The following is a 72,089-nucleotide window of genomic DNA, read 5'->3' as shown; positions in this document are numbered from 1 at the left end:
TTCCTATATCTGAGGCAAGGCTAGTAGTTTCTTTGCTTCTCCTGAATGTGGTCAGCTATGGAAGGAGTTTGTTCAGCTAATAGCAACAGCCTAGTCTTTTCCCTGCTGCCTGAGTCCCCTGTGAGAAGAAGTGAGAGAAGAGATGCAGTTGGCCACAGCACTAGATTGGTAGAGGACTTGGAGTAATGTTTGGAGGGGGTGCATAACAAGTGGTGAAGGTAAAGCTGACTGCCCTGGAGCAGTTTTTCTTCTACAGGGCGGCCGCTTTGTGCAGAATCATGTCTATGTATATATATATATATATATATATATATACACATACATACACGTGATTCTGCACTTACAGGTAGGGGGTGCATGCACACACACAGTCCTACCTGCGCTGTCATTGGCTCCTGTAGATTGCAATCACCAGGTCCCATCCACCGGGACTCAGCGATCAGCAGAGCAACTGACAGGAGAGAGATCTGTGAGTGTACACAACCCAGATCTCTCTCCTGTCAGTGTTGACATGCTGTTTTTTATCTCTCTGCAAAGCAGGGAGATAAAAACCAGCACGTCCCCTAGTAAAACACCAAAAAGCATATAGTCAAATCACTCCCTAACACACACTTAACCCTTTGATCGCCTCAGATGTTAACCCCTTCCTGCCCAGTGTCTCTAGGATAGTGTCAGTGCTTTTTATTAGCACTGTTTATTGTTTTAGTGTCACTGTAGATGCCAGTGGCAGTTAGTCAGTTTCCACCCAGTGTCTGTTAGTGTCAAAATGCCCACCATAATATCACAGTCCTGCTATAAGTCGCTGATTGTTGTATGTATCACCATACTAGTATAAATAAATAAAAATTTCAGTATATATACCATTGTTTGTAGACGCTATAATTTTCTCGCAATCCAATTAATATACTCTCATTGGGATTTTTTTTTACCAAAGACATATAGCAGAATACATTTTGGCCTAAATTTAGGAAGAAATGTTATTCTTTTAAAATTGTTTATTGGATATGTTTTCTAGCAAAAGGTAAAAAATATTGTTATTATATTGTTATATTATTTATATTGTTTTATATACATAATAAAAATATGTAATCACAGACTCAGTTGTGCATTGGATAACACAGATTTCTGGTCTTCAGCTCCAGACTGGAAGTGGCGTAACTTGGCTCCATCCTTACGCGTTACGTCACTTGCACACATGTTTTCATCAGAGGAGCAGTTCTGTTTGTGGTTGAGCATGTTCATTTTAGGGTGGGATTTCTTGTAATTTTAATTTAATTTTATTTGTATTTTTTTTTTAATTTTGGGTGGAGCACAAATATTTGATATCTTGTGATTCATGCTACTAATGTCAAATTAGTTTATTGGTATCACTGAAGCTTGTGGTTTTACAAACACATTTAATCACTTCAATACCGGGCACTTTCACCCCCTTTCTGCCCAGGCCAATTTTCAGCTTTCAGCACTGTTGCACTTGGAATGACAGTTGTTTTTCACACAAATAGAGTTTTCTTTTGGTATGGTTTTCTGATGGTATTTAATCACCATTGGGGTTTTTATTTTTTGCTAAATAAATTTAAAAAGACCAAACATTTTGAAAAAAAGCTTTCCATTTCTCTTTTAGGGTTTCCACTAGAGGGTCCTTCTGGTTAAAGGTCTAATGTGGTGTCAACAGGGGTTGGGCTTCCAAGACAGGCACAGGAGTGACAAGGAACCCGAAAAAATACTTAGCAGCCTTCAAGGGGGCAGTGCTACATTTGCAAAATTTTATAATGGAAACTTTGGAAATGTCCGCAACAGGGAGTGTAGACATCCAATAGGCTGACACGTTTCGAGTACTTGGCTCTGAGGAAGAGGCAAGTCCTCAAAACGTGTCAGCCTATTGCAGCAATGGGCAAACTACGGCCCGCGGGCCGTATACGGCCCGGCGGACCTTTTAATCCGGCCCGCGGAGCTAAGCTCCCGCTAGGCTCCTCTCACAGTCCGCCCTGTTTCCTATGAGGATCTGTCCCCCCTCGACGTATCTGCGCATGTGTCGGAGATCGCCGATCGGCTGCTAATGCCTGAAACTGGCACATGCGCAGATACGTCGAGGGGGACACATCCTCATTGGAGACAGATTTTCATGCTACACCGAACGGCGCGGGAACAAGAGGAACGTGCGGAGCAAAGGTAAGTGAATTGACACAGGGGGGACTTGGGGACTTAATATGGGGGATGAATTAATATGGGGAATGAATTACTATAGGGGGGATGAATTACTATATGGGGGATGAATTAATATGGGGAATGAATTACTATAGGGGGAATTAATTACTATAGGGGGGATGAATTACTATATGGGGGATTAATTACTATATGGGGGATGAATTACTATATGGGGGATTAATTACTATGGGGGATTAATTACTATATGGGGGATGAATTACTATGGGGGATGAATTACTATATGGGGGATGAACTACTATATGGGGGATGAATTACTATATGGGGGATGAATTACTATGGGGGATGAATTACTATGGGGGATGAATTAATATGGGGGATGAATTACTATATGGGGGATGAATTACTATGTGGGGGATGAATTACTATGTGGGGGATGAATTACTATATGGGGGATGAATTACTATGTGGGGGATGAATTACTATGTGGGGGATGAATTACTATGGGGGATGAATTACTATATGGGGGATGAATTACTATGGGGGATGAATTACTATATGGGGGATGAATTACTATATGGGGGATGAATTACTATGGGGGATGAATTACTATATGGGGGATGAATTAATATGGGGGATGAATTACTATATGGGGGATGAATTACTATATGGGGGATGAATTACTATGTGGGGGATGAATTACTATATGGGGGATGAATTACTATGTGGGGGATGAATTACTATGGGGGATGAATTACTATATGGGGGATGAATTACTATATGGGGGGATGAATTACTATGGGGGATGAATTACTATGGGGGATGAATTACTATGGGGGATGAATTGCTATATGGGGGATGAATTACTATATGGGGGACGAATTACTATATGGGGGACGAATTACTATATGGGGGATGAATTACTATGGGGGATGAATTACTATATGGGGGATTAATTACTATGCTTACTATGGGGGAATATTACTATACTTACGATGGATGACACATACACATCATTCATCTACTCTTGGTCCGGCCCCCGGGTCCAATATATGAACCCATTGCGGCCCTCAAGTCAAAAAGTTTGCCCACCCCTGGCCTATTGGATGTCTACACTCCCTATTGCGGACTGTTACTCAGCGCGGTGTTGACCCAGCTGTTCTTTATGATGTGCCTTGACTATATTGTCGTTTGTGAGTACAACACCTACTTTATTTTTTATTAAACATTTTTTATGGTAATGCACTAGGCCTGTGCGCTCTCTGTTTGTTCTTTCCACCTGTTTGAATAACTTAAGACCCATCTCCCTGCTCCTGTTTACCTCCAAGCTTCTCACGCGCCTTGTTCACAACCGTGTGAACTGTTACCTCACCGACAACAACCTTCTTGATCCCCGACAGTTTGGCTTTTGCCCACAACATTCCACAGAAACTGCCCTACTAAAACTCACTAATGACCTACTAACTGCTAAAACCAATGGCCATTACTCCATACTCATACTCCTTGACCTTTCCACTGCCTTTGACACAGTCGACGACCCGCTCCTCCTCAGTAAACTCCACTCCATCGGCCTCCGTGACTCTGCTCTCTCCTGGTTCTCCTCTTACCTTTCTCAGCGCACTTTCAGTGTCACATACAACTCCTCCTCCTCCGTTCCTCTTCCCCTTTCTGTTGGGGTACCCCAAGGTTCTGTTCTTGGGCCCCTCCTTTTCTCTCTCTATATCTCCTCCCTGGGCCAACTGATAACCTCCCATGGCTTCCAATACCACCTCTATACTGATGACACCCAGATCTATTTCTCCACTCCCCAGCTCACCCCCTCAATCTCCTCACGTATCACAAATCTACTAAGCGACATATCAGCATGGATGTCACATCACTACCTCAAACTCAATCTTTCAAAAACTGAGCTTGTAATATGTCCTCCTCTCCGATCCCCCACTCACGACTTTACCATTAAGATCAACAGCACAACCATTGATTCTTCCCCTCATGCCAGGGTGCTAGGTGTTATCCTAGACTCTGACCTCTCCTTTGGGCCCCACATCCACTCACTGGCTAAATCCTGCCACCTCAACCTCCGGAACATTTCCAAAATCCGCCCCTTCCTGTCCATGACACCGCAAAACAACTTATCCACGCCTTGGTTATATCCAGCCTCGATAACTGCAACTCCCTCCTCACTGGTCTACCGTTACACAGGCTATCCCCCCTTCAGTCTATTATGAATGCTGCTGCTAGACTCGTACACCTTACCAACCGATCAGCGACTGCTGTCCCTCTCTGCCAATCACTTCACTGGCTTTCACTAACCCAGCGTATAAAATTCAAAATACTAACCGCAGCTTACAAAGCCATCCACAACACTGCCCCTAGATACATCGCCGACCTCATCCACAGATACTGCCCAAATCGCCCACTCTGCTCCTCCCATGATATCCTCCTCACTAGCTCCCTCATCACCTCCTCCCACGCTCGTCTCCAGGACTTCTCCAGAGCCTCTCCCATCCTCTGGAACTCCCTACCACAGCAGCCCCCACCCTGTCTGCCTTTAGTCGATCTTTGAAAACTCACCTCTTTAGGGAAGCCTACTCCACCTCCACCTAAGAACTGTACTTGAACCACCTCCACCAGATCATCCCCCGCAGCTATCACCTTTTGTATCATCTCCCACTTCCTTTAGATTGTAAGCTCCATGAGCAGGGCCCTCCTATTCCTTCTGTACTGAAAGTGTTGTAATTGTACTGTCTCCCTTATATTGTAAAGCGCTGCGCAAACTGTTGGCGCTATATAAATCCTGTATAATAATAATATAATAATATTACAGTCCTTGAGCTTTTTTTTGTGGTTTTTATTAAGATGTTAACAACTCGGATGGGGTTTAGGGGTATATGGGATGCCCAATGAACTGCAAAACTCAAGGACGAACCTCTTAGCAACAAAAACTGTACAAAAATGTAGATGAGAAATGTAGAACTGTCTCTTTAAGGAGCACTGAAGTCCCCTTCATGTACCTTCTCAGACCCCGAATTAATCCTCTTCACTTGAGGGTATCCCTTGCACTGAGGGTATCCCTGGGTAAGGGGTCCCAAAAGGGGTCCCAAGAGCTAACAATTAAGTAGTCCCGGATGAGAACTAGTTGGGTCTTGCACCTCTCCCCTGGCCCAGGGGGTGTACGAGTACTCACACTGTCCTGTCCTGTTAGCTTGGTGAGTTGGTGGCTGCCTTCAGGCCTTACACTGGGCTGGTTCCTTCCCTGTTGCACAGGTTGTCCTCCCCAGGAGATGGTGGGACAGTGAAGATCCTCCTGTCCCGAATCCTGCCTGTAGGTAGGCTCCCCACCCTGGGGCCCCCTCCCAGGCTCCACACTCCAGCCTTCCTCTCAATCCATCTTCCACCCAACACTGACACTGACTTGCTCCCCAGGCTCTATGATATTTAAGAGTTGTCCTTGGTCACCATGCTCAGCCTCCTGCCAGGGGATTGGCCAAGGTCCCTCAGACAGGCAGATCTGGGCCTCCTCTCCTCCTCCATCCCTCTTCCAGAAAGCTCTCTCAGTTTCTGGAGAGGTGGGAAGGCTTCAGAAGCCCTGACCTGTAGAACCTCCCAGCCTGTTATGAGCTGAACTCCTACCTCATTCCCATTTACCTAGAGAGCGCTACAACAGCTAGCACTCTTAGAAGACTCTAACAAGAGTTGTAACACAAAACAACTTCAATCAATTTTGGATGTCCTGCAAATCAGAATTTAAACAGCCACAGTTCTGGGATGTTTCTTCCCAAGTGAGCTGGAGAGAAACTATCAAATTGTCAGGCTAACTCACATTTGGGCTCTCAGTTACTGGTAGCTGGGTTTAACTATGAAGAGGAAGGAAAGGTTAGAAAGTATGTTGAGAGACTTAAGGGAGGGGCTGGAACATGGCGGTCTGAGCAGCATGAGCTCCAGGCACCCGCCACTGACCAGTACCTAGTCCCTGCCTTGTGCCTGACCATCACCATCTATGTTTACCAGTCCGAGTGGTGGGAGGACTCGCTGGCCGGCAGTGCTCGGTGGTTGGAGGGTCCCGTCTCTGTCTTTGGAGGTGAAGGACCCTGCTGGAGCTGGATCCCTGAGAGGCAAGACGGCCGGAGGTCGGTGGTCTGCAGGAGTGTCGGATCCCGGTGAGCTGGGAGAAGGAGGCGGAGGCTGGGAGTGCACAGATTACTTCCCAAGTGACAGGGAAGTCTTAAAGGTCCGGGAGAGCAGGAAGCTCTGCAGATGAAGAGGAAACAGAGCTCTGATGGGATCCCACCCAGTGATGAGTTATTAATCATTGGAGACCCAGAACCACCCCAGATATGTACCAAGGCATAGAAGCCCCCCCCCCCCCCCCACAGGAGTGCCTGGAAGTCTGGCTGGGACGCCACAGATGGAACCGAAGTGTAAGTAGAGACTGAAGGGCCAGTGCGGAGGGTGACGGTGAGTTGCCGTGGGCAACGGCAGGACATTTAAGTTTTTAAATTTCACAAGTGTAATAAAAGCGCCACACCCTTAATACTTTAAAGCAGCAATTCCACCTCAAAGAAACCAAATAAATTTCTTAGTGCTATAACTTAAATAAAGGAATGCGCTAAAACCACAAACTATTCCTAATTTAGTGTAGAAACATTAGTGCAAAAGATATATATATCTATTCTCAATTAATATCAAAAAATATCAAAATTATGTGTAAAACTATTTTTTAGTGCATAAGTAATTTAAATAATTAAATTTGTGAATATAAAAAAAAAAAGAAATTCAGAATTGGACATTTTTTTTTTTTTATATTCACAAATTTAATTATTTAAATTACTTATGCACTAAAAAATAATTTTGCACATAATTTTGATATTTTTTGATATTAATTGAGAATAGATATATATATCTTTTGCACTATGTTTCTACACTAAATTAGGAATAGTTTGTGGTTTTAGCACATTCCTTTATTTAAGTTAAGTTTTTAAATTGACTGATGCATGTTTAATAAATCTATCGGAGCAGTGGGGGTGAGAGAGGACTATACTGTTGGGAGCTCTCTGGGGTCGTTGGAACTGTTTAATTTATGTAAAAAACATGGACAGAAAAAGAGAGACTCTTCTAGGGGACGATAAATTTGTATAGTATCAGATAAACCAGAGCCAAGATGTTCAGGCAATCATTTGTGTGACAATTACTGGAACCCTGTGATTATAGAAAAGTACCAGGAGTTTTGAAAAGTAAGGAAGAGTAAATCAACTAAAGGAGGGGGCTAAAAAAACCCCCAATCGAATGTAAATTCCAGTGCAATCAAAAAATATATGTCCACTCAGGAGAAGAGCCCAGAGAAGCGAAGAATTAGAAAATTTGATGGAGATCAACCCAGAGTGTCATCGGGGACCCAGGAAGAGAACCAGACCAATGAATCGATAAATCTGGAAAGTGTCATGGAACAAAGTGTCATGGAACAACAAGGAGCCACATAACAAATACCTACTAAAAATGATGTGGTAGAAATGTTTGCAAAATTAGAGATGTCTATGAAAAATGAGATTATGCAAGGACTTGGGTCAGATATTAACGCGAGTGGCAGAAGTAGAGGAGAGAAAAGAGACACAATCTCAATTAATTGATAAATTAGAGACACAGTTGTAGCAGATGTGCAGAGATCAGAGAAAGCTCTCATTTAAATCGGAGGACCAAGAGAATCTAAGGATTCGGGGTCTACCAGAAGAAGAACAGGGAGAGGACCTAAAGGAGAAAATAAAGAGCATGTGTAATCCAATAATGGGTAGATCAATGACAGAAAATCTGAAAATTTAGAGAGTTTATAGGCCTAGGCGACCACAAGGAGTGTCACTGGAAAGCCCCAGAGATGATCATTCGGTTTCATCACTATGAAGACAGAGACAGGATATGGAAAAATCTATGTGATACTACCGAAACAAAATACAAGGAGACAAAGTTGTACATTTTTGGGGGGGGAGGGACGGTAGAGGTTGGAGATGGATAGCTGTCCATGAATTGAATAATTTTTGCCTGTTTACCTGTAATTGGCAGAGTTGGAAGAAGAGAAATAGTAAATAGATATGAGCTCGATTCATTTTATGACTTACAATGTGAAAGGTTTAAATTCTCCGATCAAAAGACATAAGGTATTGAGGAAAGTACATCAACATTCTATAGATGTGGTCTTTTTACAAGAGACACACCTTTCTTATGATACCAATGTCAAGCTATATTCAAGGAACTATCCAAACTGGCATTATGCAGATTCACCAATAAAGAGGGCTAAAGGAGTTGCAATAGGATTTTCAAAAAAATATGGGTTTGGAAATAAAAGAGGGAAAATGCAGGACAAAATATACGTTGGTGAATATTTATTGCCCAAACAAAAATCCTGAAGTATTTCTTCAAGAGGTGCTCGGGAAAATTATGAACTTTAAGAGGGGTAGTCTGTTTGTGGCAGGAGATTTTAATTTCTGTTTGGATCCTTAGATGGATGTGTCTTTAAGTGCATAGAGAGAGGGAGGTAAAAAATTAAGAATGTTGAAAAAGAGATTATATCAAAATCAATTAATAGATACATGGAGAGTGAAACATCCTAGAGAAAGAGATTATACCTTCTTCTCATCTGTGCATAGATCATATTCACGATTGGACTATATATTAATAGAGCACAGACAATTGTAATCCCTGATTAAATCTGATATAGAGGTGATGCCTGTTTCGGATCATGCTCCTGTCACGGCGAGACTATGGTTAGGAGAAGATCGGAATAAGGGGACCATGTGGAGATTAAATGAGACACTTATACAAGATCGCGAAATAGAAAGAAGGTTGAGGGAAGAGATAAAGCACTTTTTTGATCTGAATGAAGGGAGGAAATATCAGTGGCTACTATTTGGGAGGCACATAAAGCTTATAAGAGGGGAATCTTGATAGCTTTAGGGACAAAATAAAAGAAGGAATGAGAGAGAAAAATAAAGGGGGTAATGTAAGAGCAATATAAATTAGTTCAGGTACATAAAAAAAAAGCAGGATATAGATGTACATCAGAATATTACCCTTAAAGAGAAGAACTGAAAGATTTAATGGAACAGGAGATGAGGAAGGTCCGGAACAGAGTTTCAAAGGACAGATACCGGTGGGGGAACAAACCAGGAAAATATTTATTGAAAAGATTGAAGGATAAGAAATCCAAAAATTATATAGAAAAAAATTACAGTTGAGAACAGGGAACTGGAACACTCCACCACTGGTATCGCTAATATGTTCCAAAAGTTTTATGGTAAGTTTTATAAGGTGAACCCTAAAAAACGGAAAGTAATGGAGGAAGAAAAGAGTAGGAAAAGACAAGAATTTCTAAAGGAGGCAAATTGATACTGAAGTTTATATGGGCTAATAAGAAATCAATGACTAAATAAATATAGGTGGCGCCAGAACAATATTAGTAATAATTATTACAGTCAATTTCTATGTCAATAATACCAGCTGCAAAATCTGCCCTATAATAAGATGCATATAAATACAAAAATACTCAGAATGCGCTAGTAAAAAAATATAATAAAATAAGTGTCCGTGAAAAAATAAATCTAAATCATATTATTCATATAAACCCCCCAAAAAACATAAGAAAATAACATAACAAGATCATATCAATCATATAAAGTCCCCAGAAAAATATTAAAAGTGGTAATGATGAAATAAATTGAAACAAAATCCACCAAGTGTATCCACCACCGAATAAACTGAATAAACTCACCAGAGCAATATGCTGATCATATTATAAACCAGCATAAACGCTTTTCTGCTCTGGGAGCAATGATCTGTAGACAGTTGGGACAAAGCTTTGGCTTGGAAAAAATGACCTCCACTACCCCTAGCGCAATACTCTGCAGGAGACTCTGTGACTCTGTAGATCCACTTCATTCATACACCATCCTTTTCATAGGGTATTGGAATGGCCACTTGAAATATACAAAGAACAGAAGCTCATGGTGCAGTACCTCATAAAATCGTTGCTTTTTTAAAACTTAACACACTTACAAAAGATGGTGTCCCAGCCGACACCAGCACAATCAGCATATCCAGATGAAAGTAACAGACCCAGCCTCATCGCACATGCGCTGTAACGAGCGCTCGGTGAGGACATCGAATGATGAAACGCGTAGGTTGGGGCTTGAGTGGTGTGACATCAGCGCGTTCTCTGGTGAGTTTATTCAGTTTGGTCAGTGGTGGATACACTTGGTGGATTTCGTTTGAATTTATTTCATCATTACCACTTTATATATTTTTTGGGGGGACTTTATATGATTGATATGATCTTGTTATGTTATTTTCTTATGTTTTTTGGGGGGTTTATACGAATAATATGATTTAGATTTATTTTTTCACAGACACTTATTTTATTATATTTTTTTACTAGCGCATTCTGAGTATTTTTGTATTAATAAGAAATCAATAATTAAGTATGAGGTTTTATGTAATAACAAAGAGAAAGGAGGATTCAATTTGCCAAATATGAAGAAGTATTATATATCTGTGTTATTATCACGGGTGGTAGACTGGACATATAACCCAGATGAAAAAAGTTGGGTTAAAATGGAAGGTATATTAAGTAACGCACAATTAGAGAAGATTATCTGCATTCCACGAAAGTTTTGAGAATTAGATGAAAATAGTTGTACATTGATACGAGAGGTGTTGAGATTATGGGATGGGTTGCATAAGTTAATGGGCTGGAAGTATAATTCACTGTTGATACCCCTGGTGGATGCAGATTTTTTTTCCACCAGGGAATGATAATATCTCCGGTAAATAGCTTAACAATAGAAACGCACGGTTTAGGGATATAGTAGTTAATTAGGGATATAGTAGTTAATAGTGTTCATTTCAAGAATTAAAGAGTAAAAAAGATTTATTTTATACACTAGATGAATTTAGATATTATCAATTAGGACACTTTGTATCAACCACTGAGGATGCTGGAGGATATGTTTCCTTTTGAAAATATGTTGAGTACTAGGATAGTGCATAAACATGTAATCTCTAGAATATATAAGATCCTTATTGAATGGATGGGATCTGAGCCTCTGTTATTCTTAGAGAGATGGGAAAGAGAATTGGGTACAAAAATGAATGAGCAACAGAAGAATAAAATGTTTAAGTTGATGCACAGGGTGGTGAATATGAATACAGTAGAAATTAACTATAAATGTTTAAATAGATGGTATTTTACACCGAGTGTGGCACATAAATAAAGAGAAGAGATTTTGCCATTGTGTTGGAGAGGTTGTGGGGTAAGGGGGACAATGGCTCACATATGGTGGGAGTGTTTAAAAATTCAGGGGTATTGGCAAGATATAATTCAATATATACAGGAGATTTTGGGGATAACTATTCAAAAAGATCTGTGGGTGTGCATATTTTATAGGACAGAGGTGTCAGTGAAACAATACAAAAATAGTTTGTTATATCATCTAATCAGTGCTGGATAGGATTGAGTATATAAATAAGATGGAGGAGCTATACCACATAGATGAAGATAGAATAGAAGGGATTGGAGTAGGTGGTTTGATTTTAAGACATCTGAAAAATATCTTGAAATAATGGGTGCCCCGGCAGTAGAACTGGAGAACCAAACTGAATAAATGGACAGCTGTAAAGTTAAAAGAGTATATAGGGCTTAGACTGTGATTGGTAAACAGGTCAGGAAAGGAATGGAAAGAATTATATGGACAGGGGTAATTTATTGGGGAGGGAGAAAAAGGGGGGATGGAAGGATGAGTAAAAAAGTTAGTTGGATTGTTTGTGTCTTGATAATTGTATATTGCTTGATTGATTAATGTATTGAAATAAAATTTAATAAAAGATAATAATTAAAAAAAAACTTATGAAGAGGAAAAAAAACTCTTTACTAGATATATCAATGCCCCTTTAACACTGAAGTTTTCTGCATGCTTTATAGGGCCCTAATTGGTGCACATGAGGGTTTAAATCTTTCTTGATGTAAAGGCAAGACTTCCTGAACACAAAGAAATAGAAACTTCTCCTTTAGGTGGTGTTGAATTTGAATGATTTCTCTTTAACACATACAGATTTAAATCTGAGAGTAGGCTGAGATTAGGGTGGAAACAAACTTCAGCCAGGGTTAGCTCCTCTTTTAAGGATGACAAGCTAAAAAAAAGTTCCTGGATGAGTAGGAAGTAGTAGCAAGTGTGATAATAAGTAGGCCACAGGCAGAGTAGGCTGGACAATCTAGTCCTTAGCGCAATGACTTGTGAAACAAAAGGCGCTGAACTGAAAAGACAGAACTTAGCAACATTACTTGCAGCTTTGATGATTTGAATATGGCGCACGGTAGCCTCAGTCAGATAGGGCATAGTTGCTCTGAAGGGGGGCCCCCATGTTCCCTTGGTTCCTCCTTCAAACAGCACTGCGGATGACAGCACTCAGGATTTTTTTTTTGCACACTATGATTGCTTATAACAGTGAATTTCAAATTCTGTTGTCACCAACGGTTTTTCATGAATGAAATTGATCCATTCAGTGTTTACTATTGTGATTAGCTGTGATTAGGTACATGTGGGCTGTAGTTGACCCTGTCTGTACCATGTGATCCCTATGACCAATCACAGAGATCAGCAGAATAGTACATAAGGAATGTCAGGAACGGGCGCCATCTATTGTGTTCAATTGTCATGTGAACTGCTGTGATTGGTCACAGTGATCACATGGTACCGCTAGCAGCGGGCCAGTACAATGATCTGTCATTCGTTGTGTCCAATGGACACAGTGGGTGACAGATTGCGCCGCAGCGCATTCTTGGGAGGACATCAGAACGGCGAATGTCTCGCCCAACTGTCATTTTTCTATAGATCAGGTGGGAAAGTATTAAGGTGAAGCATTTAAATTTTAGATGGATTAAAAACTATTCTTGTTTTAATATATTTGATATAAGTTAATAATAATAATATTGTTTGTTCACGTTGATTTGTGTGTGAATATTCAGCCAGTTTTGGATGGAGCACTGATGTGTATTTGGGTTTACATGTAATTATTTGGGCGCTTATGAAATTTGTGTTTGACTAGCGCAACATAGTATTTCGCTAATTGTCATTAGTGGGGTGGGAACACATTTGTGCTTGCTGCAGCTAGGTGGAATAATTATTTGTTTGAATTTTTTTATTTGTATTTATTTTATTTGTGGAGATTCTAAGATTTGGTTAGCGGTTTTCTTTTAGATTATGACACATTTGTTGTTTTAGATAAAATAGCCTTGTTGGTTCACATACATGCAGATTTGATGTGGTTTGAACTGCATCCAATTCACATGACATGTGAAATAACATTGCTTACTATGGTGCCTGTTCACAAACACTCACTGGCCACTTTATTGGAAACACCTGTTCAATTGCTTGGTAACACAATCAGCCTAATCACATTTACTAAGCTGCCAATCACATGGCAGCCACTCAATGTATTTAGGCATCTAGATGTGGTGAAGACAACTTGCTGAAGTTCAAATTGATCATCAGAATGGTTAAGAAAGGAGTTTTAAGTGACTTTGAACTTCGCATGGTTGTTAGAGCCAGACAGGCTGGTCTGAGTATTTAAAAAACTGCTGATCTACTGGGATTTTCACACACAACCATCTCTAGGGTTTACAGAGAATGGTCCAAAATAGAGAAAATATCCAGTGAGTGGCAGTTGTGTGGACGAAAATGTCAGAGATTAGAGGAGAATGGACAGACTGGTTGCTTCGACATTCAGATGGTAGGGTCAGAATTTGCCGTAAACAACATGAAAGCATGGATCCATCCTGTCTTGTATCAACGGTTCAGACTGGTGGTGTAATGACGTGGGAGATATTTTCTTGGCACTAGAAAGGTGTACCTAATAAAGTGGCCGGTGAGTGTACAGTAAGTGACTACATACCCTCTGTTCTGAGCTGCATAGGAAGCTCAGGAAGGAGAAACAGTAGTACACTGATCTTCCCAGTAAATGGCTGGGGGGGGCATGTCCACACAAATCTGATCATTGGAGGAGAGCAGGCTGGGTTCCCAGCATAGCTAGAGAACTGACCACACCATGCTCTCCTGCCTAATTTAGTCAGTTTTTAATAGGAAAGCAGAGGGACTTGCAGGAACACCAGAGATATCACAAAAATGAAGCAATACAAAGGGAACAGGATACTTTTTCATATAAGTACATGGTACAGCAGACACATATCAGGAATAGAAAATGTTAGGTTTACATATTCTTTAAAAAGAAGTCCTTGACACAATCCCAATTCTTGGAAAATATATCTTCCTATGTATTCTGAAAGGTTAAGCCCTCTCCAGATTATATTACTCCAAATGTGTGTGGGTCAAATAAAGCTTGTATTCCAAAACAAAGATTGTGTCTTGTTTTTACATTGGTATCCTTCTCTTCATCTCCAGAAAGTTATAACCAAAACAAAAAAAAACCCTGTAATGTAGTAAGCTCACATTCACACAATGTTGTAAAGAATACATGTAAGTGCATGCCATGCTGCTGCACACCCGAACCTTTTTTTCTCATCATTCCAGCTGCTCATACCAAATACACAAATCCTTCAGTCACATATTGATCCCGCCCTCCTCCATTCCTGAAAGCTTTCCTGCATTCAAATCCCTGTGAAAAAAAGAAAAAAAAGAGAAATAGATAACGTAATAAAGTTTCAATAAATGGAATAGAATTTATAAAAGTATGCTCACATTTATCAGTGACTGAAAGTGCAACTGAAATGACCCTGTGGGGTTTATTTACTAAAGCTGGAGAGTCCAAAATCAGACTCCCTTCTGCATAGAAACCAATCAGCTTCTAACCTCAGCTTGTTCAATGAAGCTTTGGCAATGAAACCTGGAAGCTGATTGGTTTCTATGCAGAAGGGAGTCTGATTTTGGACTCTCCAGCTTTAGTAAATAAACCCGTGTGTCAAATTTCACATGCATCCAATCCTACACGCCAATATACTCTGATCACAGCAGTTGCCCACATATCACAGGGCTCAATATCACACAATTAAACTTCCTCCTTCTCCGGGGCTCCCTCCAAACCAAATACGTTCAGTGTTTACATGGAAAACAAAAGCCAATACTGCAGCAAATTCACAAAAGGGGCATTTATTCTAAAGAAGTGTAAATTTAAGACCTATAAAATGTGCATTTTTTTTTAGAAAACAAACATGTCATGGTTATCTGCTCTGTGCAGTGGATTGGCACAGATCAGTCCCAATCCTCCTCTTCTCAGGTCTCCTGCTAGATTTTGTTTAGACAGCATCTGCAACCAAGGTTCTTTTTTCACTTTATAGGTATTAGTAATTACATTTGGTATATTTAATACTTATTGTTATTAAAACTATGATTTTTGTGAGTTTCTTAGTGAATGTAATCAACTGCATACTATATTGAACCCCCATAGTGTTTACAATAGGAGGACCTGGAGGAGGAGGAGGAAGGGAGTGGGCTGTAATTTACCATTTGTATATGCCTACATTGTGACTCTATAGTCATGTGGCCTGCACAGGTGCAGCAAAAAAAAAAAATGCAGAAAGGAACTGAGAAGGGAAGTGAAACTGAAGCATACTCAGTAGATGACAACAGCTGTCCTACACAATCTCAGGCTGCAGTGGAGACACAGAGAAGATGGGAGGAACAGCTGAAGACAGGATCAAGCAGGTATTTCATTCTACACAAAAATAATTCTTTAGTGGCTTTCTGAATATGCACACTCTGTTATATAGCATTCACTGAGAGTTTTTCATCATTCGGGTTTAGTAACACTTTAAAGCCTCTTCATGAGGCTTACTGGCACCACTCCAAGCTGGGCAACAGTCTGAAATCACTGGCAAGAGAAGGGGGAGCGACATCCAAACATGCTTCCAGTGATCTTGAGGTATCGTCAACAGAAAAGACGCCGCTTTATCCGCTCGTGAAGTCAGATCTATGGGGTAGCCTCGGCCGTTGAGCCAGCCACGCCCTCTGATGCGTTTTGCCCCACCCTCCTCTGTGATCAAGCCCCCGGTGGGCGGGTAAAATGCGGCAGAGGGCGTGGCCAGCACCACGGCTGAGGCCATCGTATAGATCGGACTTCGTGGTCTTTTCTGTTGACAATACTTTAATACCTCTTGTTTCTGTTTTTTAACAATTAAAAAATGTTGGCCATTATAAGACACAGTGAGCAATACTGTTGGTGTCTTATATTTTTTTTTTCTTTACAAACGGTTTTATTTTGCAAAAATAGACTGTAAAACAACAGTACAGTTTCAAGTGATACTTACAGCAAAAACAAGGCACTTTTGAAAAGTACAATACAGAAAAGTATATTAATATAAGAAAGAGAGGAAATAGAAAAGAGTAGATTGCAAGTACATGAATAACGTAGACGGTAAAATAGGTTGAATGATACATCTGTCAACAGTACTGTATATGCCAGTCAATCTTCACATGGAATGTTGCTAATCATGCAATAAATGTCTATAGTCCCTCCAGGATTTCCATTTATTAGCAAATAAGTGCATCATATCCAGTAAGGTATAACGAATACGTTCCATGAGCATCACAGCATCAACTCTGTGTAAAACGGAGGCTAAGGGTACAGTATTGGATTTCCAATGTAAGGCAATAGCCCATAAAGTGTCAATACAAATAGTATGTATCAATCTCATAATGGCATCAGAGACCCCCCGGGATATGAGCCCCCAACAAACAGGTCTGTATAGACAAACGTACTGGGAAATCCACCAATGAGGTAGCCACCTCTGATATCTTGCGCCAAATCAAAGATATGGTCGGGCAATCCCAGAACACATGAACCAAAGTACCTGTGAGGCCACAGCCCCGGAAACATAAAGGGGACGTTTGAGGGAACAATACATGTAGTCTTGATGGTTAAAACCTTAAGGGCCGTCTCACGAACAGAAAGAGATCTACAACACTTACATATGTTATCCACCATGGAATCCCAGTCCTCATCTGAAAAAGTGATACCACTATCCTCTTCCCATCTTTGTCTATATAAAGGGGGTGTAGGAGAAAAACAGATCAAAAATTGGTGATAAAGATCAGAAATAAGACCCCTACCCCTAGGAGAGTCACGCTGATACGTTCAAAAATGAAATTGGAGAAGAGGGTATAAGGCCAAAATGTGAATTAAAAAAAAGGCTAATCTGTCGGTAACGATGGTACTCACGAAGAGGAACTTCAAAAAGCACACACAGCATATTAAAAGTAATATAAGATCCTCCTCTTTTAAAAACAGATAATGTATTAAAAGATCGATTATACCACCAACGAAACGTTTGAGGGGAAGAAAAAGCTGTAATAAAAGTAGGATCACCAAAAAATGAAACACCTGGAGGAATAGAAGAAACTAGATTTAATTTAAATTTGTATTTGGACCAAAGTGTCAGTGAATGGGTCACTATGGAGTTATGAAAAGTAAGCAATCGAGGGGAGATTTTGGACCACAAAATACCCTGTAAATAATATGGGCGTATAGACTGAGATTCAAACTTGATCCACGGGATCTGAGAGTTAACAGTTGCCCATTGTGATAATTGCTCGAAACAAGCTGAGAGATAATATAGCCAAAAATTGGGAAGACCGAGACCTCCTGTCCGTTGCGAGCGGTACAAAACAGATGAAGTAAAACGTGGACGTTTATTACCCCAGATAAAGTTATTAATAGTCCGCTGAAAGTGTTCCAAAAATGTTTTCGAGACCGGAACTGGAAGTGCTCTAAAAAGATAAAGTAGTTTAGGCAAGATATTCATTTTAACTGCCGTTACTCTACCCAGAAAGGAAATAGGGTAACCATGCCAAATCTTCAATAGAGTAGAGAGACGTGATACACATGGTGGATAATTAGCAGCAAACATATCCGAATATCGAGGAGTGAGATTAATACCCAAATAGGAGATCCGATCTGTGACCCAGCGAAATGGAAAAGAACTACTGAGAAATGCACTTAGGGAATCAGGAACATTAACAGGCATAATCACCAATTTGGTAAAATTGCCAGTAAGACCTGATGCCATAGCAAAATCGTTCAATGCGGCACATAAATTAGGCAATAAAGTTAACGGATTGGTAAGGAAAAGCATAACATCATCAGTGTACATGCATATTTTGAAATGTGAAATTAATAATGGGTAGCCAGAAATATCCGAATGTGATCTGATTGCTATTGCCAAAGGCTCCAACACCAGCGCAAATAAAAGGGGTGAAAGAGGACAGCCCTGACGGGTACCTCTACCCAATGTAAAAAAATCAGAATTACAGCCAGGAAGCCTTATTCTCGTTTTAGGAGAGTCATATAGGGCGTGTATACCAGCCAAAAACTCGTTACTGAAGCCCATTTTCTGCAGCAAGGAAAATAAATAAGGCCAAAGAACACTGTCAAAGGCCTTGTTTATGTCCAGACTCACCAACAAAACCTCTTTAGAATGTAAATTGGCATCTTGAATAACATTTAGTGTGAGGCAAATGTTATCAGTAATAAATCTGTCTGGAATAAAACCTGACTGGTCCAGAGAGACCAAAGAGGAAATAATAGGGGCCAACATGTCTGCCAAAATACGGCTAAATATTTTCAAATCGTTATTCATTACTGAAATTGGTCTATAGTTTTGTGGTAAATCGTGGTCTTTCAGGTGTTTGGGTATTAAAGTCATATTAGCCAATAGCATCTCCTCAGGGAATTTACCTCCCTGCAAAACATCATTAAATAAAGTTATCAAACAGGGAGCCAACATAGAAGCAAAATGTTTATAATAATTAGCGGTAAATCCGTCAGGGCCCGGTGCAGAAGAGCTTTTTAGCGCGCTAATCGCACAAATTATTTCCTCCAAAGTACAGGGAGCATTAAGGGAGGCTATCTGAGAGGGTGTAAGAGCAGGGAGGGGTATAGAATCCAACCATGAGTTAGATAATGGAACAGAATTCGGCTATGGAGGAGCTAATAGGTTATAATAAAAATTTTCAAAAATACCCAAAACCTCTCGAGGAAGAGACGAAGCGCCAGAGTTAGTGCGTAACTTATAAATATGTGGGGGGCGCAAAGAGTGATTCAATTTCCTTGAACAACAAGAACGAGGCCTTCGACCAGCGGAGAGCTTTTTCAGTCTTTTGAGAAAGCAGAGTATTCAATTCTAAACGCTTTTGAGACAAAAACAGTTTATTAAGAAGTGATGGATTACCAATGTGACTTCTATAATGTGCTTCTAATTCTCGGGTAAATTGTAGAATTTGCTGCCATCGTTTTCTATTTCTGGATGAAGGCATAGAGATAAGGCGGCCACGTAGGTCCGCCTTTTGAGCTACCCATAGTGTGGCTGGGGATATTTCAGGAGTAGAGTTAGACTGAAAATATTCCTGAATAGAAGTAACCACCTCTTGGCGAGAGTTAATATCAGTGAGCATAGAATCATTAAGTCTCCAAGAGTAGGGGGTAGGTGCCAACCCTATAAACGTGATAGATAAGGCTATAATATTGTGATCTGACCAGGGGCTCAATTGATTGCAAGCTTTCCTAGAATTAGCTAGCAAAATAGGGGTACAGTAGATATAGTCTAATCTAGCATAAGAATCATGTGGGTGAGATTAAAATGAATAATCCCTGGCTCCCACATTATGTGCCCTCCAGGAGTCAACCAACTGGAGGGCTTCCAGTTTTTTAGTAAGGGATTTTGGGAAAACCTGGGAAGATTGCGAGGGGGAGCTACGGTCCAAAAGAGGGTTTGCTACCAGGTTAAAATCACCACCCACCAATAGATGGAGGGATAAAAACCTGTCCAGAATGTTAAAAAATTGAAAAAAATGGAAGCTTGTGCCGAATTAGGTGCATAGATATTAGCGATCGTAAGTTCACGACCCGAAAGGGTGCCTTTAAGAATGATAAACCTACTGTCCGGATCACGATACACATGTTGAACCTCAAAGGGGAATGAATTATGCAAAATTACTTTTAAAGGAATGTAAGGTGTAATACACCTGCTTATAGGATTTATGAAAATATGTTGGGTGTTTTGCAGCTGCAAAATGGGTTTCCTGTAGTAAAATAATTTTAGCCCCTAATCGCTTATATTGTAGAAAGGCTGTTTTGCGCTTATTTGGTGAATTGAAACCCTGGACATTATGCGAGATACATTGAATTACCTTGGCATACGAAAATAATAGCTATCCGCATAAAAGTACACATTGAAAAGACATCTCCTAGAACTATTTGGCTAGGTATTAGAACCTGCAGATCTATAACAAACATATCTATAGTCTGTAGTACCAATTTGGGGAACATCCAGACCCCAATATGGGTGCCGGGACATCCACAAACCAGTACAAAACCAATATCATGTACTAAAGCTTTGAAAAAAGGAAAGATATAAGGCAATAGAGGTGAAACTTTAAAAGCTCCTACAATTAAGAGGATAGCTAAGAAACATGGATCAGGTAGGCCATTTGCCATACCTGAAAAAACAGAAAAATCGAACATCAAAGGGCCAATCGGGCTCAAACCCTGTCGCCGTAAATCATGGAAACCAGAGCCGCCACCCCACAATTGGGCGGTGACCTCTCCGTCCATGCCAGGCGGCAGGGTGGGGTCACGTGTCCAAGAGTTGCAAAATCATTAACATACGGGCGGTGTAATAAAGGTTAAACTTTAACACATCCATATATATAAAAAAAAACCGCAAACATAATATTCAGAAATATAGAGATATCTCAGCAGTGACCAAAAAAAACATCCAAAGGATGTATGAGATACAAACAAGCAAGATCCTTTTATCCCGGTTCATCCTGGTTCTTGTCTGACTCTCCTTTGTTCTCTTCTTGGAGATGGAGTATGCCATATTGGAGATACCCGAGGAGTGGAAGGAGGGCATCGAGGAGAAGGAGCATCCACCAGGCCTAATTTGGCCAGAATATCTTGGCCCTCAGGGAAAGATGTGGCTGTGTATGTGCTACCATTGTGGGGGACTATCAACTTGAAGGGGAAGCCCCATTTGTAGCGGATACGAGCTGAAAAAAGGGTGGATGTAATTTCCTTCATTTTTCTGAGTCTCTCCAACGTAGCCAGAGAAACATCTTGGAATATTAGCAAAGTTGAACCTTCTAAAGTGATTGTTGGGGTATTGCGGGCAGCCCTGAGTATATTTTCTTTGATCAGGAAATCCTTCATACAAAGGACAATGTCGCAAGGCGGTTTATCATTAGAAGGTTTTGGGCGCAGGGCTCTATGAATGCGATCACAAGCAAAGGACCTGGAGTGATTGGAATAGCTTGGTCATGGCTTTTGAAAGGTCATTCACAGACTCCGGGACTCCTCTGACTCGCAAATTATTCCTGCGGTTACGATTATCAAGATCCTCAACCTGTGCCTGCAGTTGTTCAAAGGCTGTTTGTAAATGATCATGATCTCTGGAAAGCTCACCAAAAGCCAGGCTGAGTTCATCATGTTTGGTTTCTAAGTGGTCGGTTCTGGAGCCCAATGCCGCTAGTTCCTGGGATAAAACATTTGTGCTCTTGTGGAGCTCTGATTAGAATTTAGCAGCTAGCTTAGTGTACATAGTTTCCAGGCAAGATTCCAAGTCCCCCTTTGTAAGTTGCTGTGCACATTCATTGTCCTGAGTTAATGGAAGAACTACGGTATCCTGCGTGGAATCGGATGGGGATGCTCATTCTGTATTATCTTGAGACATGCTGCAAATCTCGTGCGTTTTAAGTAGGTATGTCGTAAGGGACTTTTGAGCTTTTCCCCTACTTTTTTTCTTGGTGGATGGCATACAGGAAGTCCCTTGGGGGTGAGCAGCTGAAGATTAGATAGTCAAGGAAGATAATAACCCCAGGAGACCTATAACGCCTTAAGCAGGTATATGATGATAGTTACATGGCTGCGGTCAGGCACATCAGCAAGATCTTTATATTGTAAAAATTATTATTAAGCTGTGGAGATGCAAAGTGGACACAGGCGGCAACAGGTTCCCCTAACAAGGCCAAGGATCCAAAAGCTGGCTCCAACTCCCACCATAGGATTTGACAGGGCCAAGGAATTTATGCGCCACAGAGTTCACTATAGACCGGCTCCAGGGTCCTCCAAGATAAATGTAGGGAGCCCAGCACGCAGGACACAACAAACCTCCGGGCCCAGCAGGGATTTCATTCATGGGGGGGGAGCCCCTGGACTTGAGAGTGGGAGCTACGGACCCCCGAACGTTGGAGGGGGACCAGATGACCAGCACCCGCCCGCCCCTATGCCACCTGTACTCACTGTGATCCGGATGGGATAGGATCAGGGCTGGATGGAGCAGGCCGCACTAGGCCGCAGGCCTCTGCCGCCTCAGAGGGGGGAAATAAGATCCAGCGCCCCTCTCCCAGATGTAAGAGAAGATGAGGTGCCTCCGATGCCCCGGATGGGTCCACCTCTGCCTGGATGGCCGCAGATTTTGTGCCGAGGCTCTGCAGTCATACCAAGCCGCAGACTTCCACCATTGCGGAGAGGGGCAATACAGTCCGGCTCCCCTCTCCCAAATGCAGAGGATAGTGGAGAAGCCCCCCCGTGCCCCGGATGAGCTCGCTGACGCCCGGATGGCAGCGAAGTTTAAACCGAGGCACTGCAGCCGCAGACGTCCGCGATCGCGGAGAGGGGCAATACAGCCCAGATCCCCTCTCCCAGACTCAGGGGACACCACAGCAGCCTCCGGTGCCCTGCACAGTACCACTGCTGCCCGGATGACAACGGATTAAGATCCAAGGCGCCGGAGCTCCAGATCAGGCAGCCGCTCCGGTCGCCATCTTGGACACGCCCCATCTTATATTTTTTTATGGCCGGAAACAAAATATATTCTTCTTAAGTTGACCCTTATGGATTGAAGAGCATGGATCCTCCATTGCAACTGATCCTAGTTTTCAAAAAAGGGAGCTAGCCTGGTTGGACCATTTATAATTAAGAGGTCCACCATAGCAGATAAGAGTCTGTCCTTTATTCTACATGGTGGAGACTAGCACCTACTGATACTATGTTAAACATTATAAGACACAGTGAGCACTATTGTTGGTGTCTTATATTTTTTTATGGCTAAAACAAAATATATTCTTCTTAAGTTGACCCTTATGGATTGAAGAGCATGGATCCTCCATTGCAACTGATCCTGGCTTTCAAAAAAGGGAGCTAGCCTGGTTAGACCTTTTATAATTGAGAGGTCCACCATAGCAGATAAGAGTCTGTCCTTTATTCTTCATGGTGGAGACTAGCACCTACTGATACTATTGGGATTCAGAAGTGTGCTGGGAAGTTGAACTCTTTTATGAACTTTCACAGATGAATTTATAAATGCTCACACCTTTTTACCTCTATTTATACACTTAGGAATTTTCAGTGAAGAATTTAACAATATTTTTATATATCTCTTTTCTGTCAAGGTTTGCTTTATGGTAATGATTGGTTTGGATTTATAAGTGCTGATTGCTCAACAGTCCTTTGGTTTTGTTTTGTTTTTAGTGCTAACATATACTATTGCCCTTTGCACTGTTGTCAAACACCCCAAACAAAGACAACTAATTATAGCTCATATGTAGAGTTTCACTAAAAAAAGTGTCACATTTAGCCGTGTTGAAAAATACACATACACTTCACTATTTCTAACATTTGTAAAAGTGGAAAAGCAAACTTGGATTACATTGCAGTAGTTCAAATTTGTCAAATGAATGAGCATACATAAAATAGATGTGTAGTCATACTATTCATCACTCTGGAGACTTGAGTACTGTGACATTAACTTCCTTCTTAATAAATAGAAGCTCTTATTACTGTAGGAATTGTTTGCTGTAATTTAATATTCCTCTATATGAAGAGAGAACAAGCACTGCACACCTTGAGTACATTTTTCATTTCGTCTTGTAGGAGGGGCAGTCCAGTAATAGCTGTAAGCACTAACAAACTAGATGACATTCTTAAAGAATAGCAGGAAGCTATGGTGCAGCAGTTAGCACTGTTTCTGGAAGGTTTGATGAAAAAGAGGGTCACTTGTTTATACGTGTCACCTGCACATATGTACATAGAAGCCTGGTAAGTCTTTTGATGTATTAACATTTTTAGAGCTTTAAATAGACTTTGCTGTTGCAGAAAAAAGGTTACTAACTATTTTGCTATCATCCTTTTAGTTGTAATCTAACTGGCAGGAATTTAAAAGTGCGGGTAATTCCCCCAACCAATATGGTTATTTTAACACATTGCAGTTACAATTATTTATTTATTATTGCTAGAGGGGAACTCCACAAAGCAAAAAGAGGAACTTCAGTCAGCTTTAAAAACATTAAACGTCACAGCTATGAATACTGCAGCTACTGACTTTTAATAGAAAGACACATACCAGCCCAGGGATCCAGCACTGTCTTCACCTGGACTGGATCTTCACTGTTCTTTGGGTCCCCAGCGCCACCACGTTGACTGTTGGAAACCAGCTGTAACTTCCTGTGGCTTCACAGCTCACTCTCCACTGCGCATGCCCAAGACATGCTGCGCTATCTGCATGGTCCCCCAGTCTCCTAGACCAGTGACGTGTCCTGAAGTTTGTGGCCGGGGAAGGTAGAGGCTGAACTTCCACCTGGATCGCATTGGCAATCCCAGTGAAAGTGGGAGCGGTACCTTTCAAAACTAGGTACCTGTCCCCCCCAAAAACAAGTTTACAATAAAGAAAGGGGGAAGGTGAGGATTATTGGAACTTCCCCTTTTAGGTGAAGTTCCCCTTTAAACAACAGTGTTTGGGAAGGTAAGTATATTCTATGAGTTGACATACCACTGGCATGTCCCTGTCTGGTAACCCTCCAGTAAAATTTCTTCTCTCCCTGTAGTTTACTCGCTACCCATGGACTTCATGTCCCAGCGCATTTGTCTGCACCATATTCTTCTGTGGGGACGGCTATTTTATTGTAAACGTTAGTGCTGAGAAAGGATGCCTGGAAGGAGTTGGTGAATTGCAGGGAGGAAGTTTCTCCCAGCTTTTCACTTACTTTGCTTAACACTGTTGTATAAAATGTTGTGGGGTTTCTTCAATTCTTGGTTTGGATCCCCTGCTTTTTTTTTATATCTCTTATGGGCAGCACTGTCTGTGTACTTGAGTTCTAAGGTCTGCTCTTACAAGAATAATTTGCATTCTATCTAAAATTCTCATTGTTTTATTTATTTTGAATTATAAAAGTAGCTACTACAAGCAAAGAGATTGCACACAATAGTTTTTTGGGAAACGTACTAAAAAGTTTAGCCCAAAAGGAGAGCTAGCTTCCAATAGAAAGACTTGGCGTTGATCTTGTTTTAAAAATGGCCCTAAGCTTACTGTTAAATCACTGGTACTCCTATTTCTGCTCTTACAGCATGCTTCATTCAGTTTAAAGCTCAATTTGGGTACATCAGAAGACTACCCTTGTAAGGGTTAAATGCTCATTTTTGCCTGGGGTACCATTAACCACTTGCCCTCCTGAGGATTTACCTCACCTTCCTGACCAGGCCATTGTTTGTGTTACGGTGCTGCGTTACTTTAACTGACAATTAAGCAGTCATGCAATGCGGAACCCAAATGAAATATTCTTTTATTCCCACGAATTAAGCTTTCTTTCGGTGGTATTTGATTGCTTGTGCGTTTTTTATTTTTTGCGCTTTAAAAAAAAAGACTGACAATTTTGAGAAAAAAAACAATATTTTTGACTTTTTGCTATTAAACATGTCCAGTAAAAAAATTTTAAAAATCAAATTTTGTCATAAATTTACCCCAAAATGTATTCTGCTACGTCTTTGCTAAACAAAATCCCAGTACATGGTAATAAAGTGGTTTACGTGAAAGTTATAGCGTTTACAAATGGCAGTATATATACTGGAATTTTTATTTTAATTTTTACTAGTAATGGCAGCGACTTATAGCAGGACTGCGGCGGGCATTCTAACATGGGGGGGGGGGGACTGCCTTGGTGTCACTGAAACCAATACAGTGATCAGTGCTAAAAAAAAAAGCACTGACACTGTACTAATGTCACTGGGCAGGAAGGGGTTAACATGAGGGGCGATCAAAGGGTTACCTGTGTGCTGGATGTGTGTTACTATGGGGCTGTGTGTTTGTGCTTCACTGTAAGCACACTGCTTTGTATGGCCATGCAAAGCAGTGTGCACAAGCTGACAGGGAGGAGAACTGCTTTGTTTACAGTTCTCTTCCCAGTCAGAGATCCTTGGTAATCACTGGGCGCTGGTGAGTAATCACGGGCTGGGATCAGGTGATTGACAGGCGCGGCCCCAAATGGCGATGTGGGTAGGGCACGCATGTGCTCCCTACCCAGAAATGCAAAATTACGTATATATACGTGATTTTGCCCACCCGTGCCGCACTGTAGCAGTATTTCTGCTATAGGGCGGACAGGAGGTGGTTAAATAGCACTTTTTCTTATCTTGACCTTCACGCCCCCTGTAGCAATCACTCCCCTCTTTCTCCCTTCTTCCTGCTTGTCCTACATTATATGTGATGAAAGTAACAGTGCCGAATAGAAGCAGATTTGGGTCATGGTTGAATGGAGAGGAGGAAATTGTGGGAACAAATGTTAAAGTAAGTTAAAGTGCATTTTAAATGGTACCATAGGCAAAATAAATATTCCAATCTTGCAGGAGCCCCACTACAAAGGCAGTTTTTTTTAATTTCCATGGAATTCAGATTCAGATATAGTACAGCATTTTGAAAAAAAAGCAGGAATAGGAGTACCAGTAGTGTATCAGAAAGCCGTGGGTCATTTTAAAAGAACAAGACCAATGGCAAGGGTTTTTCTAAGCTAGAAGGTAGTTGTACTTTTGGAGATATTCGGCGTTAACACTCCAACCAGCTCACCTGCAATTAGCTGAACTCCAAGACTTTCTTGGGGTGCATTATCCCTGCACACTTGGAGTTCCAGTCATTTTTGTGTTTATTAAAAGTCAGCAGCTACAAAAACTGTAGCTGCTGACTTTTATTAAACACACACTCACATGTCCCAGGGTCCAGCGATGTGCTCACCCACGCCGTCCCTTCTCTCCCTGACGCTGGCATCTCAACTGTGGGCACCCAGCTGTGACAGCTTGTGGCTTCACAGTCGGGTGCCCACTGCACATGCGCAAGTCGTGCTGTGCATCCTGATTGGTCTGGCAGTCTTCTGGGACCTGTGAAGTGTCCCAAAAGACTGCAGGAGAAAGGAGGGGGGCTGAACTTCTGTCTCACTTCGCCCCTGCGAACTGAGCCGGAAGTGGGAGCAGGTACCTGTCAAAACCAGGTATCCGCCCCCCCCCCCCAAAAAAAAGTGCCAACTATAGCAGTGGAGGGGGGAAAGAGGCAAGCGGAGCTTCCACTTTTGGGTGGGACTCCGCTTTAACTGCATGCTTACATGTCAGTAATTAATTACTTTCAAGGAAGATTAGCATTACAAACCATGAGCAGTAATATTAGTATTATGCTCCAGACAGAAAACATGTTTTGACATTGTAAAAGTCTCTCAAATCCATTTAAAACAACATAAATAACAGATGGAAATATCTTTGAGTATGTTTTATAATCACTTCTTCTTTTATTTCCATGTATCCACACATGAAACACTCAAGTGTTTCTCTTCTCCAATCCTATTGGATTGGTTGGTGGAGAAAACTGGGAGGGTGCAATACTGAAATTATTTAAATCTGATATGGATTTTATTTTAGATAAAGTAAAGAAAAACCTGGCAATGGTCAAAATGCATTTTTCAGCTGGAGTGTAATATTACTACACCATTTGTAAAGCATTAGTAAAGCTTTTATGCAAAGAAATAGTTTGACTTTCTATGTTACCTTTGAAATGCTGAACATCCTGCACTTTGTTACTGAAACCAAACACAAAACGTACATTTCTCTAGTAAACCTCAAAAGGGGATTTAAGCTGCAGTTTAAAGTTCCGCCTGTCTTTTGGTGTCATATTTTTCAGCTAATGCTTACTTTACATCAGTTACCATGTGTTTGTGGTTACATTTTTACTGCAAGTAAAAATCCAACACCCTCATGCTTACACATGACTCTTTGTGATGTTTTCTTCTGTCTATTTTTTGATATGCAGTTTTAAACTTTTCCTTGGTAATGGATACCTGTCCCACTGTCTCTTGCACCTCTCTGCTGCGTGATTATGTGAAGGGCTTCCTTTGTTTCCAAGTGGGAGAAAGGCTAGTTATAGGAAAATGTCACACTTTGTATATCAGTGGGGGCTCCTGTAATGTAAAGATACTATCAAGAAATATGTAGACACCTGTTTCCTTTGGCTTGTTTATTGACTACACTGCTGCTTATTCCTACTTGCTATATCTGCTACGGGACCCCAGCTTCCTCACCTCCTGGTGGGGCATTCCTGAGGGCCATGACCTGGAACTAACATGCAGCAAAACCCATCTCCACCATTAGGAACTCTGGTTAACAACGGTAAGTACTTAAACTCCACACCGCAGGTGATCCTATGTGATCCGCCAGAGTGACCTGCTTCTGTTCTTATCCAGCTGGTAGGTGGGTGCCTCACTATTACTACAGCTACTGGCCTACTAGCCTGACTCTAGACCGTGACAGAATAATCTGGCCCAAAACATGGAGGCAATTGCAGCAGCTGTTGTGGCACCCCTCATGCAGCAAATGACTGAGTTGCAAGCATTTGGTTTTAACTTCCAGGAAAAGCTTTCCGGATTTAAACATTTAAGTGAAAGGGCTACAAGAGGACATCCTTGATCTGCATAGACAATTGCAGGACTCACGTTTCAGAGATACTAATGCAAGTATGCCTCTACCACTCAAGTTCAATGGAGACCATCATCATTATGGAAGTTTCCTTAATCATTGTCACATATAAAACAAAACAGCACCACTCCAAATAATTATAAGACTTTTGTGACCACTGTAAATCAGGTTTTTGATGATCTTAACCACTGTGCTATTGGTAGACTTTCTGCTGCTGATTACACAGCTGAATTCTGACGTTGGATCTCAGATACTGCCTGGAACAGTGCAAAAAAATATGTTCCGCTAAGGGCTTTCTGAACAGGTAAAAGATGAGCTTGCCAGAGCAGACTCCTGATCTTAAGGCAGTCATCCAATTATTATTATTATTATTCTACAGGATTTATATAACACCAAAAGTTTGTGCAGCGCTTTACAAATATAAGGTAGACATAACAGTTACAATACAATTTGCTACAAAAGGAAACAGAGGGCCCTGCTCATTAGAGCTTACAATCTAGGAGATGTATTAAAATTGATTCGAGGCTTACAGGAAGGAAGAGAGACTGGGAATACTTGGAAGTAACAGAGGCATTCATTTCTCTGCTAGTCAATTTGTTCAGAGGGATTCAAAAGTTTTTCTGGATTCTAACACTACCGAACCAATGCAGGTTGATGCTATTAGGAGATCCAATTTTCCTCAGGAGAAAGAGAGATGTTCAGAAATGTTATGTTTCTATTGTGCCTTATCAAGGATGTTGTCTGGACCTTTCCAGAAAAACAACTCCTAATGCACTATCCTGCCTCAAAATAATTCCCTAGGTGCCACAAGTTCTAGGGCAATCTTGAATCTTCTAAAACAGGGGTATAATAATGACTCACTTCTTAATCATCCAACTAAAGACATTAACCTGGCTTATAAGAATGGCTTTTGGATTCAAGAGACCTCATCTATATGTACCTGAATCTGCTCAGGTTGAAACCCTCAGGTTGGTTCATGACTTAAAACTTGCTGGTCATCTGGGGTTCTGAAGACAGAAGAACTTTTATCACATTCCTTTTGGTGGCCTGGTTACAACGCTTTGTGGCCTTGTGCCTGACCTGTTCAAGCAATAAGACACCCAGAGATTCTCCTTTGGGGTTGCACCAGTTACTCCCTGTTCCATCAAGACCATGGGGGGCAATTTCAATGGACTTTATGGTTGATTTACCTCCCTCTAAAGATATGACCACTGTCACTGTAACCATTGTGACTGTGGCTTTTGGAGGGGAATGCGGTGTCATGCCTTGGTTCACCTGCTGGTGTCACTGTGCTTCCCTGGGCGGAAAGCTGCAGTTGTAGTGTCCACCAGCAGGTGTCTCCCAGCAGACAGTAGGTTCCAACAATCAGCTCCACCTGGCCACACCTGCTGGGAAGGTACTTAAGATGTTCAGCCTGATGTCGTTGGTATGCCACCTGCTATCCTGTCCGATGCCACTAATCCACTCCCTGATATCCAGTCTGACTCTGCTAATCCTTTGCCTGCTATCCAAATTGACTCCATTGGTACTTCACCTGTTGCCCAGCCAGATGCCACCTATCCTTTTCCGATAACCGGCCTAATGTTGCTGATATACCACCTGCTGCCCAGCCTGATGTTTCTGATATGCTGTTCACTGTCCAGTCTGACCCCACTGATATGCCACCTGCTATCCAGTCTGATGCCACTGATCTTCTGCCTGTTGTCCTGTTTTACTCCACTGATCTTCTACCTGCTAGTCAGCTTAAATTCACTGATCCTCAGTCTACTGCTCAGCCAGACGACACTGATCCTCTTTCAGCTAATTAAGCTGACTTTGCTGATCCTCTGTCTGCTGCCCAACCTGCCTCTGCTGATCCTGTGCCTGCTGCCCAGCCTGCCTCTGCTTATTCTGTGAAGGAAACATTCCCCTTCTTGGACATATATAGCACAAGAGTCACTCACAAGCACAAGAGTCACTCACACGAACGTTTATATTCGAGACCAAGTGGAGAATCTGGAGGCAGCTCATAAAGGGGAGGGGGGGACTGTCAGGCCCTGGATAACTTGCTGGTGGCACTGTGGTTCCCAGAGCGGTGGCCATCAGCGGGTGTCTCCCAACAGCCAGCAGATCCCAGTAATTAGGCTTCACCTGATTCTGGCTACTGGGAAAGTATATAATTGGTATATAATCCCTCACTTAACTACCTTAAGTGTGCCTTAATATTCTGCCTGTGATTCATTTCCATGCTTGAACCTGTATCCTGTGTCCTGTACAGTGGTGTATTTTGGTTTTGTGCTGCCCTAGGCAAGACTAAAATCGGTCACCACCCCCCCGCATCTAAATTTGTCCCACCCTTTTATCTAAGAACCCCACCCCTTCTTTTCTAGGATCCACCTCTTCCTATTAGAGCTCCGCCCACTGACAACGATGGGGCGCTATTCCTCCCACTGAAACCAATGATGGGGCACTATTCTTCCCACTGACACCAATGATGGTGTCCCATCATTAGTGTCAGTGGTGGAGGAATAGTGCCCCATCACTGGTGTCAGTGGAAGGAATAGTGCCCCATTGTTGGTGTCAGTGGGAGGAATCGTGCCCCATCGTTGGTGTCAGTGGGAGGAATCGTGCCCCATCGTTGGTGTCAGGGGGAGGAATTGTGCCCCATCATTGGTGTCAGGGGGAGGAATAGTGCCCCATCATTGGTGTCAGTGGAAGGAATAGTGCCCCATTGTTGGTGTCAGTGGGAGGAATCGTGCCCCATCGTTGGTGTCAGTGGGAGGAATCGTGCCCCATCATTGGTGTCAGGGGGAGGAATTGTGCCCCATCGTTGGTGTCAGTGGGAGGAATAGTGCCCCATCATTGGTTTCAATGGGAGGAATAGTGCCCCATCATTGGTGTCAGTGGGAGGAATAGTGCCCCATCATTGGTATCAGGGGGAGGAATAGTGCCCCATCATTGGTGTCAGTGGGAGGAATAGTGCCCCATCATTGGTGTCAGTGGGAGGAATCGTGCCCCATCATTGGTGTCAGGGGGCGGAATAGTGCCCCATCATTGGTGTCAGTGGGAGGAATCGTGCCCCATCATTGGTGTCAGGGGGAGGAATAGTGCCCCATCATTGGTATCAGTGGGATGAATAGGTGATCCATCATTGGTGCCAGTGGAAGGAATAGTGCCCCATCATTGGTATCAGTGGGAGGAATAGTGCCCCATCATTAGTGTCAGTAGGAGAAATAGTGTCCCATCATTGGTGTCAGTGGGTGGAATAGTGCCCCATATTTGCTGTCAGTGGGAGGAAGTGCCCCATCATTGGTATCAGTGAGAGGAATAGTGCCCATTCATTGGTGTCAGTGGGAGGCCCGGAGGCCCACTTGGGACAAGTGAGGGGCAATGGGACAGGAGGAGCGCAGAGGGACAGGCAAGTGGCAGTGGGACAGGAGGAGCTCAGAGGGATAGGTAGGGGGCAGCGTGACGGGGGCATAGGACAGGATTGGGGCAGCGGGACAGGAGAAGCACAGAAGGATAGGTGAGGGGCAGTGGGACAGGAGGAGCACAGAGGGACAGGTGGGGGGCAGCATGACAGGGGTCATGGGACAGGAGCGGGGCAGCGGGACAGGAGGAGTGCAAAGGGACAGGTGAGGGGCAGTGGGACATGAGGAGCACAGAGGGACAGGTGAGGGGCAGTGGGACAGGAGGAGCACAGAGGGACAGGTGAGGTGCAGTGGGACATGAGGAGTGCAAAGGGACAGGTGAGGGGCAGTGGGACATGAGGAGCACAGAGGGACAGGTGAGGGGCAGTGGGACAGAGGGAGCGCAGTGGGACAGGTGGGGGGCAGCGTGACAGGGGCCATGGGACAGGAGCGGGGCAGCGGGACAGGAGGAGTGCAAAGGGACAGGTGAGGGGCAGTGGGACATGAGGAGCACAGAGGGACAGGTGAGGGGCAGTGGGACAGAGGGAGCGCAGTGGGACAGGTGGGGGGCAGCGTGACAGGGGTCATGGGACAGGAGCGGGGCAGCGGGACAGGAGGAGTGCAAAGGGACAGGTGAGGGGCAGTGGGACATGAGGAGCACAGAGGGACAGGTGAGGGGCAGTGGGACAGGAGGAGCGCAGAGGGACAGGTGAGGGGCAGTGGGACAGAGGGAGCGCAGTGGGACAGGTGAGGGGCAGTGGGACAGGAGGAGCGCAGAGGGACAGAATGGGGGGCAGCATGACGGGGGGCATGGGACAGGATCAGGGCAGCGGGACAGGAGTAGCGCAGAGGGACAGGTGAGGGGCAGATGGACAGGAGGAGCACAGAGGGACAGATGGGGGGCAGTGGGGACAGATGGGTGGTAGTGGGACAATGTGGGGGACAGGAGGGGGAAGTGGAACAGGTGTGGGGTAGGGTGACATGTTGGGGCAGGGGGCAGTGTGATGGATGAGGGGCAGTGTATCAAGGGACAATGAGCACCAGTCCTCCAAGCACTTACCTGTCCAGCAGCGGCTCCTCCAGATGGTGTCAGGATCACCAGGTGCCTGTGTCCCTTCTCCACCAGGATCTCCGGCAGCTGCAAAGGAGCGGGCGGGCTCCGCCCCCGACCTCGTCCTCTTCTGCTTCCTCCTTCTGGCCTTCCTGCACATCCTGGCACTTACTAGTCCAGAATAAAAACTTCTACAGATGATGGCAGGCAAAATATTACTTCCCAAGATACAGGATATTTAATTAAAGAACTTTTTTTTTAATATATTATATTTTATAATATTGTATTATTTATTTTTTAAATTGTTTTTAGTTTGTTGTTTGTAATTTTTGCATGGGAGGGCCCTCATCTGTCAGGGGGCCCAGGGCAGTTGTCCTTTTTGCCCCCTTATAAATCTGGCACTGGCTATGGCAGGGTGATGCAATTGTTGGTACAAAGCATTCTGATATAGCCACTTTGCTTTATCTAAAAGGAATCTTAGCCTTTTCTCTTTCTATTTTCTGTGCACAAGCACATAATGTATTGTATAGTTGGTTCTACACATTGAACATTGATTTTGTATTAACATTGTATAGGTAGCTTGCAATTACTTTTGTGGCCAAAACACAGTTTTACAAATATATGTGTTCAGGTAGCTTGATTAACGTTGCATGCATTACAGCAAAGTGGATGGGCTGGCTTAATGCAAAGCACACTAATAACACTAGGAATGTGCATTTATGCAACACACAGGAACAACAAAACTAGAAGTGTGCACAACGGAAAAATTTGTTTCCTTATTCAATAGGTTAGTAATTTTGTTTTGTCAAATTCGTTGTTAGAATGATTCGTTTTCAGAATTAGGCCCCATGTACACGGGGCATTTCTGAATGATGGAAACTGAGTACTGGAAAATGTAGGTTAAAAAACGTCTGTTTAGCCGCGTTTGCATAACGCATTTATGTGTGTTTGCGTTTAGAAGCGTTTTTTAAAGATAAGCACAGGAGAACCTCCCAAATGCCCAGAATGCACTGAACAGTGGTAAATTATTAACTATTTCAGACTGTTTCAGAGAAATACACACAGTAGAAGCAGAGACAGCAGTATGTGTTGAGATAATTAGGTGTGAGTTGCTCATTAACTTTTCTTTTGTTTCCAAGGGTGGGAAGGTGTCTGCTGGAGTGAGTCATTAAGGTCACCTGGCAGGGGGTCTGCATGAGGAATTTGAGATGTGAATGATCATTAACATATCTTTTGTTTCCAAGGGTGGGAAGGTGTGTGCTGGAGTGAGTCATTAAGGCCACCTGGCAGGGGGTGTTCAGGAGGAATTTGAGGTGTGACTGGGCATTAACGTATCTTTTGTTTCCAAGGGTGGGAGAGGTCTGAGGTGTGAATTGGTCATTACAATGTGTGACAAGCTTGGTAGGAACATCCCCTGTTAAGTGTTTTTTCCATCTGAGCACCTTGAAAACTCTTTGCATGCATTTTTCATGATGAAAAAAGGTTCTGGACAGCATTGGGAACTGGAAGAGTTAAAAAAAATTCAAATGCAAACGCTTATAAACGCGATTTGCCACGATTAGACGTGTTTAGCTGCATTTACCAGCGTTTTGCGTTTGAAACACTGATAAATTTGAAGTCTGAACGCAAGTTTGCTGCATTAAAAAAACGACTGTAAACTCAACTGCCTGTAAACGACTGTAAAGGAAGATGTGTACATGGACATATAAGAAAACATTAGGGTGAGTTCAGGGGCTGCTGAAAAAAATGCTGAAGAGCTCCTAAACGTGAGTTTAGCAGCTGCAGTGTACATGAGCCCTTAGTTTTGTATATTAGAATTTATTTAGTATTATAATTTATTATTTTCACATCGATTCATAATTTGAATTCATTTGCAAATTGAAATTAATTTTTGTATTCAAATTAATTTGCAAATTCAAATTCATTTTTTAAACTTGAATTCAGATCATTTGTTTCATTAAAATTTATTTTGGATTTATTGAAATGTGTTACTATCTGAACCTCTGAATAATGAAAATTTTGTCTGAATTTCAATTCCAAACTAAACGAATCACACATGTCTACTAGAAACTCCGCTATCAGCTTGTCCCCTTAGACCAGCGGTTCTCAACCTGTGGGTCGCGACCCCTTTGGGGGTCAAACAACCCTTTCACAGGGGTCTCCTAAGACCATCGGAAAACACATATTTCCGATGGTCTTAGGAACCGAGACACCGCTCCTCTATCAGTCTCCAGGCGGGTCTGCCCATATGCAGATACGTCCACATTTCCCTGGACCGCGATGTGTGCGCGGGACGACATGCCGCCCCTGTCATCTGGCCACATCCCCAGGATCACTCAACAGCTCCGCCTCCTCGCCAGTGATTGGCCGCCAGAACTGTAGCTCAGGAGAGGCACACAGGCGGCCAATCACCGGTGAGGATGTGGAGCTTGGAGAGGAGGAGCCGAGCAGCAGCGCAAAGAGCAAAGAAGATCGAGCGAGGGAGCGGCCGGAGAAGGAAGACAGATGACAGGTAAGCGTCTGTAGCGTGCAGATGATGCTGCTGCAGCCAGGTATGCTGGCTGTAGATGGGAGAGGGAGGGAGCGAGCCCAGGCTGGAGCAGGAGTCAGCAAGGTAAGTATCATTGGTGTCAGTGGGAGGAATAGTGCCCCATCATTGGTGTCATTAATACCAATGATGGGGCACTATTCCTCCCACTGACACCAATGATGGGGCACTATTTCCTCCCCCCCCCACTGACACCAACGATGGGGAACTATTCCTCCCCCCACTGACACCAACGATGGGGCACTGTTCCTCCCCCCACTGACACCAACGATGGGGCACTATCCCCCCCACACTAGTATCAATGATGGGGCACTATTCCCCCCCCCCCACTGACACCAGTGATGGGGCACTATTCCTCCCACACTGACACCAATGATGGGGCACTATTCCTCCCACTGACACCAACAATGTGGCACTATTCCTCCCACTGATACCAATGATGGGACACTATTCCTCCCACTGATACCAACGATGGGACACTATTCCTCCCACTGACATCAGTGATGAGGCACTACTCCTCTCACTAACACCAATGACGTGGCACTACTCCTCCCACTGCAAAATTACAGTTATGAAGTAGCAACGAAAATAATTTTATGGTTGGGGGTCACCACAACATGAGGAACTGTATTAAGGGGTCGCGGCATTAGGAAGGTTGAGAACCACTGGCTTAGACCATGTGTTTGCACACAGGCATGTAATCAAACTGTTACAAAGGAAGCCAAAGCAAAAGATAAATGTGTCAATAAAGTATGAACCAGTTCATTTCCACTCTCTAGTAAGTGTTGTCATTGTAACCAAAATTCCTATAGCAAAAAAGACCCCCACATATGAGGAAACAGAGGTTACTGATAATGACTAATAGTGACTGGGTAGTAGATAAAATATTTATTAAAGTATACAGTATATTCATATAAAAAATATCCATTTAGTTAACCGCTTCCGCGCCACCAGATAGCATAAATACTGCTACAGGGCGGCATGGGTGTGCAAAATCACATATATATATGTGATTTTGCATTTCCGGGTAGGGGGTGCACCCCCCTGCTATTTGCAGCCATGGCTGTCAATCACTGTGTCCTGGCCGGTAATTACTTGCCAGCACCCAGTGATTTCCGAAGATCTCCGACAGGAAGGAGGACTGTGTTGTTTACTAACAGTTCTCCTCCCTGTCAGCTCGGGCACACTGCTCTGGATGGCTGTGCACAGCACAGCCATCCAGAGCAGTGTGATTACAATGAAGCACACTGACACTGCCCCCTAGTAAAACACTTCCTGAACACAGTTAACCCTTTGATCGCCCCTCATGTTAACCCTTTCCTGCCCAGTGCCATTAGTAGTGTCATTGCTTTTTTTTTAGCACTGATCACTGCATTGGTGTCATTGGGGATGTCAGTGACACCAAGTCAGTTCCCCCCAGTGTCAGAATGTCCGCCGCAGTCCCGAAGTCCCGCTATGAGCCGCTATGAGCCGCCATTACTAGAAAAATATAAAACAAATTCCAGTATATATAAATCACCATTTGTAAACGCTATAACTTTCACATAAACCAATTTACACGTATTGGGATTTTTGTTTAGCAAAGACATGTAGCAGAATACATTTTGGTGTAAATTTGACAAAATTAGATTTTTTAAATTTTTTTACTGGATATGTTTAATAGCAAAAAGTCAAAAATATTGTTTTTCTCAAAATTGTCAGACTTTTTTTATCGTGCAAAAAATAAAAACTGCACAATCAAATACCACCGAAAAAAAAGCACAATTCGTGGGAAACAATTTCATTTGGGTGCAGCGTTACATGACTGCGCAATTGTCAGTTAAAGTAACGCAGTGCCGTAACAGAACAAATGGCCTGGTCAGGAACGGGGGTAAATCCTCAAGAGGGCAAAGGGTTAAACTATGATATAAAATGCTTCCGGCATTAAGAAAATATTTACTGGCATGGAACATGTGTTCAAAAAACACCAAACAGCAGACAAATAGACAAGTAAGAAAATATTTTAAAAACCGTCTGGACGCCCAAATCTTGTCATGCATAGAGTAATACTACAGCAGTGGCTGCATAGTCATTTACCCATACAGTATATGTAATAATGAAATCTCATATGCAAGGATATTTTGGGGGGTCAGTAACAACCACATCACAAATAATAGGCCAATATTTCTGTAACTCTAGATGAAGACTCTTCTCCTACGGCAGTTCTAAAAAGTCCCATCACTGAACATGTGGGTAAGGAGAAGCATAAATAGTATTAATTGTAAGGCTGCCAGTTCAATGAATACAGATCATGTACACAGGTGATTAGTTCCTCCTGCTGGAAGACGGATCCTCTCCAAGGGCTATACAACAAGAATGTCATCTAGTCAGGTGTATAAAGTCTTTACAGATGGTTTGGGTTAGTAAATCACAGGGTGAAATCCCTTAGCTGGTAAAGCAGACAGTGGTAGGCATTCACTATATCTGGTCTCCCACAGTACACACAACATGGAAATGCAATTATTTAAGTAAATATAAACTGCTAAATACCTTTTCTCATCAGCAGTATATAGCAGTCTTGTGACTTCTATCAGTGTCCAGCAGAACACTGATTGAAGCTTGTAGGAGTTTTCATTCTCCTGTAGGAGGATGCAGGACTCGTGACCTCTATCTGGACAGTGCTGATTGGCCCTGTGCTAATCACATGCACTCTACCAAGAAAAAAAAAACTCTCTAGCTATACACACCAAACTGAGCATGTGCAGAGTGTCCCTGAGCCTCTGTTCCACCAGGAGATATCTAGGAGACACTGGAAGAAGGTGAGGATCAGAGAAGAGAGGATCAAACATCCTTTTTTACACAACGCAGAGGATTAACCCCTTGGGTTCCACAGTGAGTATAACAAGCGTGCATTACTGCATATACAAGCTGATTTTACTGTTGTGGGTTTAGTAACACTTTAAATGACTATGCAGCCATTCTTGCAGTATTACTCTATGCATGGCAAGATTTGGGCGTCCGGACATTTTTTAAAATATTTTCTGTCTGTCTTGTCTATTTGTCTGCTGTTTGGTGTTTTTAGAGCATGTTTCATGCCAGTAAATATTTTCTCAATGCTGGTAGCACTTTATATCATATTTTAACTAACAGATATATTTTGATAATATATTGATGAATATCTACTTTAAGATATTTTTTCTGCTACTCAGTCATTATTACAGTCATAGGTAATCTGTTTCCCCATATGTGGGGTCTTTTTATGTAATCAGACTGTATTTTGGTGCAGGACAAAGCATGTACCTTTGATAATCTAGCTATTAAACCCTCCAATTTCAGTTTCATGATTTCAGATAGTTAGGCAGGTGCATCAATGCTAGCAAGTTAAATGTTTTCTAAAACATGATTTATATGTAACTATGTTTTAAGCCCATTCCTTGGTTGAGAGCATTTCAAAATGCATAGTAATTAAAAGTGGTACCTAAAGTGTTACTAAACACACAACAGTAAAATCAGTCTGTATATACTGTACTGTACATGCCTGTTATGCTCACTGTGGAACCTACAGAGCTAATCCTCTGCATTGTGTAACATGCCTGTTTTATCCTGTCTTCTCTGATCCTTCCCTTCTTTGACTGTCCCCAATCCATCTGCTGATAGTACACAGCCCTAGGAGGCACTCTGCACATGCTGAGTTTGGTGTGTATTGCTAAAGAAATATTTTTTGTTTGGGAGGGTGCATTCAATCAGCACAGGGCCAATCAGCACTGCCCAGACAAAAGGTCAGTTGTCATGCAGCCTCATAGGACAGTCAGAGGAAAACTCTTCCTGTAAGCTTTAATCAGTGCTCAGCCTGACACTGATAGAAGTCTCAAGACTGCTATATACTGCTGATGAGAAAATGCATTTGACAGTTTATATTTACCAAAATAATTGCATTTCCATGTTTTGTGTACTGTGGGAGACCAGATATAGTGAATGCAGGGCTATGAGTTTAGTGACACTTTAACAACCTCCCATTTATTTTTTGTTTCTCCCACTTACCTATATTCCTGCTTTAATTTTAAAACACATACTTACTCGTACAGTGAATCCAGTGAAAGCAGCAATATAGGTAATATAGGAGAGCACCACCATGTTGTTCCTCTCCAGCTGGCTGCCTCTTCCCGGTTCAAGCAGCCAGCTAATGGTGATGCCCAGGCTTGGGATCCAGCCACTTTGTGTGCCTTATCCTGCAGCCTTCTTAAATATATGATGCAAGTATCACAGAGGATATGGCTGTAGGACCAGGAACATGTTATTCTGGCCTTGATAAAAAAGCTGGCCAGGGGAAAAAATGTTGATGAAAATTAAGCAAACAGAAAAAAAACAGCATTTCTGCTTGTAGAAGGAGCAGAGGTTTAACTGTAATGAGTTCCACTTAAAGCTGTCCAATGCCATGCTTTCTACTCCTAATGCAGTATCTTCAATACCTCTATATTGTGAAAATATAATGACTCCAATTAACCTTTTACACCAAAATGTGATATTTTGGAAATATATCACATCTCCTGCCCACTTATCAACTGTAAGGCCAGACCGTGTTATGATGTATAAACCACAAATTGTGTTTTCATGAATACATTCCAGTGAGATGACAATTAAATCTGAATTTTTTTTTGCAGGGTCCAACACATCTTTTTAATTTGATGCTCATACTACAGTTACACAAGTTTCCTCTTGTTCTATCCACGGATCTCAACATTTAGGATCAAAATGTTGCCCCTGAAACAGAATCTTTAGCGTCCTTTCACATGGGGCAGACTCCCGCTGCAATCCGTTTGCTCAGCAGGGGATCTGCCCACTGATCCCCGCTGAGTAGGCAGATGACAGGGATGTGCCTGCTCTGCCTATGCCTACAGCCTTCTCTCCTCTATGGGATGTAAACGAATAGCCTGTCTGTTTACACCTCACTGCCATCCGATCTGCTGTTTTTAGTGGATCAGATTGGAAGTAGGGGGGGTGTAAACAGACACCCTTCACTCCATAGGAGAATGGAGGTTTCGATCAGGTCCGCCTGAAAAACGGACAGGTGGATCCAATTGGAACTTCCATGTGAAAGGTGCCTAAGGTCTCAAGCACACTGAGCTCAGCTTCTCTAAACAATTTTTCTCCTGGCAGTAGAAAAGCTGCTTTGAAAACGAGGTGTTATCCATGTATTGCACACATGTTTCTCTATGCACATTATTACATTCTATTAGCCAAAATAATAGTTTATTTTCGCCATTAGTATGCATTAATGCCTAAACATATCTAGCGTTTACATGCATTTATGTATGTTTATACATGTGCCATGTTTTTTTCTGCCAAAAAGCTCCTTTCCTGAACATGCTGGTGATGGGTTTTTTTCCTGTAAACGTCTATGTGTGCATGGACAGATAGGCTAACATAAAGATGCAGAAAAAAACATCAAACACTTGTAAAAGTAGCGCTTAACCCCACTGTGCATGAGCCTTTAAAGTTGAGCTGCGTCAATTGGATGAATGTACAACAACTCTCATTAATTGCATTACAAAATGCCCTGACAAATGGTCTATATTGACTAGAGGGCCAATAATCCATATCAACAAAATAGTGACTCTCAACAGTAGGGGCACAGATTTTCATCATAACTTTGCTCCCTGTTCCTTAGTGCAGCCTCCTTAACAAATTAAGCACACCATTTGAGTTAATTCATTAAAGCTTTTGCACCACACCTGCCCAATCCTTGTCCCAAGAATGGTACTTGTTGCCTCCCCGCCCCCAAGCATGAATCCTTACTCAAGCTCCACTGGGTTTTTTAGCCTGTGGTGCCTCCCAGCACCCATCTCAACCTCTATTCTCTGTCTTCTTGCCTGAGGTATTTCTTCTTTGTCCTCTTTACTTTCCAACCAGCTCTCCCCCCCCATATAGTTTCCCAAATGATTGGCTGGATCCAGGTGGCCCATACTCTTAATCTGTTCATAAAGTGACTGTAAGTGTTCATAGGAATTCTGCGTTCTCTCTAATTCGGTGCTTGTGTAATCAGGTGTGGAAGAAATGCGCACTCACTGGAACGCATAATAAAATGCGCGTTAATATATTAAATCCTAAAGTCATCATGGTGAGCTGCACCCAGCCATCCCTTAAAGGGAACTCTGGCATTCTTTTGATCCACATCAGAAGCCCCAGGACCCATACGCTTTGTGAGGGATTCAACCCCATTCCTGCCCTAATTTGGATGACCTTGATGATATCAGGATTTAGTATATTAATGCGCATTTTATTATGCGTTCCGGTGAGTGCGCATTTCTTCCACATCTGATTGCACAAGCATAGAATTTGAGAGATCGCAGAATTCCTATGAACACTTACAGTCACTTTATGAACATTTTATAATTCATTTATCATGTTTTATATGTACCTTTTTATTGTATTGATTTTAGCGCTGCACATTTCTTTTATCTTGGTTATTTGAAGTTTATTTTGGTTACCTTAAGTGCTTAGCGGCTAACTGTTTTTATGCACATTTACATATATTTATTACTTATTTCATACTCTTAATCTGGCAGGGAGCTTGCTCTCCTAACTTTTCCAGTATGGCTTTAAAACTACTGACACTGAATGTATAGGGCTTAAATTCAACGTTCAAATTGTTCATGGCCTTCAATTACCTCCGGTCTCAAGGCATTGACGGGCCTTTCTGCCCCTCCTATCCTACAGTCTACCTGACTTCCGCCCCAACAAACACAGAGGCGTCTTAATAGCATTTCATAAAGGCTTCTCGTTTCTCTACCATAAGCAACTACAAGACCTGCAGGGATGGCAACCTCTCCTCCAAGGTTCACTACAAGGTGCTGAGGTAACCTTCCTGACCTACTATGCCCTGAACACTTTCAACATTTCTTTCTTGTCCCAACTTCTACAGCGTCAATCCTCTCACACCAAAGGCATGATCCTGCTGTGTGGCGACTTCAACCTGATGACGCACCGGTCCCTGGATAACTCCTCTATAGCCCCGCTCCTGTCTGTGATTGACTCTGTCCATTTCCTGAACCTTTACACCAATGCGGGTCTGAATAACATGAAAATAATTCTATAAAAACCCCCCCAGAAGGAGGGGAGGAGACCATGGAAAACTGGGGACTTTTTAGGTGCACTCAGACACAAACAAGTCAAAATATATGATAAAAACAGCTTTTTATTATACAAATGAAAATAATTTGCTTTGTTTGTATAAAAACATTCAATACCATTTACAGTACAATCAGAAGGTACATATGCCTGAAATAAAAAAAAAATGAAGAGCAGATACATCGACACATTTCACCCAGAGAGAGCTTCCTTGGGATCCACTTCATTTTGTATGTTTTATAATAATGTAGCTGAAAAACAATACAAGCAATATATTACTATATATACACAATGAAAAGAAAATAGATACTAATACCATAAACAATCTATATTACAATAACAATAATTACCCAGTATTGGATCACCATGAAATCACCAAGCAGAGGGCGTGTGCGGGGGGGGGGGGGTATCTAAATTGTTCCACAGAAAAAAAAATGTGGGTCTGGTCGATGCCTGGCGAGAATTACATTCAACACTGAGGAACAATACATACTACTCTTCCTCCCATAATCTCTATACACGAATCAATCACATATGGGTACCCATATCCTTCCTCCCTGAACTGCTTAATCTGTATATTGCCACCGTCCCATGGTTATTATCCACTGCTGCTCCCTCTTCCGGAAACCCAAGCCTTCCTCTTGGGTGCTTAACGACTCCTATCTTTCACATCCCAAGGTCATCAAAAAGCTGTGCTTCTTCATGGTAGATTAGTTCCAACACTTGTACAGTTTCCTCACCGACCATTGTCTGAGAGGCTTGCAAGGCAGTTGCTAGACGTCACCTTATGCAGATTGCCCCCCACCTCTGCTACCAAACTTTGTCTAGACAAGGTGAGAACGGAATTATATCTATGCCTCACTGACATTTCGGAGAAACACATACCCTAGACCAATTAGAATTTTTAAGTCCAGATTAATAAACTTGGGCCTATGCTGGCCAAATGGCTACGTCAGCTCACGACCTAGCAAAAACCTATAAACTTTCAAAAATGCCGTCATGCTTTAACGAGTAACCCCCAATAAATTTTGGCAACATTCCGCCACCAGTTGTCTCACCTCTATTTTAACCCTGAACCCTTCTCAAATGCTCAAGCTGAAGCCCTCTTAGGCAACCTTTGCCTCATCTCTATCCCTACTCACCAACGTGCTTCTTTGGAAGCCATTACAGGGATTGCTGCGGCAATCTGCCCTCTTCTATAGGAAATTTTTTAACCTACTCACCCACCACCTACAGATGGTCTTTAACTCCCTTAAAATGAGGTAGCCCCTCCCCCAAAAATCGTTGTGGGCTGATGTGGTTATGGTGCCTAAACCTGGATCTCCAATCTTGGGCTTACTATCGCCTGATATCCCTTCTGAATGCTGACATGAAGCTCATTGCTAAAATACTCGCTAGCAAGCTCAGTTTGATCCTGGGGAAATTGGTTCATAAGTACCAGGTGGGATTCATTCCTTCACAAGGATAACATCCAAAGAGTTATAAAGCTCATTCCTAGATTGTAAGCTCCAAGGAGCAGGGCCCTCCTATCCCTCTTGTATTGAACTGTATTGTTGCTGTATTGTCTCCCGTTATATTGTAAAGCGCTGAGCAAACTGTTGGTGCTATATAAATCCTGTATAATAATAATAGTAATCATCAACCTTGCCAAGAACCGATCCATCAAAAGCCATGCTCCTATCGCTCAATGTCCACAAGGCTTTTGACTCCATCCACTGAGACTATATGTTTTATGCTCTCTGTCAGTGGTGTTTTGGTAAGACATTCTTACCTTAGGATTTGGCCCCTTACACGCAACCCTCTGCGGTATTGAAATACACAGGCTTCTCTTTTCTGACCCAGTTCCGATCCAACAAGGCAAGCAGCAAGGGTGTCCCCTCTCTCTCATCCTGTTCATTCTTGTTCTGGAGCTCTTAAAGCCCTTTGAGCACATCCTGACATTTGCGGCCTGGAACTAGCTGGAGAACAGTACAAATTGATGCTCTTTGCTGATGACATCTTACTGTTCCTCTCCTCCCCTCATTTTACCTTGCCTAATTTATTTATGAACCTTTTAGACTTCAGGACCATTTCACATCTACATGTCAGCGAATCTAAATTCAAAGCCCTTGATCTCTCTCTACCCCCAGAACAACTTGCCAGAATTCAGGGAAACTACAGCTTTTCTTGGCATACTTCCTTGCCATACCTTGGAGTTTGGCTAACACCGTTGTATGACTCCCTGTTTTGGGCAAACTACTCCCCCCGTTTGAAAATCTAGCAAACCCCCTAGCCTCTTGGATGCCCCTACAGATCTTTTGGTTTGGTAGGATCCATGCCCCCCGACTGACATATTTGCCAAATCTTCTTTACTACTTTAGAGTCCTCTCGGTTCTCATCTCAAACCATATATTACATATCAAGCAACATGAACCACTTCACTTTTTCTTGCAGCTCTGCCACCCCAGACTCCCTGCTCCAGTTCAATATCACCGTAGGCTGGTGTGACAGCTAAGCTGTGCTCAATGAAACTCTACTATACCGTGGCCCAAATTACTCCTCTTGTTGCCCTCCACGCTACTACTGAAATGCCCATTTGGGTACATCTGGTAGTCACCGACTTCTCCCCTCTTCCCACGCATAACCTGCTATGGACCCCACGTTATCATAGGCCTAAACTTTCTGATCCCTCACTGCAGCACACTATGCATCAGTGGGACTTTGTCAAATTCAGTGGCAATCCCATTTCCTCTCACCCACCTCTCTCGGACATCTTTGGCAACCCCCCCTTTCCCTCAGCTTACGATAGCTTGGGTAGCTTTCATGGTGGTGTGATAGGGGGACCAAATACGTCTATGATCTCCTGGCCCTGGATGGCATCAAATCCCTCCAATACCTTTGGCAACACTGGCACTTACCAGCCAACAAAACATTTTGTTACACTCAAATAAGCTACCATATATGAATCCTCCTCAAAAATCATACAGGGCCTCCCAAACATCTGACAGCGTTCAAGAATCGATGCCATAAGGACCTACACTCAAAAGGACTGGTCTCTGACCTTTGCTCCTCCCTCCTAGACTCTATCAGTTCTCGACCTCTCCCCTATGTTGAAATTTGGGAGAAAGGCCTTGCCACCCCCACAGACCAAAGCACCTGGAACTAAATTTGACTCTCTACCTCCAAATGTTTCCACAACATCTTGGCCCAAGAAAATGCCTTAAAAATGCTCTGATTGTATCTCCAAATGTGTCACTGCTGTCTCCCCAATGTGCGTCAGGGGCTGTAGGGAATGTGGTACTCTTTTCCATTTATAGTGGTCATGCCCCAAGACGATCTGAATTTGGACGCGGGTATACACCTTGATCAGGTCAGTTCTGAATGTTTCCCTCACCCATAAACCCTGGGAAGCCGACACTCTCTGCTACCCAAAGGAAGTTGGTGGGGTTTGTGTTCTTAGCCACAATGCAAAGGTCCAGCAAAGGCTACTGGGGACTAAGGTTCACAAAAAGCTCACTTCCATACTTGAGAACACTGACGCTAAGTTATTAAAGGTCTGGGACCCCTGGCTATCCTAAAATGCTGAACTGAATAGACCATACTTTGCTTTCGATTTAATGCCACTGGTCTTTAGCATTTTAGACAAGAACATGCCATCCTGTGTTGTTAGTGTTTCAGCAACCAAACCACTAAGGCAAGCTGCCCCTTTAAGTTGCACAGTGACACTATAGGTATAAACAATACAATAATAACGGGCACTCTCCCCTTTACCATTAATCTAAAATAAATAGAACAACAATATATATTAAAATAAAGTCCAAATATTATTTTATAGAAAAGTCCCCATACACCAAATTCTTGTGCATAAAGTCAGAAATGAAGTGACCAATTCTTCTTAATATCCCAGCAGCATTCCACCAACGTGTTCAGCTGAATTTTGCATTCACCAAATCTCCTCAACCACCAAGTGGTCAGCAAGCCTTCAATGAAAGATCCTATATGTGGCCCCAATTCGATGTTCACTTCTCATGTAGACTTCCAGAGGAATATTCTCTCAAGCAATCATTAATAAGTCTCTTCCAATAATAATAACCACTCTCAGAGAAGTCAGAAAGGGAGTATATATAGTATAGTAAATGTATTTAAAAACACAAAACTACACTTATGCAATAGATGCACTCACATGAACCGGGTGCCAGGAGGGGCACCACCACATTCAGCCCACCAGAGGGACCCTACCAAAACACTGCTGCTCATATTGAAGCCGGAGTGCATTCCAATAACCGGAAACGACGTAGCGGAGGGACATGAGCTGTGTAGCTCAGTCTCAATGCATTTCCCGTGATGCATGTCCTCAGGAAGCTCAGCTACCACCATTTTTGTGAAGACTAAAAATACCCATAGGTGCTCAGTCTTCGATTGAGATAACACCTTATCACCTGTATTGTTACCTGTATGTAACGGCACTCTCCCATTAAAAACAATATTAATATAGGTCACATTCATTTTTGCATGTCTAAACAGACCCCTCATATTCATTTGAATACATATCATTAAAACCGGTTCTATCACCCTTTATTCCAAAAACATCTAAAAATATAAACCCTAAACACCAAACATAAATAAGCCCTCGTACATTACTAAATTGCGGGTATACCAACTTTGGTATTCTCCACACCAATTAAAATGAAGAAAATATTTAAAATATATAAAATATATCACTCGCATATATATGCCATGATTATTACAATATAAAATACTCCACCTAGTGTTCACATTTCAAATTCCAGTCATACCAATTTCAAAACACTACCAATTTTTAATAATCTGTAATAAAACAATTAAGATCTATGTAGAGGCCCAATGGTAGTCTTAAGTTGTTAAATCCACTAGGCCTCTTTTTGTGAAATTTTCTGACATAGACCAGTAGCCCACCAGTGTTTGAAAACCCTATCAATTCCATAAAAATTGTATTCACTAAAGCTAGTTCACTCAGAATCTCATGCACCTGTGCATGGTAGTCAATCAGTTTCTTCAGCTTGTTCAATTAAGCTTTGACAATAACATTTTTAAGCTGATTGGTTTCAATGCAGAAGTGCACGAGATTCTGAGTGAATTAGCTTCAGTAAATAAAAAATCTCTTTTTAATATTGTTGACATGTTCATTGATACATTTATAAAGGTATGTCAAAAGATACATAACATAGAGGATACATAACATAACAGAGAGGATGTAGGGGAGGGAGAAAGAAAAAGAGAGGTTTAGATTTATGAAGGATTAAAATTTGCCCCTGAAAAATTTATATATAAGTTTCAATTTGCCGGGAAATTGAATGTTAACTTTTTTTGAGGAGAATAAACCTAATGGGAGTGCAGAGATTTTTCAGTATACAAGCATAGTGGTCTGAAAAAAATGGAAGGGATGGATGCTGCTCAACCAACCACAGGAATCCAATGTTAAGGAATGTTAGGGAATGACCTCAGCCGCCGTTCTAACCATGCCCTCTGATGCATTTTGCCCCGCCCACCACTGTGACCAAGCCCCAGTGGGTGGGGTAAAATGCATCAGTGGGTGTGGCCAGAACAACGGCTGAGGCCATTCCTTAACATTGGACTCCTGGGGTCAGTCAAGCAGCGTCCATCTCTTCACTTGTATTGCCTGACACTGGAATCACGCAGAATCATGCTCCCCTCTTCTCACTTGCCAGTGGGGTGATCTTCTTTCTTCCATCCACAGCTTGGAGAGGCAACATAACATATACTTTTCACTCTGAAAAATAAATTGGTATTTAACCGTAAATCTACTACATATAAATATATTGAGGTGTTTAAGAACATAGTTCAAGAAGAGTGTAAACGTATTAAGATTAAAAAGAGGAGAAAAACAGAGAAAATTTGGGAAGGTATTAAAGAATTGGAGAAAAAGAAAGAAATAGTGGTTAGACCTGCTGACAAGGAAGGGGGAGCAGTGGTGGTTTTAAAGAAAACTGATTATGAGGATGTTCTGAGTCATGACAGCACTTATAAGAAATTACCAGGGGATCCCACCAGGAAGTTGAAGAAAAAACTGAGATTGGATAAAGAAAGGGAAAGAGAGTAAAGTTTTAGATACAAAAAGAGGTGAAGTATTTAAATCTAAATGCCCCTAGAATTCCTATCATGTATTACTTACCTAAGATGCGTAAGAATAAGGAATGTCCACCAGGGACACCTATAATTAGTGGCATAAATTCCTTCTAATCTCGACTTGGTGAATATATTGATATTTTTTTACAGCCACTAGCAGGCAAGGGGAGGGTGTTTATTATGGATAGTAGGGATATTATTTCCCTACTACAAGAGGTACTAGTAAATGATTCCACGTTGCTGGTTACAGTTGACGTGGAATCACTATATAGAGATGTTAAACAAGAACATGCATTGGATGCAATTAAATGGGCTATGGAAAGACAAACTAATCTAAAACAATCTCAAACTTTCTCTTGGAAGGTCTTGATATAATAACTACTTTTGGCAGCATGGGTAATTCTTTAATCAAACTAATGGTTTTGTCGTGGGGGCAAGGTATGATCCCAGTGTGGCAAATATATTCCTTAACAAATGGGAGGAAGAAGAGATTTTTTCTACACCTTGCCCACAATTAAAATTTTATCGGAGATTCATAGATGATATTTTGTTTGGGAGAGAACTGAGGGACAATTGTGCTCGTTCCTGGCCCGAATGAATGATAATATCTAAGGTAATAAACTTCTGGGAACTTGGAATTATGAAATTGTAGTTTTTAGATTTATAAAACATGTTGTGCACTCAAACATATTTAAAAGAGGTGGATAAGAATGATTACATTTCGGCAAGAAGTTGCCATCATCCAGGATGGACCAGGGCCATACCAAAGGGTCAATTTATTCACATTAAGCGAAATTGTGATGAGGATGGTGACTTCATATCCCAAACGGGTAAGTTAATAGAAAGATCTGTGGAGAAGGGATATAGGGAATGGGACTTGTTGAGAATCCGGGATGAAGTAGGTGAACTCAATAGGAAGGAATTACTAAAAAAGAAACCTAGGAAAGAGAGGAGAAATGATATGGCTTTAGGGTTTTAATGTAAAATATAAAATAGGGGAGAGAATTATTAAGACATTTTGGCCCATATTGTTAATAGATAGTATTTTGAAAAGTATCCTTCAAAATAAGCCCAGTTTTATTTACAAAAAGGCCCCAGGATTTAGGAATAAGATTGCCAAAATTACAACCGCTTTTTTAGATAGAGTGAGATTTTTCAGATGTGGGAGATGTTTATCATGTAGAACTATAAGAGATAAAGGAAAAAGAATATACTTTTTCTCTTCTTCTGATCAAAGAGAATATAAAAGAGATACTGTAAATTTATTATATGTAATACTAAATATGTTACATATCTTTTGACATGTCCTTGTGGGTTGAAATATGTAGGGCGGACTACAAGATGCCTTTATAAATGTATCAATGAACATGTCAACAATACTAAAAAGGGATTTAGGACCCATAGTGTTTCAGATCATTTTAGATTGGTCCATATTAGGGACCCCTCCTTGTTGAATATTTATGGAATTGAGAAGGTTTTCAAACACTGGCAGGGTACTGATCTATGTCTGCAAATTTCCCAAAATGAGACCTGATGGATTTACCAATTTAATACTCTTGTACCATCGGGCCTCAACATTGACATAGATCTTAATTATTTTATTACGGATTGTTAAAAATTGGTAGTATTTTGGAATAGGGATATTTGAATAACATTAATAATAATATTTTTAAATAGTTTGAAGTAAAAGTTTATATATTCTTTTTTTTAGCATATAATTTCTAGTTATGGTCTAATCCTAGGGATAATTTTAGCCACCTCAGATTTGGGTAAACATTGATTCATAATACTTTAATGATGTCTGGAATTTGAAATATGAACACTAGGTGGAGGATTTTATATTGTTGTAATAATCCTGGCATAGTATATGCGAGTGGTATAATTTATATATTTTTTGTATTTTCTTCATTTTACTTGGTGTGGAGAATACCGGGGTTGGTATACCCGCAATTTAGTGATGCACAAGGGGTTATTTATGTTTGGTGTTTGGGGTATATATATTTTTAGATGTTTTTTGGAATAAAGGATGATAGAGCTGTTTTTAATGATATGTATTCACATAATTATGAAGGGTCCATATATACATGCAAAGATGAATGTGACCTATATTAGTATTTTTTTTAACGGGAGAGTGCAATTATATGCAGCTTACTTTTTATAGCGAATATAAGTGATAAAGTGTTAATCCGAGCAATCAGGGATCATTGATGAGTATCTCAACCAATAACTTAGCACCTGTGAGTATTTAGTCTTCACCAAAATGGCGGCTAAGCTTCCTGAGGATGCTCAACACACAAACTGCATTGAGGCTGAGCCGCACAGGTTATTTCCAGTCCTTCTGCTACGTCTTTTCTGTGTACTTGAAGACACGCTGGCTGCAATACGAGTGACAGTGTGGGGGAAGGGTCCCTCTGGTGGACTGTATGTGGTGGTGCCCCTCCTGGCACCCGGTTCATATGAGTGCATCTATTGTATAAGCGTAATTTCATGTTTTTAAATAAATTCACTACACTATTTATACTCTCTTTCTGGCTTCTCTCTGAGAGTGATTATTATTATTGGAAGAGGCTTATTAATGATTGCTTGAGAGAATATTCCTCTGGAATTCTGCATGAGAAGTGAACGTCGAATTTGGGCCACATATAGAATCTGTCACTGAAGGCTTGATGACCACCTGGTGGTCGAGGAGATTTGGTGAGTGCAAAATTCAGCTGAACATGTTGGTGGAACACTGCTTGGATAATAACAATTGGTCACTTCATTTCTGATTTTATGCACAAGAATATGGTGTATGGGGACTTTTCTAGTAAATAATATTTGGACTTTATTTTAATATATTTTGTTGCGGTTCTATTTATTTTAGATTAATGGTAAAGGTAGGCGCCCACTATTATTACTTTGTTAGCTCATGAGAGGCTATTTCTAAATCACCAACCCCCCCGCTCCTCCCTCTACCTATCTCTAACACAGGCAAGCACACTCCTCTGCCCTAGCCATCTTCCCTCCTCCTTCTTTGATTTCTTCTTCAGATTTTCCCATCTCTCTCTGCTTCCCCTTTCCCACTTCGCTCCATTTGTGAAAGGTTTAACACCTTCCCCCTCCTGCTACCTTAGAGGTGCACAAGACTGGTAACATAGAGCATGCCTCACTGAACTTACCAACTTGCCTCCACCCCCCTGCCCTGGTTAAGAGATTTTCGCTAATTCAGGATTGGCACATTACAATTGCTGTATAACTGTTTGCATTGCCATGTTCTGATATACTTTTTGATTACCCACAACTCGGTGCTACTTATTACTTACTGTGCCTTACTTGTGTTTTTCTATGCTTTACTTCAGAAAAAAATTAAAAATTCAATAAATTAGTTGTAAAACAAAGTCTTGACACAGGTCATTTCCAGTCTTTTCTCATTTCCAGGGCGTTTCAGGATCTCTGTCACAGATTGGGGATTCTTGGAGTTGACTTTCAATTTCCCAGGCTGAACAACAATCTGAAAGTTTGTCTCCATGTCTAGGGATCCTCTAAACTTCACAGTGGAAAATTACAGAAAATATTTACATATAAGCAATAAAATAATTAACTTTATGGCGCAAATGTTTTATGGCAGTTTTATCTGAAATTATTTTTAATGATTGATAAATCATAATGCAGTATGATCAGTCTTAGTTTGCTGTTTTGGCAATACAGCTTGAAGCGGCATCCATTATTGCATATAAGAACCCCTGGAGAAGACAGCAGACAAGAGAGTCATATTCGGTGATATACTGGCTACTTTTATGGTAGCATTTCTGTCTGGTGAGTGTCCACTTTGATGGATGAGATTGTGAGCACATACACTGGAAGATTTAGAACAAACTAAGATTGGATGGTTAGGGTTGAGCTATTTATGTGCACAGTTCAATGAATTTGCCTATAGAGACTGCTTTGACATTAAATTGATTTCTGTGATCACACTATTTGCATATTTTGGTGCACAATTTTTGTAATTTTCTGATCACCTTTGTTTATATAATCTTTATCTATTGTTTGGTATATTGGATAATTTAATTTTTTTGGGTTTTCTTTGGTGTTGCAAATACAGTTAGGTCCATATGTATTTTGATACAGACACAATTTTAGTTTTTTATTCAGGTATGTACCAAAACATATTCAAACTACAGTTCTATAATGGATATGGTCTGAACGTGCACACTCTCAGGTTTAATTTGAGGGTATGTACATCCAAATTGGAGGAAGGGTTTAGGAATTACAACTCTTAAGAACAGCCATCCCCCATTTTTCAAAGGACCAAAAGTAATTGGACAAATGAATATAATCATAAATAAAATGTTCACTTGTGATATTATGTTGAGAATCCTTTACTGACAATGACTGCCTGAAGTCTGGAACCCATGGACATTACCAAAGACTGGGTTTCTTCCTTTCTGATGCTTTGCCAAGCTCTAACTGCAGCTGTCTTCAGTTGTTCTTTGTTTGTGGAACTTTAAGCCTTTAGTATTGCCTTCAGCAAGTGAAATGCATGCTCAATGGGGTTGAGATCAGGTGATTGACTCGGCCATTGCAGAATATTCCACTTCTATTCCTTCAAAAGCTCCTGGGTTGCTTTTGCAGTGTGTTTTGGATCATTGTCCATGTGTACTGTGAAGCGCCATCCAATCAACTGTGCTGCATTTGGCTGGATCTGGACTGCAGTATATCTCTAAACACTGCAGAATGCATCCGGCTGCTTCTGTCTTCTGTCACATCATCAATAAACACCAATAACCCAGTGCTACTGGAAGCCATGCATGCCCATGCCATCACACTGCCTCCACCATGTTTTACAGAAGACGTTTTGTGCTTTGGATCATAAGCTGTTCCAAGTCTTCTCCACACTTTTTTCTTCCCATCATTCCGGTACAGATTCATCTTAGTTTCATCCATCCAAAAAATACTTTTCCAGAACTGGTCTGGCTTTTTTAGAGGTTTTTTTGGCAAAGCCTAATGTGGCTTTTCTATTCTTCAGACTTATGAATGGTTTGCACCTTGTGGTGAGCCCTCTGTATTTGCTCTCATGAAGTCTTCTCTTGATTGCAGACTTTGACAATGATACGCCCACCTCCTGGAGAGTGTCCTTCACTTGTCTGGATGTTGTGAATGGGTATTTCTTTACCATAGAGAGGATCCTGTGATCATCCACCACTGTTGACTTCTGTGTACGTCCATGTCTTTTTATGTTGCTGAGCTCACCAGTGCGTTTTTCTTTCCTCAGAATTTACCAAACTATTGATTTGGCGACTCCTAATGTTACAGATATCTCTCTGATGGATTTGTATCTTTTTGAATCCTTACAATGGCCTGTTTCACTTGGATGGACAGCTCCTTTGAACGCATGATGTAGGTTCACAGCAACAGATTCCAAATGCAAATACCACACTTGGAATCAACTCCAGACATTTTACCTGCTTAATTGATGAAGAAATAATGAAGGAGTAGCCCACACCTGGCCATGAAAATCCTTTTGATTCAACTGTCCAATTAAGTTTGGTCCCTTGAAAAAGGGGGATGGCTACTCTTAAGAGCTTTCATTTCTAAACCCTTCCTCTAATTTGGATGTACATACCCTCAAATTAAACCCGAGAGTGTGCACTTTCAGGCCATATCCATTATATAACTATAGCTTGAATATGTTTTGGTAAATATCTGAAAAATCTAAAATTGTGCTTGTGTCCAAATATATATGGACCTAACTGTACTTACCCACAAAAGGATACTGTTGTTTTGAGCAGCAGTAGAGAAAAAGTAAAGCAAATAGATGATTCAAACAAAATGGCAGTCTCTGATAAATATCAAGGAAAAGCTTTGCAAGACACCAGCCTGCCCAGGTGACCTTTGTTAACTACAGAACACCCAACCCCCTTTACGTTTTGGAGAAGAGGAGTGGGAAAGGTATTCTGCAATCCTAACATAATTCCTGTACTAAGATGACAAAGCTGCTCCTATAGATGCTGTGAAGTGAGTGAAAGTTGTCACCATAGGTCCATGTATTGGAAACGCTTTATATGGAAAAACAATTTATGTAATGATATAACATTTGTTAAATACTTTAGTTCTCCATTTTCTTTCTCAAGGTCACAAAATAGTGCAACATTTTGTATATTTTTCACCATTAGCCTTGGGGCTTACAAATTAGATTATACAGCACAGTTTAGCAGCTGTCATTTTCAGAAGGAATGTTAGTGAAGTAAACCATGTGATTTGTTTTACAGTAATATTTGCTGATAAATTGACAGCCTCAGGTCAAATAATGATCTCATCCCATTCCCCTGCATGTTTTGCTTCTTGAAAGAGCTACCTCACACTACATTAATAAAGAGTGTTTATATGTGTGTGTGTGTATATATATATATATTTATATATATACACACACACACACAGTATATATTGTTTATATACACACAATACTGTGCAAATGTTTTAGGCAGGTGTTAGAAATGCTGTAAATTAAGAATGCTTTCAGAAATAGTTAATAGTTTATTTTTAGCAGTTAACAAAATGAAAAGTAAATGAAGAGAAGAAAAATCCAATTCAAATCAATATTTGGTGTGACCACCCTTTGCCTTCAAAACAGTATCAATTCTTCTGGGTACACTTGCACAGTTTTTGAAGGAACTAAGTAGGTAGGTTGTTCCAAACACCTTGGAGAACTAACCACAGATTTTCTCTGAAAGTAGGCTGCCTCAAATCTTTCTGTCTCTTTATGTAGCCCCAGACAGATTTGATGATATTGAGATCAGGACTCTGTGGGGGCCAAACTATCACTTCCAGGATTCCTTGTTCTTCTTTACACTGAAGATAGTTCTTAATGACATTGGATGTATGTTTGGGGTCATTCTCCTGCTGCAGAATACATTTGGGGCCAATCACACGCCTCGCTGATGGTATGGCATGATGGATAAGTATCTGCCTATATCTCTCAGCATTGAGGACACCATTGATCCTGAACAAATCTCCAAACTTGCAAGGAACCTCCACCATGCTTCACTGTTGCCTGCAGACATTAATTATTGTCCAGCTCTCTAGCCCTTCTGCTACAGCCAAATATTTGAAATTTTGACTCATCAGTTCATTTTTCTGCACCCCATTTCCGATGTTTTCATGCCTAAATGAGTCACTTAGCCTTGTTTCCATGTCCTATGCACTCATCATCATCATCGTGGACTGCATCAGCATTATGATTGTATCTGTAAGAATACATAAATGTATTTACTCTTGATCATATTAAATAATTGCCTATGAATTTGATTATTACTGGTTTTAGTAATAACTTAAGGTGCAGACTGGCACGGAGCCCACTCCCACTCCTGTAGCTGATGATGCAAATCTAAAAAGGAGGGTTGCATACTGCTGGTATCATCCACAAGAAACTTTATTGGAGACTGCTCAGACAGAACATGGTTCTGCCATGATGTCTTGTCTGAGCAGTCTCCAATAAAGTTTCTTGTGGATGATAGCAGCAGTGTGCAACCCTCCTTTTCAACCGGCATATAATTATACTATTCTCATAATTATAGGCAGATGTCCAGAGCACCCCACTCCTCTTACATCAAATGTCAAGAGCACCCCACCACCACCACCACCACCATCAGCAGACGTCAAGAGTCCCCCACCCTCCCTTACATCAAAGGGCCCCCTTTTACCTTGTGCTGAACAAGCTAGTGCTGGAAGCTGGTGGAGCTGCAGGAGCAGTGTAAGGGCCACATGAAATGGTCTGGAAATGTTTGTAAGAGCCTCCATTGTACAGGGCAGAGGTTGAAGCCTGAGAAAAGATGTACCTGTTGATGCTATAATCTGTCATGTGTTTAAAGTTTGTTGGTAAAATGTCGTCTAACCATGTAAACAGGGTTTATGTTTTTTTTGCTACGAAGCAAATTAACTGTTATGCTTGTTTCAAAGAATACATTGTTATTTAAAGAAAATCTATGGTCACAGCATACACTTTCATTTCATAACATCAGCATTGTAAAATCTTTACACAAAAATCCACAACTTCCTGGATTTCCTGCATGCTTTGTAGCTTCTCTGCTGTTTACTTTCGATTTCTAAGGGCTACATATCCCATGATACCTTGATGCTTGCAAGCAGTAATTCTTGAAACTCCACATACAAGGGCCACGATGCTTTGTTTTACATCTGTGCTGCCACCAAACGTTATCCATTCAAGTGAATGGGGCCACGCTGCAACCACCCTGCAGCTGCATGTATTGCAGCAAGTGGTAAGGATACTACACATCATCTCCCAGTCAACTGTCAAACACCTTCTGAAAAGCAGTCCACTATAGATCTATGCCCCTTAAAGCTGCTCACACTGTTAACACAATTTGGTCACACTCACTTTTCACTGTTATTACTTTTCATGGGGTGCTCAAATGTGCTCCAGATCTTATACAATCCTAGCAATGCCCCTGGTGCAAAGCATGAATTGGCAGAACCAAAAGAACTGAACCTTGCATCTAAAAGACCAGGCTTATGATAGGGAACCTGTCAGATCTGTCCATGGCCACCTCTTATTTAGAATGATCCACCAATACTCTTTCTGCTTCTGCTGTTGCACAAATCCTTAGCATTCTTGCTAATATTTCTCTGCATTAAAGCAAAAAGCCCTTATTATTATAATTACCATAATGCCCTTTTATTTAATGCAAGAGTAGCTGAAGATTAAAGTGGCTGTAAAGGCAGAAGGTTTTTTACTTTACTGCATTCTATGCATGAAGGTAAAAACATTCTATATGCAGCTTCCTCCGCAGCCCCCTCCCAAATGCATACCTAAGCCCAATTTTGATCCAGTGATGTGCACTAGAGCCGAGGCTCTTTCAGCTCTCTGGCTAGTTCCACACTAATGCGTTGCGGTACATCGCATGTGATTCACACAGGAACAGCAACGCATTCCTGTGAAAAATCATATGCGATTTGTGTGCGGTGTGATTGGAGCCATACATTATGGCTCAAATTGCACCGCACCTGCACCCCCACCAAAAAGGTGCAGGACCCTTCTTTGGGTCTGCACTAGAATCAGATCACAATGGGTATTCACACCTATGTGATCCGATTCTGCACATCGCACTGCGTTTTGCGGACCGATTTCGGGGTGTTGTTAACATACACACCCGCATCGGTTCGCATGAACGAGGTGTGATTCTGAGGCGGTGCAGAATTCGCACAGAAAACGCTGCAAATTCTGCACCACATCAGTGAGAACCCAGCCTCTAGCTGCTCATTTGCTCAGATACAGCAGCAGGAGCCATTGACTCCCACTACTGTCAGTCAGGGACAGTAACACTCTGCCCAGGACTGCCGGACTGCCAGCAGGTGCCCAGGGAAGAGGAGGATTGGGACTGCTCTGTGCAAATCCATTGCATAGAGCAGGTAAGTATAATATGGTTGTTATTTTAATGAAAAAAAAAATGAAGCGATCATTTTAGGCTTTCATACTGTATGCAAAATCTAAATCGTTGAGATGTGTAAAAGAAAGAAATCTTGCCTCATTTTTATTCCCTTTCACCTTGAATTTCACCACGCCACCTGTCTTTCCGATAAAGGTACTGGGACAGACACGTAAGGATTTAAGAAAGGCATAAAGAAATGCACTAAATGCAGTGACATCTACGAGTCCATTTATAAAAAGTTCAAAAGAATGGTTTAGATGAAAAACCAACCTGCACTCTTCCTGCCTTTGGAATGCAAAAGAGAGCAAGTCTGCGCCTGTTTAATATGAACATAATAATAAATAAAATATATATAAAAGATCTTTTAGCACAAATAATTAAAAAGACATGTCTCAACATGCCCTGTCTCTTAAAGCTAAATTTTAGCTGCAAAAAAAATCCCTACAGCTTTAGGCTGATCATTTACCTGCAATTTAGGATGTCCCATGTTGTGCAGGCACCTGGAACTTGATGAAATCTTCACTGCAGGGTGGCCTGTCCTCTTCTTGTGTCTGAACTTTCAGCGCTGAAAAGGTTAACAGCTTCAGGTCTTTGGGCAGATCATTAGTACAGATGGTCCAATGAGATAATGCCTCCTTCATCCTCCTCTTCTATTGAGAAAAGTTATTTCATTGATTACCCTACTTGTAACACAATTTGTGAATGGGGGAGAGAATCCTGTGAATGATCAGATACTGTACATGTTCGTGCCTGCAACAAATTTTCGTACCTGTCAGGGACAGGTATTAGAGGCATGGTGGGTGTTGGAGTGTCCATACCCTGAACACTCCTTTCCACAGTGCAGCCCTCATAGCACAATGTCACAAGTTGCTAAGACACCTTCGACTATATAGCCAGCAGTGTCATAACAACCAATGAGACATCCCTGGCTCTAATCAGCTGCTGGGCTGTGAGATTCCTGCCATTACTAAATTATAGCCCTTGCCATATTTGGGTAATGATGACAGCAAGCCCCCCCCCCCCCCCCCATTTTTGTTTACATTTAGCTGTGGCTTGGGAATTATCCCAGCTGGCAGATGAATGACTACAGGGATGAAATGCCAAAAGCATCCTAGTAACTACAAGCCTTGTGTGGAAAACTGTCACAATAATGACAGCTTCCCAGCAAAAAATGCCTGTGAGCACTGATATCTTCCTGTACACCAGCTTGGAATTGGCCTTAATTGCTGCCAGTTTGCAAATCTGTGAACTGGCTGTAATTCTTTTTTAAACTGACACAACCATAGTAACAGATTTTTAAAGTGACAGAAATAAGAACTACTTTGGTTCATGTGTCAAATTTCTGAATTAGGCACAGGCTATTTAAAAGAGGCCATGCCACCAGAAAAGTATTATCAGTGCTTAATTGAATTTCACCTATTCCACCCTATATTTTTTAAAGGGTTAAAAAAATCAGCTTAAATCATCTAAAAAATATTGCAAAAAAGAAGACTTCTTACCTCTCATCAATAAAAATGCACACAGCTTAAATCAAGCTTTGCGAGTGGAAATGCGACATAAACATAAGAAATATTTTGAATACTGCTGGAATTTCAAGATCATTAAAGCCTAGGTGTAGTCAAAATACAAAATTCAAAACTGAGCACAAGGGACATGACTTACTAATATTGCTCGGTGTCCCTTGTGCTGGTGGTTCCTGGTTTTCTTGAAATCATCCTCCATCAATGTCCCACCCACCCTGGTCGTCATAATCTTCTGGTGCTGTGGGAGTTTTTAGAAGGGAGCTGTCACTTGCACTCATCATGAGTGTCTGACCATCCTTTATGACCAGCAACTCCATTCATTATTTATTTATTTCAGGTACTTATATAGCGCCATCAATTTACGCAGCGCTTTACATATATTTATTGTACATTCACATCACTTCCTAACTCTCAAGGGGTGTACAATCTAAGGTCCCTAACTCACATTCATACATACACATACTAGGGACAATTTAGACAGGATCCAATTAACCTACCAGCATGTCTTTGGAGTGTGGGAGGAAACCGGAGTACCCGGAGGAAACCCACGCAGGCACAGGGAGAACATGCAAACTCCAGGCAGGTGGTGCCGTGGCTGGGATTTGAACCAACAACCCTAGTACTGCCAGGCGGACATGCTAACCATTTAGCCACTGTGCTGCCCACTTCATAGAAGTCAGTACTACAATGGAGGGGGCGGACCTATCAGTCATCCATCTGTCATCTATTTATACAGTGGGGCAAAAAAGTAAACTAAGAGATAGCAACGGGAAGGGTATTTTTTGTTTCTGTACGAAAAGGAGGTGAATTTCTTCATATTATTAAAAAGAAACACAAAATTACAGGATATATTTCTGCTTAAAATGGCAATAAAGCAGTGTAAGGAACAACACAATGATGCAAACTCACACTAGCCAAACAGATTTCACCTTTCTTTAACTTGGAGCCTTCGAAAAAATTAATTTTTTTTTCTAAAGAGATTGCTATGAGTCATCTTTTTTCACAAGTTTAAAGCCTTAGTATAATCAAAATAAAAAATAAAATAAAAAATCACAAAAATCAGCTTCTATCAATGAAAGGTGATATACAGTGGGGCAAAAAAGTATTTAGTCAGCCAGCAATTGTGCAAGTTCTCCCACTTAAAAAGATGAGAGAGGCCTGTAATTGGCATCATAGGTAGACCTCAACTATGAGAGACAAAATGAGAAAAAAAATCCAGACAATCACATTGGCTCCCATCTGCAGTTTGCTAGAGAGCATTTGGATGATCCAGAAGAGAATTGGGAGAATGTCATATGGTCAGATGAAACCAAAATAGAACTGTTTGGTAGAAAGTAGACAGCCCCAAAACATCACTGCTCTAGAGGAGATCTGCATGGAGGAATGGGCCAACATACCAGCAACAGTGTGTGCCAACCTTGTGAAGACTTACAGGAAACGTTTGACCTCTGTCATTGCCAACAAAGGATATATAACAAAGTATTGAGATGAACTTTTGATATTGACCAAATACTTATTTCCCACCATAATTTGCAAATAAATTCTTTCCAAATCAGCCAATGTGATTGTCTGGATTTGTTTTCTCATTTTGTCTCTCATAGTTGCGGTCTACCTATGATGCCAATTACAGGCCTCTCTCATCTTTTTAAGTGGGAGAACTTGCACAATTGGTTGCTGACTAAATACTTTTTTGCCCCACTGTATATCACCTTTCATTGATAGAAGCTGATTTTTGTGATTTTTTATTTTATTTTTTATTTTGATTATACTAAGGCTTTAAACTTGTGAAAAAAGATGACTCGTAGCAATCTCTTTAGAAAAAAAAAAAAAATTTTCCGAAGGCTCCAAGTTAAAGAAAGGCGAAATCTGTTTGGCTAGTGTGAGTTTGCATCATTGTGTTGTTCCTTACACTGCTTTATTGCCATTTTAAGCAGAAATATATCCTGTAATTTTGTGTTTCTTTGTAATAATATGAAGAAATTCACCTCCTTTTCGTACAGAAACAAAAATACCCTTCCCGTTGCTATCTCTTAGTTAGCTTTACTAATCTTCTGTTATATTTCATTGTGAAATCTATAAATGCCTGCCCTTCCAGCTACCTGAGCTTACACCCTTTTTCTAAACATACAGTATGGGTGTGTATCATGCAAGGTCAGGCAATTGAAAGGGAGGATCCCAATAAAGTGGTAAATACAGACAAATAAATTAAGCTAATTAACTACCTGCCGACCGCAGATAGCCGAATGACGGCTGCACTGCGGCCGGCCAGTTCTGGGTGGACGTCATATGACATCCTCCCAGAACGCGCTCTCCTGCGTGCCCCAGGGGGCACGCACCCGGCGATCTCCGTGATCGCTGTGTCCTACGGACACAGCTGATCACGTGATGTGGTAAAAGGCCAATCACAGCGGCCTTTTACCACGTGATCAGCGGTGTCCAATGACACGCTGATCAGAGGGAAATGCAAGTGCCGGTTCTCGGCTGCACTTTCCTCACGCTGTCAGATCGTGAGGAAAGTACTGCCGAGAACCGGCAGTTGTCAGAGCGGGGATCGGCACCAATCATCAGGGCACTGATGATCAGTGCCCTGATGATCGGTGCCCAGCAGTGCCACCCGCAAGCTCCGCCCACCTGTGCCCAGCAGTGCGCCCACTAGCTCCGCCCACCTGTGCCCAGCAGATCACCCACCTGTGCCCAGCAGTGCACCCACCTGTGCCACTCTTCAGTGTCACACACCTGTGCCCAGAAGTGCCACCCACCTGTGCCCAGCAGTGCCACCCACCTGTGCCCACCCACCAGTGCCACCCACCAGTGCTGCCAGTCAGTGCCACCAGTCAGTGCCCAGGGGTTGTGCCAGTCAGTGCCGCCAGTCAGTGCCCAGCAGTGATGCCAGTCAGTGCCGTCTATCAGTACCCATCATCAGTGTCACCTATCAGTGCCGCCTATCAGTGCTGCATATTAGTGCCGCCTATCCGTGACACCTCATTAGTGCTGTCTATCAGTGCCGCCTATCCGTGCCACCTCATTAGTACTGCCTATCAGTGCCCTTTAGTGCTGCCTATCAGTGCCCATCAGTGCCGCCTATCAGTGCCCATCAGTGCTGCCTCATCAACGCACATCAGTGAAGGAGAAAAATTACCTGTTTGAAAAATTTCAAGAAACTTTTTTTTTCAAATTTTTTGCACTTTTTGTATTTATAGAGCAAAAAGTAAAGTGCCCAGTGGCGATTAAATACCACCAAAAGAAAGCTCTATTTGTGAGAAAAAAATGATCAAAATTTCATATGGGTACAATGTTGCATGACCGCGCAATTGTCAAAGTGCGGCAGTGCTGAAAGCTGAAAATTGGCCTGGTAAGGAAGGGGGTATAAGTGCCTGGTAGGCAAGTGGTTAAGGAAGTAAACATAAACCATCCATAAGAAAGCCTGCACAATTGAAATATTTTAAGACTGAATATTAAAATTCTTGCATAAACCTAAATGTGATTAGTTCCCTTTAGGCTCCATGCACAGTAGGAGCTGAAACAAATGGTGGAAAAATGCTGGATAAAAGACTCTCAGTGTTAGCGGTTTTTGCCAGCCTTTTGTCGGTGTTTATCAGTGTATAGCATGTTGTTAAGAAGAATGTAGCCTGGCAGGCTAGGAAAGGGGGGGACGAGCGAGCACCCCCCCTCCAAAACCATACCAGGCCATATGCCCTCGACATGGGGGGGCGCTTTGGGGCTGAGGGGCTCCCCCCAAAGCACCTTCTCCCCATGATATTGGGGACAATGGCCTTATATTTTGGCGGTTATGCCACCTCACTTATTCGCTTGCCAATAAATACAATAAGTGACTACAACCTTTTGTCTATGTAAGAATCTAGCCAATCCTGATATGGCTATTACCAATAAAGTTAATATCAAATGATAACTGTGCTAAAAAATAAAGATATAATTTATTTACACAGAAAATAAGCTTGCTATTATTCAAATATAACAAAATATAAAGCAGCTGGTATAACTTTAAAAGTAGTGATATTACAATGTAAATACAGAATTTTACCATTACATAGAGACAACTACAGGAAAGAAAGTTACAGAAAAAAAGAACAATGATACTTTACGCAGACAACTTTACCTTCCCATTGTGCTCAGGGATCAAGAAGTTAAGAGAGAAAGTGGGGGTCTTGCTTTTGTGTTATATACTCTTGCAAAGACCTCCTCTATAACCACCCTTCCACACACCCTTCCAGGTAGAGACACTCCCACTCACATATCTTAAGACTTTGCCATTTCCGTATAATGGGGGGCTCTGTGTGACTGTGAAAGACAGTGATCAGCCATAGGTCATAAGCTGGAATTTATGATAAACCAATGTCCTGCTGAGCATACATCCTTTGAATTCAATTCCCGCAGGAAGATCTATTACAATACTCCCTAGTAGATGTTAGAAATGACAGTGAGTCCAGGGCCTACTTCCTTACATCAGCCAGGTAGCCATACTAACATAAACCTCTTCAGGAAACCTTCAAGGGGGTTTATGGTGATGAAACAGATGGTAAGTTGCCTATTCAAAAGGAATACAGTCAATGTCCACCTAATGCTTCTTGGGAATACAAAAGTTCATAAATAATGATGACTTATCATTTATGATGTCCTTTAATAAAGTGCAGTTCCTGTATTTCGCAGGAACTGAGACTTAGACCCCTGTCAAAAGTTCACAATAATGTTCATGAAGGTAAAAATTATTGTGGGCCCAAAATATCCATTGCACTCTTCCCCACAACCCTGGGCTGTGGTTGTGGGGGTCTGTTAAAGGGGGTTTCCAGATTCTGATAAGCCCCCCATCCTGCCCAGGGTTGTGGGGAGAAGCCCTTTTCCCCATCAACATGGCTGTTAAGCTGCATACTCGGATAAGGGTCTGGTATGGGTTTGGGGGGGACTCCATGCCATTTTTTGTTTTGGTACCAGACCTAATTCCATTTTTTGGCATGGGGTTACTCTTAAAATTTGTACCAGACTGGTATAGAATGGGGGGACCCCAACACAGTTTTTTTTTATAATGCCGACGTTCTTTTGTTTACATTCAGCTGACAGCTGGGATTCCCGCTGACAGCTGATGAGTCATCAGTTGTTAAGGATCTGGCAGCTACCCACTCCTTAACAACCCACTGCTTACCAGCTCTTAGGAGTGGTTAGGAGTGTTCAGTGTTTTTTTCTGCCAGAAAATCGCTCACAAAAACACAAACCAGAGAGTTTAGAAAAATGCCTCTACAAAGTGTGCATGGACATATAGGATAACATTGTTTGCTTCTAGAGGCAGAAAAATACCTCTAAACACTGCTGCTAGGAGAGTTTTTTTAAGCTAGTGTGCATGGAGCCTGAGGCTCCATACACACTGGCTTAAAAAATGCTGCTCCTAGAGGAGTTTAGTGTTTTGCCTCTAGAAGCAACTAATCCTATGTCCTATGTGTTCACGCACAGTAGGTAGTCTAGAAGCATTTAAATGCTAGTACAAAAAATGCTCAAAATTAGTGTTTTTTTTTCTGCCAAGAGCACTGGTGTTTTTTTTAAGCCAGTGTGCATGGAGCCTACATGTGCTTGGTGTACTGCAAATTAGCAATAGCACATTCAGGGAACACAGAGGATAATATTGGCTGAAGAAATTCAATTACTCCTTCAGATGTATTTATAGGAAGGGGGTATTATCTTTCCCTTAGTTTAGGTTCCCCTTGATACCTTCCCTGAGGCAGTGATATCTCTAACCTGCCATCTCTGGCAGGACCCAATATAATTAGTGGATAGAGTTTAGTGGGACAGAGAGAGTTGGAGTGCAGAGCAGCAGCATGGATTAACAGGACTTTGGACAGTGTCCTTGACATTCCCATTGTGAGATTACCATGAACAGGGTTTTCCCTGGAGTTGGGCTCATTTACTGAAGTGCACCCCTGACCATGGAACAAGGGACTAATGTCACTGAAGATGGATAATGACTGGTACAATTGTTCTTATGATATTTTCCTATAAATATGATGCTACATCATTGAATTGTATTCTGCAAACTTTTATTAAAAGGCATGTTTTGCTTCTGGCTGAAGGGATGCTATTCAAGGGGATGCCTAAAAACCTGAGTGGAAACAAGTGGGCTTGTACACACTTAGGCTGCAGGTGGCTGGACAAGTGCAACATCTGATAGGCTGCACTTGTGGGGTATACAGTACAGGATACTGGGTGGGCCAGGAGTTGGTGGTGGCTAGTGCAAAAGGATCTAAAGTGTGGACCCCTCATCTGCAACACACAGCAGGTGACCTAAGCCCCCATGTCATATGAGCCCTGAGTGCATAATTAGATCGTTGGAGCCAGGGGCGGACTGACAACTCATGGGGCCCCCAGACAATAAGGGATCATGGGGCCCTTGTGTCCTTGCTCACACTCAAATCACACCCAACAAAACCTATGAAAGGTACCAGGGGCATTTCATGGGGCCCCCTTCTGACCCCGTGCCCTCGGGCAGTGCCCGAGTTCCCAAATGGTCAGTCCGCCCCTGGTTGGAGCTATAGCCTGCACTCAACCACAGTAAAAAGCTGTGTAAAGGTGTGACCACTAAAAGGGGAGTTAGTGATGTATTGGCCCAGTGCGATGGTGTTTGTGCCATCTGTAACACAGTAAGCAGATAGGTGAATCTGCATGGGCTCAGGCATTTGCATTGCTAAACAGCAGACCAGGAGAGCCCTGCACTTCCGAGACCTGCCTGCATATTGTAGTAGGAACTTAGGTTTTCCCCTAAGTATGTCCATGAGCTGTATTAAAATGTGTTTTAAGAAAAGGTAATGAATGTTTGTTTTCCATGAAAAAAAATAAACAATTTTCCTATGGAAAAAAAACATAGCCTATAAATTTTAATTCATATTTTCTCTTTATAAACAGATTTTGTCTCCAAACCTTGATATCCCAGTAGCCGGCATTGTGAACTGTCACAACCCTTTTACCCATATGAACCATGAAGAAACACTACTGCTGTGCTCCATGCTTAAAACTGAGCATCAAGTTTCTAGTGCTCCCCGTGTTCCTTTTAGGATCTATGACTTTGATTTTCCTGCTGTTCATATCATTGAACCCAAAAGATTATACCTTGATTGCAAGGAAATTAGTTCTTACAAATGACTATTTCCACCGTTTCAGAATTCAAACAAATACATCTCAGACAGTGAAAAACTCTGACACATCCAAAACTGTAGTAGAGGCTCAGCAAGCTGCAAAAGAAGACCACACATCTCAGTACCTTTCTCAGTACAAATATATATTGAGTGAGCCTAATAAATGTCAGAAAACCAACCCTTTTCTTATTCTGCTTATAGAAATACAGGCATGGCAAATTGAGGCTCGTCAAGCCATCAGGCAAACTTGGGGAAAAGAAGACTTTTTACCAGGAGTAAATATATTGAGATTGTTTTTAATAGGCAAACAAGCAAAGACTGATAATGATGTAGAAAAGAAACTAGTAGTTGAAAGTCAGCAATATCATGATATCATCCAACAAGACTATTTGGATACCTACAAAAACCTAACTCTAAAGACACTGATGGGCCTGCACTGGGTTGCCAAGTACTGTCCACAAGCATCTTACATCATGAAGACAGACAGTGACATGTTTGTTAATACTGAATATTTAGTTCACACGTTGTTGAAACCAGACCAGCCACCAAAGAAAGACTACTTTACAGGTTATTTAATGAAAGGTTATTCACCGAATCGCAATAAGGACAGTAAATGGTACATGTCTTCAGAGCTGTATCCAGGTGAACAATACCCTCCGTTTTGCTCAGGAACTGGTTATGTTTTCTCTGGAGACCTTGTAGTAAAGATACTTAACATTTCTGCAAGTATTAGGCTACTTCACTTAGAAGATGTGTTTGTTGGCATATGTCTAGACAAACTTGGGATTTCACTTGTACCCCCACTTAAGGATTCTGATTTCAACCACTGGAGAATTCCTTATTCTCACTGCGTGTACAACCGTTTAGTCACCTCCCACTGGTTTGAGCCCCATGAACTGATCAGCTGCTGGAATGATTTACAACAAAATAAACACACCTGCATCTAAATTATCAATTGAAACATGTTACTATTGTTAACAAATGTCAAAAGACTAATCATAATATATGAATGTTTTAAATAAATATTTTTTATGTACTCTTATTATGTTACCTAAGAACAACATGAATACATGCTGTTATGGATGGATATTATGTACAAGGATGAATTTACAAACAAAAAAATATGATAGCAAGGAAGGCTTAAAAATATGAAACTCAAAAATCACAATTGTAATTAATGGTAATAAAACGTTTAATCATTTAAAAAGGAAATATAGGAACTATTGAGGGATTTATTAACATTTTTTGTGATTATTTGAGGAATATTGTGACTACATATTATGAGCCAACAGCCTTGAGTAGAGAATTCCAGTAGGCAGAAAATAAGTGTATTTAACTATAACATTGATATGTTAATGATGAGGGAAACCCCTATCCAAGCATTAAAGTCTTATGCATCCAAGCTTCATTTCACAGCTAATATTTATAATACAGTATAAGCATCCATGTATTCACACACAAAGTGCAGGGTTTGGGTTGGAGAAAAGGTCCACTGCAATGTTTTTTGAGCTCCTGGCTGTGTCGACACTGATAATGCAAGTGAATACAAAATGCATTTAGAAAAGCTTTACCAGTTATTAAAGCTACATTCACTGGCCACTTTATTAGGTACACCTGTTTAATTGTTTGGTAACATAAATTGCTAATCAGCCAATCACATGGCAGCAACTCAATGCATTTAGGCATCTAGACGTGGTGAAGATGACTTGCTGAAGCTCAAACCGAGCATCAGGATGGGGAAGAAAGGGGATTTAAGTGATTTGGAACGTGACATGGTTGTTGGTGCCAGATGGGCTGGTCTAAGTATTTCAAAAACTGCCAATCTACTGGGATTTTCACGCACAACCATCTCTAGGGTTTACAGAGAATGGTCCAAAAAAGAGAAAATATCCAGTGAGCAGCAGTTTTGTGGATGAAGATGCCTTGTTGATGTCAGAGGAGAATGGTCAGACTGGTTGCTGTGACATTCAGATAGTAGGGTCAGAATTTGGCATAAACAACATGAAAGCATGGATCCATTCTGCCTTGTTTCAACGGTTCAGGCTGGTGGTGGTGGTGGTGTAATGGTGTGTGGAATATTTTCTTGGCACTAGCAAGGTGTGCCTAATAAAGTTACTGGTGAGTGTATATAGTCATTGACAAGCTTTGCTAGTGTCCTTTTTTTATTAACATCTATATGTGCGGTATGAGATGTAGAAGCATTTTTAAGTACAGCTACTGCAAGTATCTCAGTTGTTTTTTTTTTCTTTTTTTTAACAATGTGTTGTATCCCCACTCTGTGCTAACGATATATATACCCCAGCCAATATAATCTGATCTGGTCTGAATCTGATCAGGTCTGCCTATTATGGACTGGTGTCCATTTACACCCACCTACCTCCAATCAGATCTGGTCAGATAAATAAAAAAATGGAAGAGGATTAATCTCCCTCCATCTAGGCATATCAGATCTGAAGGCAGTTGGGTGTGAATGGACAGCGGAGTCTATTTACATTCGGCCACCCATAGAGCAGAGCGGGCTCTGTCTTGTCTGCTCTGCAGAAACTGAGCAGACACAGACCTTTAGGCCAACCATACATGGGTTGAAATTCGGCCGATTTTTCATCCAAAAATCGGACCTAAGAATAATCGACCGATTGTTAGTGGGTCAATGGCACCAGCCGATGTTCGTGGTTCCTCCCCTACTCAGTGATTGGGCATGTTGGAAAATTTGTGAAAAACTACCGATTTTCGACTCAATGATGGTCAAATCGTACGATCATTTTTCCAAAAAGAATATGCGCATGAGCCGTAACCTGGAAGGAACAGAGGTTTTGCCTGTTATATAGGGTGAACTTTATGACTTGGTCGGCCGATTTTCAAAATCATTGATGGCACCATCGGATTGCCGAGTGAACAACGCTTTCGATTTTCGGACAAAAAAAATTGTTCGGAATTCGAACCATGTATGGCCTGCATTAGTCTGCCCGCTCTCACCTGATCAGCAGGGAATCAGTGGACAGATTCTCTGCTGGCCTAATCGGAATTTGGCCTGTCTGAAAGGGGCCTTACACTCTGGTCACACCAAACCCGACTTTGAAATCGTGCGACTTACAGTGAAGTGATTTCAAAGTCGGATGACATGCCGATTTCAGGTGCGATTTGCAAGACATCTGACACAGATGTCTATGCAAATCACACCAAAAGTAGTATATGTACTACTTTAGAAATCAGTGCGGCTACGACCAAGTCAGAACCAAGTCAGAACTGCACCGATATGACTGTTCTAATTGCGGACAATAAGGTGCGACTTAGCATGCGATTTGCAAGTCGCATGGCATGCAAATCACATGCCAATTCGCATCCAGCGTGACCGGAGACTTAGTCTACTCCAGAATACAGCACTATGCTTAATATTAGAAACAGTGTTGCAACTGAAACACACTTAACAAAACATTACAAGAGCATAAAACAAAGTGTCTTTTTAGTGAAACAAAGTTCACATCTTCCATCAAGCAAATAAAACATCAGCTGATTCTGTGAAGCTGATTCTTATTCATCCAATGTGTGTGATAATCAGAGTGTAGCCCACCACCCAACAGTGGCCAGCAATTGTCAGTTGGCCACATTTAGATTAATACACAATAATAATGGATAGATCATGGCTTCCCTAGCTTTGGCTCTACTCCCAGCTCTCACAGAGAACAATCAGGATGATAGTATGTGTGAATGCCAAAAAACAATAGGAAACAACAAAGCAAGATACCATAAATACAGCTCAGTCCTTTTATTAAAATCTTAAGTACTCACATAAATCATATAAAATGTATCCAGTATTAAACCAGCAGTAGCGTAGAGTCTTACTGTTTTTGACAGTGCTCAGTTAGGCTCCCAGTATTTACAAGCGGACGCTCTCTGTAAACCTCCCGCTGCATAACACCACTCATCCCTGCTGGCTCACACATATGTACTGGCTCCGCCATCAATGCTTTTCATCGATGTGATGACGTCTTCAAGGCTGAAGCAGGCTACGTGTGTTCCTATTTGTGTATTTTGATGGCTGACAGAAATGTTTCTATCAGCCACTGGAATATACAAATCTAAAGCAGGGTTTACACAGGGTTAAACAACAAAAACTGACAGACCCCCGCATCCCCACTTTAACCAATATGGAGGCAGGTATCTCCTCTGCTGCACCATTGCATTCTGACAGCAGATGCTCCCCCCACCCCACCTCCATAAAAGACACAAATGGAATGCTGATTTTCAAGCATGACCGTCCAACAGAAAACAGTCCCTGTTGAACAGAGAAGAGTAATGCAGGCCATACATGGTGCAAATTCTGAACGATTGTTTGTCCGAAAATCAAAAATGTTCGCTCGGTAATCCGATGGTGCCATCAATGATTTCGAAAATCGGTCGACAAAGTCATAAAGTTCACCCCATATAACAGGTGAAACTTCTATGCCTTCCAGGTCATGGCTCATGCGCCTATTCTTTTTGGAAAAACGATCGTATGATTTGACCATCATCAGTCAAAGATCGGTCATTTTTCATGAATTTTCCAACATGCCCAATCACCGAAAAGGGGAAAAACCACGAAAATCAGCCGGTGCCATTGACTCACTAACAGAGTGATTATTCTTAGGTCCGAAGCACGAAAAATTGGTGGAATTTCGACCCATGTATGGCCGGCCTAAATATAGGCTGAAAGTTGGCTGCTTCCTGCTGACCTGGCCGACTTTCAGTATGTGTGTACCTGGCTTTACACTGCAGGCTTTCTTATAGAAGAGTGCACAGGAGTGAACTAATCAGTGAGAAGCTGCATGATATGGTCACAAGCTGGATGTGCTGCCTTGCCTGGGTTCACTTCACACATTTCACTGTTCCA

The 72,089-nt window shown here is 41.7% G+C and overlaps 1 protein-coding gene across 2 annotated transcripts; it reads left to right on the top strand.

Moving 5' to 3' along the window:
* The first annotated feature begins 24,128 nt into the window (after window positions 1-24,128).
* Window positions 24,129-69,361, top strand: LOC149461077 (beta-1,3-galactosyltransferase 2-like). Of its 2 annotated transcripts, none has more exons than XM_089678852.1 (2): window positions 24,129-24,249; window positions 66,990-69,361. In XM_089678852.1, the coding sequence occupies exon 2, from the start codon at window positions 67,063-67,065 to the stop codon at window positions 68,164-68,166; it is 1,104 nt and encodes a 367-aa protein (XP_089534978.1). In that variant the 5' UTR covers window positions 24,129-24,249; window positions 66,990-67,062; the 3' UTR covers window positions 68,167-69,361. The 2 variants fall into 2 exon arrangements, with proteins under 2 accessions (XP_089534978.1, XP_089534979.1); XM_089678853.1 differs by lacking the exon at window positions 24,129-24,249 and adding an exon at window positions 52,810-52,930.
* Window positions 69,362-72,089: the final 2,728 nt, after the last annotated feature.

This window comes from Staurois parvus, unplaced genomic scaffold, assembly GCF_062004578.1.
Source record: "Staurois parvus isolate SC_StPar_1 unplaced genomic scaffold, SC_StPar_1.0 ptg000210l, whole genome shotgun sequence".
NCBI classification, from domain to species: domain Eukaryota; kingdom Metazoa; phylum Chordata; class Amphibia; order Anura; family Ranidae; genus Staurois; species Staurois parvus.
Note: the sequence above shows the minus strand (reverse complement) of the source record. Positions and strands in the feature narration are given on the sequence as shown.

Bases quoted from the DNA above. Each gene is read 5' to 3' on its own strand.
- LOC149461077 (XM_089678852.1), top strand. From the start codon at position 67,063: ATGAAGAAACACTACTGCTGTGCTCCATGCTTAAAACTGAGCATCAAG.